The sequence below is a fragment of the Chiloscyllium plagiosum genome, unplaced genomic scaffold (assembly GCF_037043375.1).
Source record: "Chiloscyllium plagiosum isolate Xiang-an unplaced genomic scaffold, Cpla_swu_hap1 HiC_scaffold_30, whole genome shotgun sequence".
NCBI classification, from domain to species: domain Eukaryota; kingdom Metazoa; phylum Chordata; class Chondrichthyes; order Orectolobiformes; family Hemiscylliidae; genus Chiloscyllium; species Chiloscyllium plagiosum.
This window is the reverse complement of record NW_028270168.1, coordinates 29,871,528-29,932,475: the sequence shown is the minus strand read 5'-3', so window position 1 is coordinate 29,932,475 and position 60,948 is coordinate 29,871,528. Positions and strand designations below refer to the sequence as shown.

Sequence of the window (60,948 nt, the reverse complement as noted above, 5' to 3'; positions counted from 1 at the left end):
ATGGAGTTTGCACCTTCTCCCTGTCTCTGGGTGCTCTGGTTTCCTCCCACAGTCCAAAGATGTGCAGGTCAGGTGAATCAGCCATGCTAAATTGCCCATAGTGCTAGGTAGTCAGAGGGAAATGGTTCAGTGATGTCACCATCATGCCATAGAGTCATAGTCATAGCGATGTACAGCATGGAAACAGACCCTTCAGTCCAACCCATCCATGCCAACCAGAAATCCCAACCCAATCTAGTCCCACCTGCCAGCACCTGGCTCTATACCCTCCAAACCCTTCCTATTTATATACCCATCCAAATGCCTATTAAATGTTGCAATAGTACCAGTCTCCACCATTTCCTCTGGCAGCTCATTCCATACGCGTACCACCCTCTGTGTAAAAAAGTTGCCCCTTAGGTCTCTTTTATATCTTTCCCCTCTCACCCTAAACCTATGCCCTCTAGTTCTGGACTCCCTGACCCCAGGGAAAAGACTTTGCCTGTTTGCCCTATCCAAATCTCCACTTAAACATTCAGTTGGGATATCTGTGGTAGGTCAGAGGGCGGTAATGTGAATATGTGTTGGTCTGTTTTATTGAGCCATTTTGTTTGTGCACTATAGGCACTTTAGTTGCTCAGGCCTGATTTTAAGGCCATTCAGGTGTGAAATTCAATTTTGATTGAAGTGGGTACCAGTCAATAGAAAATTGGCAACCTGGTTTACATTTCACAAAATCTTCTGTTCTGATGAAATTGGCTACATTTCATGGGAAAAATGGTGGAGGAATTTGCTGCAAGAGATAAGGCACCTTTCATCAATTCCCTGTATATGGATAATGTTAGTAACATCTTTACGGAGAATGTATTGCCCAGATGTTGTTAGATAAAAATATTTTGAGCATTAACCAAGAAATGTTGTTAGAACAATGATATAAGGTTAATTCAAGAAGATGTGTAATTTGTTTGCTTTTGTCCTTCTGGTTGTGGGGGTTCTCAGGGAAGTAGTTATGTAAAAGAGACCTTAACGAGTTGCTGTAGTACTTTCTCCAGATTGTAAATACCACGAGCAGAAGGCGTTAGAGATGGATGTTGTTTACCATGCCAGAAGTCCCTGTTCAGTGAATTGTTCTATTGTGCATGCTGTAGTGTTTCTTGTATGTTGTTGTAGTTACATCCTTTTAACTCAATGGAGAGAATGCCCTCACTTGTACCTGTAAATGTGGGAGTAGGTCTAAGGAGTGAGGAAATGCATAGATTACACTGTCTTTGCTCTGTTATGGTAACCACACTTTTCATAGATTCTTCATGAAATGTTTTGGTCAGGAATCACAATTAAAATATTTATGATGGAGACTCAGAAATTATTGATCCAGTAAAGATGTTTGGATTTTATTTCATTTGAGATGGCCATTACCTGACAATTAAGGATAAACTGAAAAGTTTCAGGAAAGCAACTAGACATATTAGAAATTAGCTCCTAAACTGACTCTTTAAGAATTATTTAATTGTGGCTGTTATCTGCACTTCTACAATAATCTTGCTGCCAGATTTGCTATTGTAACCACAGTTGGGCACTAGGACCCAGATGGATCCAAAGACATAGCTAGTCCACATATTGAGCTGATAAATTTTAATTCATCATTATAATGCCAGAAAGATACATTCATTATAAGAAATCAACTTAGCACACAGCTGTCAATCATTTCCTAACAGTCCTGGAGGGGCAATGACCTGCTTTCCTTATGTGTGCCCCAGTAACCTACTCTGAACTTGATGTTATGTACAATGATTAAAGTATGTGACAAAGGGATAACAGAAAAATGTGTAATGCTTCCAGTTATGAAGACCTTTCAGTGACTCTGGAGGAAGGAAAACTAACTCTAAACATATTAATTCTTTGTGCAGTTAGAGTTGGCATCTTTGGGAATTGTGTAAAAGGAAGCCTTGTGTTTTAATTCCTTCTTTATGTTTCGACAGTGCAGACCATTTAACAGGTGTCAAAAGAGACAGGCAATTGGGAAACTAAGGATGGCACAATTTTATCATTCATTTCTGTAGTTAAAAGAGAAACCTTGTTCAAGGATAGAAACACAAATGAAATTCATCCCATGACATTTTCCAGAGAAGAATCACCTCTGTGCCTGGTAAGGCAGCTTCAATGCCCTTTCTATAGGGTAAGTCATTTTTGGCTTTTCCAACAGTGGCTATGCCCAAGTTTTGTATTAAACTTTTTCTGAAAACTCCAAGGGTTGTTACATGTGGCTTACCTATTATTATTGATGCAATAACATCAGGTTTCCTGGCAAGTTTAAGTAGCTCCTGTTTGATGCTGGTTATTTCCTTAAATAGAGATTAGATTAGGGATAGATGAATGCTTGGGTCTACCTGGCCTATGCAAGAGGCCCCAGAGAAATATGCAACCCGTGAAAACATTCCCATGCTGCAAACAAAATTGTATATGAGCAATGGATCCATTTATATAATATGTAATGGTTCACTTAGCTTCAATATTAAAAATATATCTGTTCATACGTTCTCTGTACTTAATGGGTCATCGTGGTTGGAGGTGGGGTGTGAAATAAGAACAGAAAGTGCTGGAGAAACTCTTCAGGTCTGGCAGCAACTGAGAAAGAGAGAAACAGAATTAACTTTGCTTTTAAGTGGAGGGGGACTGGTTATTCTGTGGGGATGGGAATATGTGTGATGAGAATTATATGAGGAGGGCTGTTGGGAAAAGAAAGGGGATTGTACACAAGAGCATTGCAAGGAAGCACTGTGCAAAAGGAGTGATTGTGCAGGCAGGATGGTTGAAAGAAATTTGAGGGATAGTTTACACAGAGGAAGGTGTGAAGTTGAGGTCCAGGATGTGTGGAATTACTCCAAATATTTTGTATCCACAACCGCCAAAAAAATCTTAATACAGTCCTGAACAGAGACTTCAACCCTCAGTCCCATGTGGTATTGTCTATTGAACTTTATTTCAATGTCTACCGTTTATTTTCCTAGGTGGAAACCATATACCAAACTGCCTAAAACCAGTGTGAAACATTTCATTTGAAATTAGAGCCTATTACATAGTAGCATCAACCTTTTTAAGGTACTATTGGCTGAATCATTTGTTTTAGGTAGCTTCTTTAACATTTTAAAATAGCCCAAAGCACTTCACAGGAACATCATCGCGGTGGCTCACTGATTAGCACTGCTGCCTCACTGTGCCGGGGACCTAGGTTTGATTCCACTGTCTGTGTGGAGTTTGCACACTCCACCTGTGACTGTGTGAGTTTTCTCCAGTTTCCTCCTACAATCCAAAGATGTGCAGTTTACGTGAATTGGCTATGCTAAATTGCCCATAGTGTTCAGGGACATGTAGGCTAGGTGTATTAGCCAGGGATAAATATAGGGGAATGGGTCTGGGTGGAATGCCCTTCGAAGGGTTACTGTGGACTTGTTGGGCCAAAGGGCCTATTTCCACACTATAGGGATTCTATGATTATTAAATAAATGTTGACCTGAGCCATATATAGAGCAATTAAGGACAAGTTTGGTCAAACAGACAGATTGAAGGGATTATTACGTTGGGGAAAGGGAGAAGGGAGACTGAGAGGTACAGGGAGGAGATTTAAGAGTTTTGGACTACTGTATGGCCATGCTAGCACATGATGAAGATTATAGCTTCCATCCACTACAATGCAGGGAGCTACGGGCCTGCTTGGTCTGGGGGGTAGAGGACAACTACTTCCTGGTCTATTCAATAGAATTCCTTATAGTTAACAAGATATAGTCTATTGCATGTTAACAACTAGTTACAAGTTATATTAATAAAATAGACATTGTTTCAGAGTCTTTGAGGGGGACCAGATGTTAGGCCTCACTGGTTTGAGATCCTAATTTGTCTGCCCACAAGTCCATATGACATCATCAAAATGAGTGGTGCTTATGGCAATTATCAGTATTAATCCTTCCAAAACCATTTGGACTCATTTGCAACAGGGATCTTTGGCAAATGAAGGCATAAGTGACTTGTGGTGGAAATTATAAAACTAGGAGTGCTCAAGAGGCAAGAATTTGAGGAGCATGAGTATATTTGATGGTTTTAAGAGATTACAGAGTTAAGGAAGGTTGAAGAAATGGACTGATTTGAAAGCAGGATGAGAATTTTCAAATCGAAGGGTTACTTAACTGGGAGCCAATTAGGAGCACAGGAGAGATGGGTGACCAGGACTTGATGCATGATGGTAGCAGTTTGGATGCCATTGTCTTTATGGACAGTAAAATGTGGTAGATCAGCCAGGACTAGATTGAAACAATGAAATCTACAGGTAACAAAGGCATGAATGAGGCTTTCAGAAGTAAATGAGCTGAGGCAAATGTAGAACCAAGTGACATTACAGAGGTGGGAAAGTGTCAATGAGTTGGAGACATGGTCTGAAGCTCATTCAGATCATGAACTGTCTTGTTCTGCTTCAGACAGTTGTCAGGGAGAGGGATGGTGTCAGTGCCAAAGGAACAGAGTTTTAGTAGGGAACATCACCTTGGAATGAAATAGTAAATCTTGATAGTTGAAATTTTGATGAAACCTTGGCCAGTGTAGATGTTGCACTAGATGTTGCATGTTAACTTTGACCTTCCCAGTATCAGGTCTATCAGGTCAGAGAAAATTTCCACTCATCCAGTACGGATGTCTGTCAAGTAGCATGTCAATTCAGAGATAGTGAAGGCAAGAGATGCAATGATAGTTGTAAACTTTAAAAAGCTCTTTAAATTAAGTGATTCCTTTCCTTCTACATTGGGAATTTGAAGGACTTGCTAGCAATCTTGAACACTCTGAAATGGACACACTGTAACTGAGTGAAACTCAGTGTTATTCTACACAGTCCACCCGGATTGAAACTTTTTAGTAAATGGGAAGAACTATTATTCTGATTGCATATTTTATAATAACTATCTATTTTAACAGATTTATTCCCAAACTATTGGCAGCAGAATTACAAAGACAGTGAATCTATTATCAATAATTCCAGTTCAATCTGCAGCATCTTTCTGATGATATTTTGCAACCAATTGAAAAGTTGGATAATTGGATCAATTTTACTAGTGAGAGATTAAGTTCTTCTTAAGATCAATTCTTAAGTTAGAAAACACTGAACCTGTGCGGAACTGACCTGCTATACATTTGTGTCAGATGGAAATTCACACTTTGTGAATAAAAACTTGCATACTTAAATGAAATTGACATTTTTATTACACTAGGAATAGTTCAAGCTTTCAGAGAAACAAATTGGGGGTGGGGGGCAGAGGGTAGGGTAAGTTTACATTTAATAAGCATGCAATCATAGCCAGATCCTGCAATTCTCCCATAAACCACTTCATGCCTATATCCTGAGGTGCAGATTATTATCAAGTTCCAGTTTCGTGTCTTGCTTGATAAATAATGCTATTGTTTGGTTTTACTCGAGATACACACCTAACACACATTTGTGGTCTAAATCACTCAATTTACTGAATGTACAGTAACTGTACCTTTTCTTTCAAAAGGTCCTTCAATGTTATGATACGCTTGGAGTCGTGAGTTCAGAACAGAGTCCCTACTTTGAAGCAGACTCAGCAATCCTTCACTTGACCAAAGCATGTCTTCAGTACTACAATGATAAACCCAACCAATCAACTCATCAATGGGACTAGTGAGATGGTCCAGCTTTCTTCACAACAGCTCCAAACAATCATGTACAGCAATATTCTAATGAGTTAAATGGTCTAATTGGACAAGTGTCAAAGAGTTTACTGGTAAGATGCATGGCTGCATCCTCGTGGTGTCTCTGAGCAGACTTGGGAATCTTAAGTCTTGGTTTTGCCGGTGTCTCCAATGTTCTCTGGCCATACTTACTGTAACAAATTAAGATGAAAACCACTAAAAGCTAAACACTGGCTTTCTGTAAAAGGCAATAGAAACTCAATACTTGGACTTTTCAGTGTTTTGGATCAGGAAGCTGTTAGGTAGAATGATGAGGTTCTATGTATAAAGAAAAAGTATGCTCATAGTGTGCTGTTGACAAAAAGTACAAATTATTGGATAGTCCCTGGGACCTATGATTTCATGAATCTAAAAATCACTGTTAGGAGGCTCATGTCTTTGAGATTTGAAGTGCATAAGTACAATGTAAAAAAAGAGGGTGATTTTCAGAGTTTGCAGATTCAATTTGGGTGCTGATGTTCTGGAGCATGGAACAAATAGTTCAAGTGTTGCAAACCCAGTGTGGTCGGAAACAAACATTTTCACATGTCTTGTGAATGCTGCTATATGTAAACTGTAGAGCTGAATTCCTTTGCATATAACAAAGAGAATTGCTGATCTCTGGAGTTTTAAGGATCACTCAACCTGAAACATTAACTCTTACTTCTCTCCATAGATGCTGCTAGACCTGCTGAGCTTTCTCTTTTTGTTGTTGGTCTCTGGGGCTGATTAGGAGGAAGGAAGGAAAAAGAGAGTGGCAGAGGCAGATACTACCTGGGATCACATAACTTAATGGAGGTGAGTATAAAGGTATTTTTTAAGACTGGAATGTAAAGTTGGAATGAGAATCAGACTTGGAATCACAGGGACCATCCGATAAGCTGGATACAGTCTGAAATTTGTCAATGTTACAGAAATGATCAATTGTCCAATGGACTCCTAATAGATAAAGATTTGTGGATCAAAATGCAAAATGCTATGCTTGCTTCTAATACTCTTTTCATTTTCCAATGGTTGTAAGTCCTAATAGGTAACATTAGAAAATTAATTTATGATGTTTGTGAATCTTTTCAACTGATGGTGTGACCTGGCTATTCTTGCCCAGATTTGTCAGTGCTTGGTGCTGTAAAGTATTCAAGCTATTAGAAATATTAGGCTGTGACCAAGATCATGTTAAGAGTCAGAATTTACACAATGGGTCAAATGGCCTTTTCCTAAACTGTCAAAATCTATGATTCTCAGGACTGACATGCAATTTCCCCTCCAGCAAGTTTCCTGTAAATATAAAATGATTAGCTGTTAAGCACAATAAAAGAAAATCACACAACTGGAGGTCTTGTAATCAAACATTCCCACAACTTAACAATGAAATCTTAATTTTGTTCAACAAATATTGTTTTATTGGACAATTGAAGTATTATTTGCACTAAATGAACTACATAGTGTTTCATGAACCCAGATCCCCACTTATTTCATGACATCAGATTATTGGCAATTAATCTCTGTGAAAGCAAGAGTTCTTGTAGGCTTTGATTTGGAAATAAATATTTGGGGTTTGGGGGTGGAGGGATGTTCCTTGGACAGGGCCGCCAAGAGTGTGCAGTGAATGGAGAACTGTGACAGGCCAGGATTACCCTATCATTCTGTGCTTCATTAAACTGGTAATAATAGAGGTATTGTCGATGACCGAGTACCTCTGACCTCCACAATGGGGAGAGGCAGCTGATGGCTGCAGCTGTTTCCAAACACACACACACACCCTATCGAGTTCTAATCTGTCATCAACGATGCTATTTAACTGAAAAACTTCAGCGTTTAGAAAAAGAGGCTAATGCTTCAAGACCCAATGAATTTAATGTGTATAATAGAATTAAGGGACAGAGTCGCACGAGCGTTTAGTTTGACTATTGAATCATTTAGCCTGATACTCCCTTAAACCAAGTGCCTTCTCCCAGTCTCCATTAACCTGACCTCGGATTTCCTCATCATTTGTGAATCAAACATATGGTGCTGATTACACGAGAAATCTAGGCAGCAAAGGCCAAGTATTAGCGGTAGAGACGAGCTAAATCTTTACATAAAGTAAATAACCCGAGCTGTTAACTATTTGAGAACTGAACCTTTTTAAAATTTCTCAAAAATGAGTTTACACCATTTTATTTTTTCCCTTTCTATTGTGACAAAGCAGTGAAGATCAAGCAGACGTTTTGGATTATGGAATAATATACAAATTCCTACACCAGTGGCCAGTGAATATTACCTCTTTCAATCTGTGTTGAGTAAACTGGCATCATCCAAGGTAGCAGTTGAGGTACTGCTGTCCTCAATGGCACTGGGCAAGGAAGCTGAAAAGTCAGCCAGGGTACTTACCTTTCATTGCAACCTGGTGATACTGACAGCTGTCATAGAACTGTACCACAGAGGAATAAGCATCTTCAGAATATGAACAGAAAACAGTAGAACAAAACCAAATAAATGCAGCTTTATTGTTCTGTAAAGGTTATAGCAGCTTTAAGTAAGCTGGTGAAATAAGGTAGTTTGATCTACACCAACATGAGAAGGAGACACTAATCATTTTTCTTTAAGCAAATTAATATACACAATCAATGCAGTGAAGTTACACTAACATTGAGCATTTATGCAGACTATTTTCTCTATATTTATGCATTGATATAGAAGCACTTTGTGGTGATTTTATTAATTATGCTGAATTAACAGACTTGTCAAAAATAGCTTGATTTTTCTTCCTTCACTAGGCAGAAACTTGTATATTAATTTTGATAAACATTTTAGGGAGTTGCAGCAAACTTTGACAAATAGAATGTTAACATTTATGGTAAGGGGCATAGAATATTAAAGTAGAGAAGTTTTGCTACAGTTGTACAGAGGATTGGCGAGATCACAACTAGAGTACTGTGTACAATTTTGGTCGTTTTATTCAGGAAAACAGATAATTTCATTGGTAGTAGTACAAAGAACATTGACTTGAATTGATAGGATCACATGGACAGGTTGAGCCTGTAATTATTGGAGTTTAGAAGAAAATGAATTTATTGAGATATATAAGATGCTAAGGAGACTTGCTAGGTGGACACTGTAACGATATTTGTAGGATTTACTAGAATTAAATTAAGGACTGGAAAATTGTCAATATGACACCCCAATTCAAAAAGGGTCTAACTATTGGTCGATTAGCCTAATGTTTATTGTTGGTAAAGTATTGCAAACAATCATTAACGAAGTAATAGCAGAACATTTGAAAAATCATAATCTAATCAGAATCAGCATGGCTTCATGAAAAATAAATCATATCTGGCTAATTTATTAGAGTTTTTCAAGGAAGTCTTAACCAATGTGAAAGGGGAAGGGGAGGGGAACCGGTGGTTGCATTATATTCGGACTTCCAGAAGGCATTCAACAAGGTACCTCACAAAAGGTTAGTCATAGATAACAGCCCATCGTGTTGGAGGTGATATATTGGCATGGATAGTGATTTGACTATAGACAGGAAACAGTGAGTGGGAAAAAGGTGTTCTTTTTCAGGTAGGTAACCCATGACCGGGGGGTTGCACATGGATCAGTGCTAGGACTGCAACTGTTTACAATATATGTTAATGGAGGAATCAAGTGAATGTAATGTAGCCAAATTTTCAGATGACACAAAAATAGGCAGAAAGGCAGATTGTGAAAGGGATACAAACAGTTCACAGACAGATATTGATAGATTAAGTAATTGGGGCTGAAAAATGTGTTGCTGGAAAAGTGCAGCAGGTCAGGCAGCATCCAAGGAGCAGGAGAATCGACGGGCTTATGCCTGAAACGTCGATTCTCCTGCTCCTTGGATGCTGCCTGACCTGCTGCGCTTTTCCAGCAACACATTTTTCAGCTTTGATCTCCAGCATCTTCAGTCCTCACTTTCTCCCAGGTTAAGTAATTGGACAAGAAGTTGGCAAGTGGAGTATAATGTGGAAAACTGTGAAGTTATTCATTTTGGAAAGGAGAACAAAAGAACTCTATTATTAAATGAAGACAAACTGCAGAAAGATCAACACAATGGGACTTGGATGTACTTGTGTAAAAAAAACAGATCTAGCTGGCACATCGTTGCAGCAGGTAATCTGGAAGGGTAATGGAATGTTGGCTTTTATTTCAAGGGAGTTGCAGTATATGAGAATAGGAAAGTCTCACTGCAACTGTACAAGTTGCTGGCAAGATAGTGGCTGGAGTGCTGTGGGCAGTTTTGGTCCTCTTATTTAAGGTGCTGGTGTTGGACTGGGGTGTACAAAGTTAAAGATCACACAACACCAGGTTATAATCTAACAGGTTTATTTGGAATCACTAGCTTTCGGAGAGCTGCTCCTTCATCAGGTGGTTGTCAATCACCTGATGAAGGACCAGCACTCCGAAAGTTAATGCTTCCAAATTAATCTGTTGTACTATAACCTGCTATTGTGTGATTTTTAGTTATTTAAGGCAGTTCATGGAAGGTTCAGTGGAATGATCCCCAGTATAGCGGGTTTGTCTTATGAGCAAAGGTTAAAAGGGTGAGGCCTTTATTCATTGGAATTTAGAAGAGTGAGGGGTATTACAGAGTAAATGTAAGAGGACATTTCCCCTCATGGGACAGTCTAGGAGCAGAGGGCAAAGTCTCAGAATAAGGGTTGCCAATTCAAGACTGAGATGAGGAGGAATTTCTTCTCTCGAAAGGTTGGGAGTCTTTGGAACTCCTTGCCACAGAGGGCTGTAGGGGCAGAGCCCTTGAATATACTTAAGGCTGAGATTGATAGATTCTTAAACACAGGAAAGTGGACATGAAGAATACAGGTAGTTCTCCTATGACAATGTAGCTGTGTTCCAGCAAATCCCCACTTAATAGAAACAATGGGCCTAAGGGAAAAGTGGAATTAGGGGCAGAGCTGCAAAAGATATCACTCACAATCACTCAAACATCACCCAAAAGCCTAACACAAAGTATAGCAGAGCCTGAATGAAGATTAGATTAGATTAGATTACCTACAGTGTGGAAACAGGCCCTTCGGCCCAACAAGTTCACACCGATCCTCCGAAGAGCAATCCACCCAGACCCATTCCCCTACATTTATCCCTGACTAATCCACCTAACACTACGGGCAATTTAGCACAGCCAATTCACCTAACCTGCACATCTTTGGACTGTGAGAGGAAACCCACGCAGACATGGGGAGAATGTGCAAACTCCACGCAGAAGGTTGAAATCATATTTATTCGTGAAACAAAAGTAAATTTGACACAGTACATTTGAGAAATGTAAGAAAGGTGCTCTCTGTGTAGTACCACTCACAGAAAGCTGCTCTGTTGGCAACTGACATCGGCACATGTGTGGAATGGCGTAGACACCAGCACGTGTGGAATGGAGTCAAGATTTTGGCGCTGAGATCTGCATATTTGTAGAACAAAGCATGAGAACTGATCCCCACTTGAATGGCGCTATTGCCAATGTAGGTAATCATTCTCCAAAATATCGTTCCCCAATTCTTCAGAGACATTATAGCCAAATTGTGCTGCCAAAACACACATATCCCAGAACTGCCTGTTTGGGATGAGCCATGATCCTATTGAATGGCAGAACAAGCTTGAGAGGCTGAACAGTCTCTCCCTGTTCCTATTTCTTATAGTTCAAAGGGATACTTTAAAAATAAGGGATCTTCCATTTAAGGCAGAGTTATGAGTTTATTTTCTTTCAAAGGATTTTGAGACTGTGGAGCATCCTTTCCCAGGTAGCAGGAGAGGAAAGAAAATTGGATATGTTTAAGTTACAGGTAAATAAATTCTTGACTAACAAGCAACTCAAAGGACATAGATGAGAGGGCTGGTAGTGGATATGAAATTGGAATCAAGGTCACAACCAGATCAGCTATGATTCCAGGGAAAAATGGAGCAGGCTTGAGGGGCCTCATTAATTATAACTACTTGTATGTACATGTGCATCCCTCTTCTTAATACTTAATGGATATATTCCTAGAGATGTCCAGGATAACCCTTTGGCTCATTTATACCCCTTGACATCTTGCAGTGGCAAAGGTTGAAACATTTTGCAAATATTCAATTTTTTTGAGGAAATTAAAGTTTGTGTGTACATTCACCAGGTGCAGAGTTTAATTAATTATCATCATCCTGTAATGAGCTTTCTCAAGTCAACAGAGATGAAAAAGTAGAAACATTTGATCTATGCACATAATTGTGAATTTGCTATTGACTGTTTAAATGATTCTCTTTCTTTATATGACACAATAAAAAGGTGCCTCTTTTTGTTAAAGACGTTTCTTAAAATTAAAACAGAGAATGTTTTAGCCATTAGCAATGGAAACATCAATCGGGTAAACATATTTGTTGAAATAGCAAAGAGAAATATCTGGGAATGCTTTAAGCACATATATCACATCACGAAGTTCTAGTCACATATCTATAAAGTATTAACTGATCAAAAAAAATGATTGGATTTGTAGGATGCTGACAAATCATGGTTTAATACCAGTTATCAGATTCAGTTAGTGTCAAGATGTCATGGCATTTTATTTTGAGTTTTCTTAGAAAATAATTTCAAATTCAAAAATAGCCAGCAACAACATGCAAATAGATTAAAATAATAACTTTCATATTTGCTACTTTAATTCAAAAATCAATAAAGAAACTCCCATCAATCATGGATCTGCTTCTAAATTCACGTGAATGGCAACAATAGTAATCAGAGATACAATTTGAACAGTCCATACAGGTACAATTTAACTAACTCTTGTGTACAACTTGAAGAGATTGATTGCTACTTAATAGCAGTTATAAATGTTGCACTAAGATGTTTAAAGATTATATCTTCCAAGAAAACTGTGCATTGTGGATATTTTTTCAGCACAAAATTGATGAATACGACAAATCATTGACGTTACTGCAAATACACTTGTTACATTGTTGGTTATGTATAAACGTTTTTGCAACCCTGAAAGGAAGGAAACCTCTGGTAAAAGAAAGATAATGCAGATGTTGGAAATCTGCTCTTGTATATCCAATCTCTTGAAATAAATGCTAGAATTGCATTTGCCTTCCTAACTTCTAACTGAACCTTACTGTTAAACTTAAGAGAATCCTGAACTAGTTTTTTGTGCTTCAGGGTTTCCAAAGTCCTTCCCTAATTTAAAAAAGTCTGTGTGTTTATTATTCTTTCTCACCATGTATTCCATCTGCCATTTCTTTGCACTCTCCTAGCCTATCCAAGTCCAAATCCTTCTGCAGCATCCCCAATTCCTCAACACAACCTGTCATGAGAGTACATTCTGCAACCAGAAAGCAGGTTACATTAGGCTTGGTATTGTGTAATTACTCAATGACCTCAAAGTAAGGACACTGCTAAGTAGCAGTGATCACAATACAGTTGAATTTTACATGCAGTTTGAGAAGTGTGAGTCTAAGTCTAATATTTTAAACATAAATAAAAGCAACTTTATGTCATGCAAGCCGAGCTAGCTGAAGTGAACGGGATATTAGGTTTGGAGATAGATCAGTTACAGGTAGTGCCAGACATTTAAGGTGATATTTCAGAATACTCAGAATGAATATACTGTTAATATGAAGAGAAATTCCAAAGGGATGACATACCATTGGTGGTTAACAAAAAAAAAGTTAAGGAAAATATTAAAGAAATGCATATTATTGCACAAACTTTGAATAGCAGGTGAAATGATTGGTGAAAATATAGGGAACAGCAGAGAATGATTACAAGATTAATCAGAAAAAAAGAAATTAGTGTATGAGAGGAAGTTAGCTAGAAATTCAAAAATTTAAGTATCTAACCAGGAAAAGTGTAGATAGTGAGTGAGTGAGTGCTGGCCCTCTAAAGAGTGAAAATGGGAAATTAATGGTAGATAAGGAAATGGTGGATGAAACAAAGGTTTTGCTTCTGTCTTCATTATTGAGGATACAAAAAAATCCAGTAATAGCTATACATCAGGAGGTGGAAGAAAGACAAATACTTGGTGAAAATGATATAGTTTTGAAGAAATTGATGGAACTATGTATTGATATGTTTCCAGGTCTTGATGGACTTCATCCCTGGACCTTTAGAGAGTTAGTTAATGAGGTGTTAAATGTGTAAGTGTTAGTTTTCCAACATTATCTAGACTCTGGAAAGGTTCCATCAAATTTGAAAGGAACAAATGTAACATCTCTATTCAAGGAAGGGAGGCAAGAGACAGAAAACTATAGGTCAGCCTGGATTTAGGTCTGTAGAGGGGAATAAGGGGCCAGATTTATCATCAAGGAGGTTATAATGGAGCATTTAGAAAAATTCAAGGCAATCATTAAGTCACGTTTTGTGAAAGGGAATCACATTGAACCAATTTATTGGATATCTTTGAAGGAGCCACATCACTATGGATAATGGAGAGCCAATTGATATACTGTACTTGGATTTCCTGAAGATATTTGACAAGATGCCACATAAAAGGTTTTGTGCAAGGTTGTAGCATGTAGTACTGGGGATAACATACTAGCATGGGTAGAAGACTGACTTGCTGGCGGAAATCAGCAAGCTTAAAGAGGTCTTTTTCCCCTAATTAGCAGGATGTGACAGTGGAGCTTTACAGGGATCTGTGCTGGATAGTGATCTTTTTATAAGTTACTTTAATGACTTAGATGAGAACTACAAAGACATGATAGCTAAATTTGCTGATGACACAAAAATAAGTGAGAAACTATGTTGAGAAGAGAACACAGGGAAGTTTCAGACTGATATCAGTAGATTTAGTGCGTGGGCAAAATCTGAGGTCAAGTATGTGGGAAAGTTGATATTGTTGTTCCTGTCAAAGTGAACAAAGATGCAAAGTGCTATTTAAATGGAGAATGACTGCATAATTCTGAGAGACAGAGGGGGTTGGATGTTCTAGTGCACGAGCCACAAAATGATATTGTGCAACTACAGCATCTAAGACAACCAATGGAATACTATCTTGTATTGGTAGGAATTGAACAGAAAAATAAAGATCTTATGTTTGTTATACAGGGCATTATTGAGAGTTCATCTCAAATATTGTTTGTTCTGGTCTTCTCATTTAATGATGCAAATACGTTGGAGGAGGCTCACAGATTGATGCGTGAAATAAATGAGTTTTCTTATGAGGAATGACTGAACACACTGGGCTTGCATTCACCAAAGTTTAGAAAAGTGAAGGCTGATGGTAAGGTCCGAGGGAGTGTTGCTGAACAAAGAGACCATGGAGTGCAGGTTCATAGCTCCTTGAAAGTGGAATCACAGGTAGATAGGATAGTGAAGGCGGCGTTTGGTATGCTTCCCTTAATTAGTCGGAGTATTGAGTACAGGGGTTGGGTGTCATGTTGCGGCTGTACAGTACATTGGTTAGGCCACTGTTGGAATATTGCGTGCAATTCTGGTCTCCTTCCTATCGGAAAGATGTTGCAAAACTTGAAAGGGTTCAGAACAGACTTACAAGGATGTTGTCAGGGTTGGAGGATTAGAGCTTTAGGGAGAGGCTGAACAGGCTAGGGCTGTTTTCCCTGGAGTGTTGGAGGCTGAGGGGTGACCTTATAGAGGTTTACAAAATTATGAGGGGCATGGATAGGGTAAATAGACAAAGTCTTTTCCCTGTGATCGGGGAGTCCAGAACTAGAGAGCATAAGTTTAGGGTGAGAGGGGAAAGATATAAAAGAGACCTACGGGGCAACTTTTCAGAGGGTGGTACATGTATGGAATGAGCTACCAGAGGAAGTGGTGGAGGCTGGTACAATTGCAACATTTAAGAGGCATTTGGATGGGTATATGAACAGCAAGGGTTTGGAGGAATATGGGCCAGGTACTGGCAGGTGGAACTAGATCAGGTTGGGACATCTGGTCAGCATGGACGGGTTGGACCGAAGGGTCTGCTTCCATGCTGTACATCTCTGACTAGATGAAGGGTATAAGATCCTGAACGATCTGGATGAGGTGGTCATGGGAATGATGTTTTGTCTTATGGGTGAGTCCAGACCGGGTTGGGGTGGGGGGGCAGTGCATGTTTAGGAGCAGGGTTTTTAGGGTTTGCTGTTTTAAAGCAGAAATGAGACATTTTTCCCCGACAAGATTGAGAATTTGAAACCCTGCCTCACAAGAATCTAAGGTTATCAGATGTAGATGAGAATGTGAAACACAAACAGACCAGCCATAACATTATTGAGTGGAACAGCAGATTTTAGAGGCTGAATTGCTGACCTCTGCATCTTTTTTCTATGTTTGTAATTTGTGTTCAGTTCCCAATCTGAGAGTAAAGGGTGACCCTCTTGTAGCTATTTTCTTGGGGCAGGGATATATCTGATGTACACCTATGTGGTTTTGCAACCCTCTGCTTTAAACGGTACTGAATATCAAGTTGGGCAAATAATTGGCAACTGCCTCTGAAATATAACATTATCTTTATCATTCATACTTTAATAGTCATTTGCTTTATTCAAGAAATATCCAAATCTTATTTCACACTGTTGTAAAATTAGTACACGACTTATTACATCTTGCCAACCTCAAAAAGACTTATTAACACCTAATTTCCTGTTAGTCAGCCAATCTTCTATCTATGCCAATATGATACTCCCTACACCAAGAACTTTTACATTACACAATAACCTTCTAGAAGTCTCAGTACATTTTCCACTTCTCCTTTATCAGCAGCATGTTATCTCCTCAAAGAATTTCACTACATTGTTCAAACAAAATGTCCCTTTACAAAACCATGTTGACAGTACATGATAACGTTGAACAATGCAAGTGTCTACTATAACTTCTTTAATAATAGCTTCTAAACATTTTCCATATGATAGAAGTTAAGCTAACTAGCCTGTGGTTTCTTGATTTGTCTCCATCTCTTCTTGAATAAAAGTGTTACATTCACTATCTTCCAATCTCATGGGATCGTGCCTGAATCAAGTGAGTTTTGGAAAATTAAAACCGATTCATCAAGATTTTAATAGCCACTTCTTTTCAGGTCCCAAAATAAGGTCAATCAGCACTCAGTCAGTTGATAGCCCATGGCTCCAATGTTACTTAGTACCACTTCTCTAGTAATTATGGTTTTCCTGAGACCCTGCCTCCTAATTCCTGATTTATTGCTGCATCTGGTATGCTACTTGCATCCCAGAGAGCGAAGGTGGATGTAAAAGAAATGCTCACTTTAAGCATTCTCTAGTTCGGCTTTGTACAGAATACTCACTTTGTGAACTCTTTAAATATTTAAAGAAACTCTCACTATCTATTTTTATACTTCTTGCCAGCTTTCCCTTGCACTCTACTCGTTTCTCTTTATTAATTTTTTTTGTTTTTCTTTATTTTTATATATTCTGTCCAATTTTCAGATATGCCACCTACTTTTGCAAAGTTGCGTGTTTTTCCATTAAATCTGATACTAATCTTTAATACTTCTAGTTAATCACAGAGTTTGGAGAACTGGAGGCAATGGGAAGGGGAAGGCAGTGAAATCATTGTTGTGAAGTGGACAGGTAAATGTTGAAATTAAATAAGGTCAGTCTCATTAAAGCAGAACTCTGAAGGAGGTTGGAGCTGTTGACTCTGTGAAAAGGAGAAATGTGGATAGACGGATTATTTTCCTGGCAGAATCCAAACAGGCATAGGTCTGAAGAAAATTGAACATAAATAATTAGCACTCAATACAAAATTAAACTACTGTCATTAGTCTGCATCTTGTATAAATAAGATGGAGACCACTTTACATTCCTTCCGGCTACAATTTACTATTACCATTTTTGCAACTATGCAAAGTGGCTAAGTATGTACCGGTCCAAATCCAGCAGCATAACAATTTTGTCAAATTCTGTCCCTGAATGCACTTAATACAAGTAATGTAAGATCCCTTCTAGGAGTTCATCTTGCACCATTTGTGATTTTTAGCAGAAGTTTTCATTCCACTTCAGTTACAAAGCCATTTTTAAGTTCCCAACAGTGCTTTAAATCTCAATTCAGTTATAAATATGGTATAATCTTTGGTAAAATGTTTTACTCTTAATTTTCTACTGACTCATGCACCTAACCTACACATTCCTGAACACTAAGGGCAATTTAGCATGGCCAATTCACTTAACTCGCACATCTTTAGACTGTGGGCGGAAACCCATGCAGACAGGGGGAGAATGTGCAAACTCCACACAGTCGCGCGATGCTGGAATTGAAGCTGGGTCCCTGGTGCTATCAGGCAGCAATGCTAACCACTGAACGACTGTACCACCCCAAAGTGCTGCTTTGGTAGGTAGGTACAATTAACAGAGGCACAACCTGCAATTTTTACTCCAGTACTAATTATTTTGCATTTCTGAACTGATCTTATACTTTGCAGAACTTCTGCTTATACTGTTTGTTACCCAAACATAAATTTCATGTAGCACAGACTAACACATTAATAAATTCTCAGTGTTGTTAAGCTTGAAGATCTTTATGGCAGAAGAATGAATTCAGCAGTTTTACCTAAAACCACAAAAGCAAATAGGCCATTGGCTTGAAATGTTAACTGATCATAGACGGTGCCTCACCTGCTCAGTATTTTCTATTATGCTGGGAAGGGTTTACCTTCAAGTTGCAGTGAGCCACACAAGTGCAGTGTGTCAAAAGTAGTGATGATTTTTCAAATCTTCTATGGTGTGAAAGCCGCTTTGGGTAGCAGCTTCAGATTAGAAATTTTGTACATATGCAGCCCTGTATGTGAACCAGGTGAATGGACTCTATATCCTTTAATACAACACAAATGAATTAGAAACATGACAGTTTTTACCTAGTGTATCTTTAAATGCTGTAAAACATACACAAGAAAATTCAGGTGCTAGGTGGAAATTACCTCTTCAATATAACTCCTCTAATTGAATTAACATCAACTTCTTCAGACACATTTATTACATTTCAATTTTTTTTAAAAATTAGATTTGAAAATCTGAGCAAAATCTTTGGTCAGTATGTACACATTATAAGTGAATATCGATGACATTGCTATGATTAGCTATTGAGGCATAATAGAAAGCTTTGGCTTTAAAAGTCTTAATGCAGATGTAACAGGAATAAGAGACCATTCAGCCCCTCAAGCCTATTCTAGCATTCAATTTGACAATGAACTGATCTGCATCTCAAATCCACAGACCTGCTTTTGATTACCATCATCTAACAAACATCCCCTGGTTTGAAAGTTCAGTTGACGCAGAATTTACAGTCTTCTGTTGAAGAGTTTTAGTTTTTCACAAACATTTTTGTGAAGAAGTGCCTTTTCATTTAACTCCCGATTGACCTGGTTAATTTTGATAATCTGACACCAGCTGAGGAAATAATTTATCTGTCCCATCAAATCCTCTTATTTCAGCCAAATTCCAAATGTTTATATAAACCTTTTTGTAAAAAAAAAGCCCTAAATCAACATATTTTCTCCATTTCAGATTTTGAATGCCATGAAATTCTCAATGAAAGCTGCCGGCTGGTTGTGTGTCTGCAAAGAGTGGAGTAATACCCTTGCTGCCTTGGAGCCTCTCTCAGCGGGGAAGCCGGAGGGTCTCCAGCCTCAGGCGAAACATATGTTACTTTCAAACTGATTAATACGAGTTTATTTTGGAGCAATAATTATCAAATGTCTATTAATCACCTCTGTGCACATGAGCACCACTGAATAAAGATCACCTCATTGAAACAGAGGCACGCACACTAAAAAACAACAAAGGAACAGGTGAACAGCCAGAGAAAAGAATTTTGTTACATCTCTCAGTATTAGTAATTGTGCTGAGATGCCATTCTGGCAAATTGTTTAATCAGAATTTAACTTAGAAAAATATTGTGTCACAATTTTAAATTACTAAAACCTTTGCACATGTCCATTCTAATTAGCCACGTTAATTAGATACAGTAGATCCACACAATGGCAGTGACCTTTCCTTTAATGACAGATTCAAGCGACAAGGCCAGCTTCTAAACACTCAATTTATCAGAGTAAAATGCAATAAGTTTCAACTGATGAAGCAGCTGAAAAAAATGGACCATTACAAAGAAAACAGAGGGGTCTGGTGAATATCCTAGTTCTTACTAAAATAAAGCAGCTTTGGTACAACTTATGGCAAAATTCACTCTCTCAGAAATGGGATCAGTTTTGAGGGGCTAACAAAAAAATGAGGAAATGCAGGAGAAAGCAGCAATAAAACTGACTGTGCCCTATTGACAGGGCCAGGCAAAATATTAGCTGTGCAATTTTTTTAAAAATAGTAAAAACATTGAAACTAACTTCAATGTAAATGAACCTGCAGTCCTATCAGTGAACTGTAACGAGGAACAACAATGGAGGGCACTGGGTGATGAAAATTAGTGGGTGCTCAAAAATTCCAGTTTCCACTTTCAAAATGATAGCTCACTTCGCATGGAGAGAGGTATAACTGGGGGAAAGGCAATTATGATGCAACTAGGCAAGATTTAGGATGCATAGGATGGTGAAGGAAACTGCAGGGGACGGACAGATTTGAATTGTGGAGCTTATTCAAGGAACAGCTACTGTGGGTCCTTGATAAGTATATACCTATCAGGCAGGTAGTTGTTGAGATGGGGAGCCATGATTTACAAAAGATGTTGAAGCTCTTGTTAAGAGAAAGAAGGCGGCTTATGTGAGGAGGAGGCATGAAGGCTCAGTTAGGGGGCTTGAGAATTATAAGTTAGCCAGAAAAGACCGAGAGGGCTAAGAAGAGCCAGGAAAGTACATGAGAAATTGTTGGGGGATAGGATCAAGGCAAACCCTAAGGTCTTCTATCGGTATATCGGGAACAAAAGAATGACTACAGTAGGATTAAGGCCAATCAAAGTGGGAAGCTGTGTGTGCAATCTGAGGACATAAGAAAAGCACTTAATGAATACTTTTTGACAGTATTCACATTGGTTAAGGGCAATGTTAGTGAGAATATAGAGAAACAGGCTACTAGATTAGATGGGATTGCAGTTGACAAAGAGGAGGTTTTAGCAATTTTGGAAGATCAGAAGATAAATAAGAACACTGGGCCAGATGGAATTTATCCTAGGATTCTCTGAGAAGCCAGGGAGGAGGTTGCAGAGCACTTGGCTTTGATCTTTACGTCATCATTGTCAACAGGAGCAGTGCCAGAAGACTGGAGAAAAGCAAATGTTGTTCCCTTGTTTAAGAAGGGGAGTCTGGACAACTGGTAATTATAGGCCAGTGAGCCTTACTTTGGTTGTGGGTAAGGTGTTAGAAAAGGTTATAAGAGATAGGATGTATAATCATCTAGAAAGGAATTATTTGATTAGAAATACTAAACAGAGTTTTGAGAAGGGTAGGTCATGCCTAACTAACCTTATTGAGTTCTTCGAAGTGGTGACAAAACATGTAGATGAAGGTAAAGCAGTTGATTTGGTGTATATGGATTTTAGTAAGGCGTTTGATAAGGTTCCACATGATAGGCTAATGCACAAAATACAGAGTTTCGGGATTGAAGGTGTTTTGGGGTTTGGATCAGAAATTGACGAGCTGAAAGACTGAGGATGGTGGTTGATGGGAAATGTTCATCCTGGAGCTCAGTTATCAGCGGTGTGCCACAAGAATCTGTTTTGGGACCACTGCTGATTGTCATTTTTATAAATGATCTAGATGTGGGCATAGAAAGATGGGCAGATGACACTAAGGTAGGCAGAGTTGTGGATAGTGCTGAAGGATGTTGTGCATTACAGAGGGACATAGATAAGATGCAGAGCTGGACTGAGAAGTAGCAAATGGAGTTTAATGTGGAAAAGTGAGAGGTAGTTCACTTCGGAAGAAGTGACAGGAATGCAGAGTACTGGGCTAATGGTAAAATTCTTGGCAGCGTAGATGGGCAACATGGATGAACAGAGAGATATCAGTGTCCAGGTGCATAAATCCCTGAAAGTTGCCACCCAGTTGTTAGGGTTGTTAAGGCATATGGTTTGTGGTATTTATTGGTAGGGGGATTGAGCTTTGGAGCCACGAGGTCATGCTTCAGCTGCACAAGATACTGCTAAGGCCATAGCTGGAGTGTTGCATACAGTTCTGGTCACTGCATTATAGGAAGGACGTGGAAGCTCTGGAAACGGTTCAGAGGAGATTCACTCGGATGTTGTCCGGTATGGAAGGAAGGTCTTATGAGGAAAGGCTGAGGGAACTGAGACTGTTTTTGTTGGAGAGAAGAAGGTTGAGAGGTGACTTAATCGAGACATACAAGATGATCAGAGGGTTAGATAGGGTGGACAGGGAGAGCCTTTTTCCTCAGATGGGGAAGGCTTTAAATTGAGGGGTGATAAATCTGGGACAGACATCAGAGGTAGTTTCTTTACTCAGAGATATAGGAGCGTGGAATGGCCTGCTTGCAACAGTAGTAGACTTGCCGATGTTAAGGGCATTTAAACAGACATTGGACATACATATGGATAATAACTGAAGAGTGTAGGTTAGATGGGCATCAGATTAATTTCACAGGTCAAAGCAACATCAAGGGCCAAAGGGCCTGTACTGTGCTGTAACATTCTACGTTCTACATCAGACAGCACTAAATCTCTGAGCTTCATGACAAATGTATTCCCGTCTACCCAACAGATGTTAGAATTAGTCTAGCACTGGATACAGTTACTTTAATGTTAACCCTCAGATCAGTAATAGTGAAAAATTAAAGTTTATATATCAACTTTTGACTGCCCATTCGAGGAATAGTTTCAACTTACTACTTATAGGTTTTATACAGCAGCTTGACCTCCAGTCCTTCTAAAATGAAATCAGTAATGATTTGCAATATTGCACAATTGAGACTGCAAAAACTTTCTAACGCCTGATTTTTAAATAGGTTTTAAATCTAGTGTGATCAGTGGATATGATGCAATTAAAAAGATTAAATCAATCTCTTGATTCTGATTAATATACTACAAAATGATAATTTACAGAATGGTTATAGCACAGGAAGAAGCCATTTGGCCCACTGTTTCCAAGAGGGTTATCTGGAATGGATCACTTCATTCAGGAAATAAGAATGAAATAAATTTTATTTCCATGAAAGCTGCACTTTTGCATTAATTAGCAGAAAAAAATAAATAAAGTAGCACTTCTTCCAATAATAGAAAACAACTGTTCAGAGCTTTGAAGGAAAAGTGAATTCAATCCAGGACAAAACCGGGAAGGCCGGGGCATGATGGCACTCTTCCAGTCAGACCCCGTGCTTTGCAAATATAAATCATTTTATGAATATATTTGCGATGAGATCTATGTTCAGCAGGATACAGCATGAAACATTTCTTTGTTTCTGTCTATATAAAGTCTCAAGTGTCATGAGTCTCAAGAATCTTGTCAATTAATGATTGCATCAGTTACAAACCTCACCTTTTAGGTGTTGCTGCAAAATGTTTTTTAGACAAGAAATATTGATTTGCTCATAATGAATTGAATAAGGCATCCTTCCATCTCAATTTTATGAGAGATGCAATTCAAATAATCTAGCACAAAACCAGAAAGAATAAACTGACACACTTAATTCTGAAATAATTCAATGCATAGTATTTCAGTTCGTATTTCATACTTTCTGTAATTGTTCAAGAATTTTCTTTCAAAATTCATATCCCCAATTAACATTGCGTCAATATAAATTTGAACAGAGAATTGAAAGACCACATTTTCAAATAAATTCCAGAACTCTGAACCTCCAGCTTTATTCTGAGCTCATATACATAAATCTCTGAAAGTAAAAACAAAAATTACTGCAAGTAAAATCATATTTTTGACACAAAAATTTGTTCCATATCATGAACACCATCATTATCAATGATTCGAACAGTAAACGAGGGAAGATTCAGAATAAATCGTTTTTGGATCTGAAAAAGAGAACAAATAAATGAATCTTACAAAACTAATATTTCATTTAGCAATGACAAACATCGGAAGCATTTAATCTTACATATATTTAACAGGAAAATATTTTTCTACCTTGTATATGAAATTGGCTTTTGACAGTAACAAATTCATATAATGGAATAACAGGACACCTCATGTCAACTGTTATTCAAAAGATTTAAGACACTGCAAATATGATTGTTTTGAAGCTGGAACTGTCCCTTATTTGCCGTCTACAAGTACGTTAGCATTTTGAGTCAGGTGGAAACCCATACGCAGTCACAAGTGTTGTCAGAGAACACTTTCATTAAATGAAGGATGAACCCACAGCAGGCAGTTCATAAATTCAACAATTGTGAAATAACACTCTTCAAAAGAAAAAATTTTACTCTGCTTAGAACATAAATACCGCTGCCTGCTTGGAACGCAGCAGCACAGGGGAAATAAAGGGAATAAACTGTTTTATTTTCATCTGCTGATGTCATGTGTGAAAATATAAACATATGCAGCAACTTTCAGAAGTCTCACAGTTGAAAACTGTTCTTTGTATCAAACAAATTTTCCAATACAACTGTATTCAGATTTGGACCTCACCTCTTGCAAGCATTTCTTCAACAGCTCTAATGCCTCTTCGCGTGTGAGATCTGCAAACACACATTGTTTCAATTTTTGAAGACTTCTCAAATAAAAGCAATCCTCCTCCCCCCCCCCCCGCACAAAATTAAATAAAGTCCAGACTTTAAAACAGGAGTTATCTGACTCACAGCTGAATATAGTCCATATGTAAAGCAGGGTTTTTAAACAGAGTCAGACCCACTCAAACTGCAAGCTGGAACGAATCAATTAGTTTTTAGAAATCGAAGCGCATCAGAATCCGCCCCCTTTTCCTGGTCCAAACTCGGGAAAAGGACAGGCACCTCTTAGATTCAATTTATTGCAAACAGTGTGAAAATGAGCTCCATCTGCAGATGCCGGCTGCAGTTAGTGCACTTCTTTCACTGGCCTCCTGCTGAGCATTAGATTCATCAATGCAAGTGACACGTGCTTTTTACTTCTAGGAGTATGGACCTGTGTTTCCTCTGCATTATTTGCAGTTCAGTCAATGCCACTTTAGACAGTGACAGCAAGTAGTTTCTTTTATAGTGTACAATGAATATATGTTTTTAACCCTTGAAGCACTAGTAATTGTTTTAAATAGTGCAAATACCTGGCCTTGGCTAGTTAAAAGTCTAGTACTAGTACAATTATTACGATCTTATAATTCTACTTTAGCTGGATACACTAATTTCTGTATATTTTATCATACTTGCAACTGTGTTGATGACATCGTATGCACATCATCAATTTTAGAAGATATTTTAAGTTGCTTAAGTAGGATTCTAGCTTGTGAACATCTTAAAGTGGTTACATGTGTTTTGGAATTTAAAAAACAAGATTAAAATCTAATTTTCATCAGATTGGTGAATGCATTCAATAGGGTATTGCAGAAGAATGAAACAATGACCACGGGACATTTTACATGTTTTACTTTTCTGTTCGCCTCCCTGAAGAGCAACCTTCTGCATTCTTTAATGTCAGATGTGTCAACACAATGTCAAAGTCAGTGAACTGCATTTTGGTAAAAAATTAAATTCAAACTGCTGACTCCAAAATAATTCACTAAAACATTAACCAAATTACCATTTTAATCTTAAATTTAGAAAACAGTTAATATTTTAAATCACTTGGTATTTAGAAAGTTCCTTTTCTATCAGCTCTTTACAGTTGGCGTCACAAAATATACATTGGCTGCTTCCAAGGAAAAAGTTTGCATGTTACCGAAGTATCTTTGGACTGGCTCAATGTTAACCTTGTGTCTGAGAGCAACTCGCATGTTGAAAATTAAACTTAAGAAAAAGCCTCGAAACAAATTAAGTCAAAACACATGTAGTCTAAATGTCCAACACAGAGTTGGAGGAACACAAGTGACTGAAAAGCTGCTGGCATAAACAGGACAACTGCACACTGTTGCGGGTGTAACACTTGGCTTTCACCTGCTCAGACAAACACATTCAATCCTGTGGTGCAAAGTAGCTGGAAAATAGGGCAAGTACCTAAAAATCTGCAGCACAATGCCAAAGTTCTTCTCACCACAAATGACACCCACCTGGTTTATAGTATCGATCCAAAATACTGAGGGTTAGAAATGCTCCATATCCATGAGCAGCAAAAGGGGCTTTAGCCAGAGCTGCCAGGTAGTCCATGTAGTAGAGTGCTGGACCCTCGTGTTCATCACAGCCAGCGAGAAGCATATTCACATGGTACGGCGTCTAAAAAATAAAATGGGATGGCATCATAATGAGGGTAATTATCACTGAAAACAAACTGATAATGCTTTTGATAAATGGCACTTTTCAATTCTATAAATAAATTCTGTATGTATTCCATGCACCCCGAGTAATAATTGGAACTTGACAAATTTCCTAATAACAACTTTAAACTAAAATGGAGGGATACTATGATTTGTTACCTGACAAATAAAATCAAAAGGTGGCCAAAAATCGAAAACTTTTGTATTGCAACTAACTACAGAGTTAATCAGGCAGATCAATTACTGTTATTCAACACACTTAGCTGGCATTAAATGCCAAAGAAATTTCTTACCCAAGGCATTTAACTATCCCAATTTTATAAAAAGCTCAAATCTTGAATACTGTGAAACTGCATTATTATATCAGCATACATGAATAAAATTAAAGAATTAATTTTCCTTTTGTGTGTGTCAATGCCTGGCAAATATTGTTTCCTAATTCATCAATAAGCATTACACTTTGTAATGTGGCAGTACTGCTAATATGACATGGGGTTTGAAGGCACAGAACATTGTGTTCCTCGTCACAGCATATCACTGTACTTTAGCAGACTCAAACTAGGTTTTAAAGGAAAAATACAATCAGTATGAAAATGAACAAACTAACATTTGAGCCAGTTTGTAGCTTTTGGGCTTCGCAATCACTTTTGTTTGAGCTTGACCTGTGCTTTATATCTAGTCTTCTGAAAGGAAGGAAGGAAGAAAGAATATGCATCTTTCCAGTCAAAAAGACGGAGATAACATGGTCCAGGATTTAATAAACTTGTACACTGATAAACAGCAGTTACTTTATACCTCCAAATCAGAAACCAATAATCCCATGCATGTGTAACACAGTTATTGTGCATTTATCCTCAGTACTTTCCTTGCTGTTTCAAAAGGTTCATGGTGAATAACAGGATGAATAACTGAAGTTTGCCAGCAATCAACAATGGGCTTGTAACATCAGTGTAATAGAACAATATATCTGATACAAACCATAATTAAACTGCATTTGATGGGAAATGAAAAGGGGGGTGCTTAATGTATCAAGTAGAACAATCAAAATGGACAAGTCATGTACCTTAGGCGATACATATCCAATTGGTTTAATAGGTCACATGATGCAGAATACTTGGTTGCTAATCTCAGACAAAAGCAAAGGTCTTTACCATGCATCCAAGACTACAGCAAACTATTCTCACTGAACAATTTTCAAATATGATTACCAGACAGGTTGATTCCAGATGATTTAAAAAAAACAAAGAATTAACTTTGTAAAATTTGAAATGTTAATTTTATTAAATTAAGCCAGTGAGATTTTAACAAGTGAACGTGATAGAGGAGAAAGCAAGCAAGAGACAGCATCCAAATCACAGTTAACAAAATAATCTTTTAAGGTTTAAGACATCATTTGAAACCCAAGCAAAGACCAAAACTATTGTTACATAAACAAATCTCATTGGATTATTAACATATCAATTTGGACACAAAATTATGTCTAATGGATTTATCGCTATCCAGAGATAGCTTTAAATGAAAAAAATTGAATTGTTGAGCCTATTAGGTTTTTGTTAAAACAATGACTTGCATTATCAAATCTTTAAGAAATGCAAGTTTGTGTTAGGCTTGATTAAAGAAAAACAAAGACTGCTAATAAAATTTAGAAAGTAAACTGTGTGAAATTACACAGGCCTGGTAATCAATTTAATGAAGAAATGTAAAAGCAAATGGTGGGGGGGGGGGGCACGTTACTGACGAGATTTTCTGCGACATCTGGTGAAACAAGCTCACAGTTCGGGCAGAGAGTGAGGAAGTATCCTACTGAGCAGGGGAGCGGGAGCGTTAATCTCATATTGGAACTCTTCCAACCCCCAGCAGCCATAATTAAATCTTTAGAAACTTGCACCACAGCCGGCACAACTTGAGAAAGAATAAAACACTGACGAGGGAAGTCTTACTGACTGACTTCCTGACCAATCACAGCAGAATGATACAACATTACAACAAACACCCAACCGTGCCAACCCATTTACCTTCTAATTTATCTAATTTGGTAATCAAACCTATGCTTAAAACAAATCAAATCCTTAGTCCCTGCCTTTTCAAACAGAAGGTGAACAAAAGGATTGAAGAATTGATTCTCTGAAGAATTAGAAAACAAATCTAGAATAAATAGCAACAACATTGGCATGTAACTCTAAAGCCCAGCATCATTTATCTACATTTTTCATTTGCTTGTAAAAGCAAGATAGCTCAGATATCCCTCGGAAACAGATGTCACCTTGAGCCAAACAGCTAGCAAAAGTATCCCAAAGCAGTCTCTGGAGGAAGTGGACAAATAAAAATTACCTCCATAGAGAGGGCTGAGTGACTTCCAGTGAAGATGAAGATTTGAAACCAAAGACTTAGCTTTGTAATTTTGCCTCAATCTTTGATGTGATGGGATCAAGAAAGACAAACCTAGTGTATTTTAGCATTTTTTAAAATATAAATCAAATATAAATTGTTTTTACATTGTTCAAGACCCACACTAATTCCTAAAAGCATGGGCCTCGCACAGTGAACTTGAAGCTCGATACAAAACTGTAGGGAATCGTTAAAAAGCACCTAAATGGAAGTCTTCCTGGCAGGCAGCTTTAACGAGTCATTGCAATGTAACATTTGCCTGGCGGCCAGCTGCACAAGACTCAAGCTTCTGGGAATCTGTGATACTAGCTAAGGATCTCACAGCAAAATAACTCCAATTTCAACAGTCTGCCAATTATATTGTACCATTATAGTACAATATTCCTTTCCGATGAGATCTACTTCTGTCACTATTTGAAATTAATGCATAGCAGTTCCAGTAGACTTCCACATCAGTGGCATCACAAAGAATATTGTTCATATTATATGAGGTGCACATGTAAACAAGCATGTAGTGACCATGAGGCTGCACAAAATTCGTTCCCTTTAAGAAACTGCATGTTTATGTTTGCACACAAAAGGTTTAAAGATACTATATTGTGCAAAGGAACACACTGTACCTACTAAGAGGACATTGAAACGGACTTGTAGAAATATAACCTTTCTTCAGAGTCAGCATACATGGTAACATAACTAAGCCAGTGATGTGGGAAGAAATCAACCTTTGTTAGTTGCAAAGTTGATGTTGTTTATTGTTGTGTAATCTATTCCATTGTCTAAGGGAGTGACTGAACAACAGTTTGTTACATAAAAAGCTAATCCTGTAGAGCTAAAAGAAAACAAACAAACATATTTTATACGATTAGGAAAGCAAAGCTACTGGGTATACTCGAGTAACAGCCGATCTCATGCAAAAGTCGACCCCTTATTTTTGGCCAAATAGTCTGGAATTTTCCACATATCTCATGTAAAAGCCAGCTCTAATTCTTCACAGGTAACAGATCAATGTTTGTGAGTCAGTGTGCCGGCCGTCACGTCCCACTCCAGCTCTCCAGTCCGCTGGCTGTTGTGTTCCACTTTGAATTTTCAGAATTACTCTAATTCATTGTTTATTTTTCTTTATTCATTTAGCGATCAATTGGCTTCTGCTAATGATATGGTATGAGTTTTTACGGGCATGAATTTCAGCCCCTCAAAAGTAGTATCCATGTAATAGTCAACTCCATAAAGTTAACCGTAAAAGGTAGTTAAAAAAAATTGACAATTACTTGAATATATATGGTATTTCTCTCCACACCATTTTTTTCAGTTTGTTTGTTGGAAATAATAATCAACAGAAAAAAAATTTGCTCACTGACACATACCTCAGAACATGAAAAGAAAATCATTAGTTTTAACATGTTTCCTCTCACCAGAAAGGGTCAAACTAAACAAAAAAGAGCAGAGGCCTGCAGAAATGAAGGGCTTGAGAAAAGGCCAGTTTATTCTAACTTTGCTCATTGGACAATTAATAATAACTCTTACAATAGTTGGGAAAAAACTTCTAAAATTTGAAGAACTCAAATAAACTATAATGAACCCTGATAGAAGTTATTATTCTTCCTGCACTGAGTTAGCAATTTCCCCGAGAAATGTGGGCAAATAACTAAATGTGGTTAACTTCCAAACAATTAAACACAAGGTAGAACTGGTTTAGATCATTCTAAAAGAATACCAGATGTGTTATAGAACATGCCCTCACTGCAGTAAGCATGACTGTTCAATCATTGAGCCACCTTTTAAAAATGGCAGAAATTAGCTGAATGCTAATTATTCAGGAGATGAATAAAAAAAAAATGAAGTTTTACATATTTTCTAAGAAGCTGCTGGAACAATTTGAATCTTGATTGATAAGTTAGATGTTCTTAAAACCTAAATGCTTTCTTTAAATTTTATAATGAAATCCCTACAGCCAAAAAGGTTCAGAAACAGACGAAATACCACGATGTATATTGCAGATCCAGGAACTTGAGTTCTTGCCATAATCTGCACCAGTCATAATTTTGAATACAATATTGGATTCTGATGCGGTATATGCAACACTCATTAATTCATTTACCTAAATTGTATTACATAGATGAGCTCGGGAAAGCTAGTCCTCAGGTGCGGCTTTAAGAATCTACTTTTGAACAGGAAATATGGCTGTACCTAATTTGAAAAATCATACACACTTAAAAAAAACAGGTCACTTTAGTTTTCAAAACTAACTTGCAACAGATTTAACAGGAATACATTGGTAAAAGCTCCAGATGATATTTGAAAAAGATCAAAGGTAATTAGAAAACAATAATATAAGTGGTTCCCTAAAAGGTTTTCTTTAGTGATAGAATTGTTCACCTCAACTAAGCGGACAATGGTAAATAGTGGATATATTAGTCCTCAATTTTGGTCCCTTATGTTACATAATTCCTAGGGCTTTGCTGTAAGACAAATGTATTACAAATTGATCAGAATATCATCATTTTTGAGGTCAAGTACTTGCAAATACATATTAATGCATTCAAATACTTTAATATCTTTGTATGAAATATAATACAAACATTGAATGAATACCCATACTGCATCAAATTACAACTAATAAAGTGACAGTGTCTCCAGTTAAATACTCATTCATCACCCCTTAATTAAATTTGTTATATTTAATGCTTCCCTTTCTGCCATGGATTACAGGTGCCTCGACACTGTACACTTATTTCATTGTAAATCACAACAGTTAATTTGAGAAGTGTTTTTTAAGAGCAAAAGTACGAAGTTAATAAATTAGAATTTTATCGCACGCATTCCAGAGTAAAGATGCCAGCGTACAGATTAACTGTTAAAAGATTTGTTTTTGACAATAAAAGAGTTTATAGTCAGGTTTTGAGCTAAATTCAGAACAGAGATCAATACAGCTGAAGCCTATTAATTGGGATACAATAGTGAAAATTAAATAGATCTGTTTCAGACAGCCATTTTTAAATAAAATCCATCAGTGCTAATTTTAAGTTACGAATGAAAAATAACCATTTTCACAACTTTGGAGCATAATATTTAAAATAAACTTTAATTTATCAGTTATTACCTGCGGAAAACTTTTTAAAAGTTTAAACATTGATATTACATTCAGATTTTCCTGACATTTAGTGTAAGATGTGATAGCTTGAAACTTTATTTTATAGTAACGTATTCAAGTACATCCTTTGAAGGGCCCAAGTAAAATATTTTACGACATTTTGTCGTCTTAAAAAAACATATCACAGCTCCTGCAGAAGTTGCAATGCTTTTTTCCACTTGAGTCAGATAATATAGGCTATTCAGAATATCTATGAAGCATGAATATGCACTGTATGAACTGTAAATAGCTCTCATTTTTCAAAACCAGTAATACACATTTGGCAGTGGTGTTTGTAACTACTTTCCTATTTAGTGCTTCAGATCGCATAACTATAACCCCCTCAGCTCTGCTACAGCTGTAATTAAGTAGTCAGCGAGCACAAGGAATTCAAAGCACTAGATTTCAATACAAGCACACTTAAACATCGTAAATTTGAACCCATCAGCTACTACAAGGAAAATAAAACCCACGATCACCACATTCCGTAGCCACCCATAAAAAAAAACAGTACAACAGCTACTTAGAGCCAAGAACTGACATCCTACACAATTTCACTTGCAGCCACATAGATTCTTAATACTTCTCCACAGTGGCTGATGGTAACCTTCAGAATGCATATTTTCTGTACAACCCATTAGCTTTGCGATTCATTGCTGAATGAAGTTCTATGTGACTGGCAGACTACCCATGCATTTAATATTCGATCTGTTTCCATCTTGAAAATCGTCTGGCTTGACAGTCAACTTTGAAGCTCCAAAATAAAAGTTCAGCGTATTAATGGCCCATTGCACTCTCATTAATTTACAAAATTAAAAAGATGAAAAGTTAAAATGATATTTTAAAATTCTGTAAGTCACAAAAACAATAACACTTTTAAAAAGAGCTGAGTAACGTACTGAATTTTTAATTTTCAACCATTTTCTATAAAACTAAATATCATATAAACAATGAACTAACTTGATGACCAATTGGAAAAAAAAGTTACGACTTTTTCAGATGGCAATTAAAGCAAGATGATTTCAATTTAAATCCTCATGTAGAAGAAAACATGTCAAAATTGATCTTAAAAATGACCTTCAAATGGATATTTAATGTCATAAAAAGAGTACAGTATACAAAATTAAGTAGTTACTACATTAAGGGTATAGACAGAGACACCTGAAACACGAGAATATGATGTTTGTGCACCCAAAAGCTAGATACTTTGCAACAAAGTCAAAGGGTAATCTTATGCTACCTCTACAATGCAAAAGCGACTCAAAGAAAATGGCATTAAGAATTACAACCCCAACTACAATAAAACTATCCTCGGGTTCATAATTTACCATGGGATGAGAAGAACAGATATGATAGGATTTGTTGAACATTTGGTTCTGTACATTTTTGATATCTGTGTGCTATATGGATTGTCCCTGACATGAGGTGGGCCCCAATCTCAATAATAAAACAAGGGATCCAACTGAAACAGGACAGGTATAATTGTTTTAGAATTGTATTCATGCTTTCGGAGTAATTATGCTGTCACCAACTCTGTCCCTAAAAGGTGTCTGTATGTGCATGTGTGTATGCAAGAGAGGCAAAGAGGGAGACAGAGAGTGCGTGTGTGCGCTCGCGTGCACGCGCATGTGGTATTTTTATGGGGGGGAGCGCTACTCAACTAAAGGAACTATCACAATTACAAAAGAGGTCCCATTAAAAATGCATTTACACTACATAACACTCTGTCAAATGAATGCCAAATAATAGTTTCTCACGTGCTATGGCATTTGACCAAGAGATTTACAATAACCAGCCCCTGAATCAGAATGGAGTGTGTGGTACTGGAAAAGCACAGGTCAGGCAGCATCTGTGGAGCAGGAGAATCGACGCTTCGGTTATATGATGATGGGATTATGCCCAAAACATTGATTCTCCTGCTCCTCAGATGCATGTGGTATTTTTATGGGGGGGAGCGCTACTCAACTAAAGGAACTATCACAATTACAAAAGAGGTCCCATTAAAAATGCATTTACACTACATAACACTCTGTCAAATGAATGCCAAATAATAGTTTCTCACGTGCTATGGCATTTGACCAAGAGATTTACAATAACCAGCCCCTGAATCAGAATGGAGTGTGTGGTACTGGAAAAGCACAGGTCAGGCAGCATCTGTGGAGCAGGAGAATCGACGCTTCGGTTATATGATGATGGGATTATGCCCAAAACATTGATTCTCCTGCTCCTCAGATGCTGCCAGACCTGCTGTGCTTTTCCAGCACCACACTCTCGACTCTGATCTCCAGCATCTGCAGTCCTCACTTTCTCCTAGCCCCTGAGTCAGTCTATCAAATTTTAAATGTCCTAGGAGTTAAATAGTACTAGCAGAAAAGTATTACAAAAAGGAAATTTTCCAACCACTAACCAATGTTGTCATTAAGAAGGGTTTACACTCAAAGAGGATTACCAGAAAAAAAGGCCTGAATATTAAATACTATTCATGAAATAATTGAGATTAAATTGGATTGTACAGTGCATGTGGTTGTATCAGGAAATAACAGCTTCACTAATTCAGACTTAGTTCAGAGATTTCACTTAAAGTATGAGTTAAGTTTTGGAGGTTTTATTTTAGCTGGAGGAGTTTAGGAGAGGAAAACTGGGGAACAGTAAATTCCCCTGCTCACGTTCTACCATCTATATTTACCTTCAGAAGGCTGATTATAATATGGATCATTGACTTATTCAGTGCCTACATCAAAACTGTATTTTTATTCAAAAGGAAGCATTGTTGTGGGTTAACTATTTTCTGGTCTCCTTAAATTAATTGGCCAGTTACTATAACATAATATACACAGTTCCAAACTTGCGAGTACAGACAAATGACTGAAAGTAGAACTTCACATGACATCTACATGAGGTTTTGTGCTCTCCCATACAACATAGACATTTGCCAGTTTGGTGATTTCGCAAAATAACTTTTTTTTCCATGTTTAAACATTGAACAGCAAATACACTATTATGCTTTTAGCCAAATAAACTAAGAATGATCAGATATGGTCACTAGCATAGAAATCACAAACAAAGTGCTTCTGACCAGCTGTGAAAACTATTGTTACTTCAACGTCCTGTTTAAATAAAGAAATGCACAGAGCAAGTTTGCCTTGAAACTTGCGGCACGGCTTGAAATTAAATTCATTGGAGTAGTTCCAAGAACTTGGCTTTACATATGGAAATTTATGAACAAGGTTGCAAACTTGCTCACTAAAATTCATACTCCACCTCTGATAAATTAAGATGAATTTGGATTTTCAGTTACCCTTCTTAGAGGCAATGGATGTGATTTTAAGGAGAATGCATAAAATTGCCGCAATAACATAAGATTCTTAACCATTCAGAGTTAAGAATGGTTGAGATAAACTAACTTGAGATAAATTAATTCCAAATTATGTTTGAAGAAGTGATTTTCACTTGCCACTGTATTTTTAGTGCTTCACCATTTTAAATAACACTTTGCACATGCTGTAACAGTTTGCTGCACAAGATACAGAATCATTTAAATTCACATAAAAATATGTACTGAAGATATACTGGTTGGTTACGGATTGGGCCTGTACTTGACCAACTGTTGACTTAAGGTAAAATTATAAAATGAACAAGGACATGTTTTTAACCACAGTGTATTAGGTGATTGATTGACAGATATGAACTGAGAAACATAATCTGAACGAGCTGGGACTTGTTCAACGTGATGACATCATGTTACTGCTCACAACTCTGAACGCATATTTAACAAGCAGAGTACTATTCTATCAATTGATTCATGAAATCGAAATATTTCACAGCTTGAATGAGGATGGATTATATAAATCACATCTGTTAATCACCTTCTCACCAAAACTGTGCGCCAAATAGCAACTGAAAAATAGGTTTCACAGAAAATCCACAAAATAACAGGATAATTGATATGCTACTTGGTATTACAAGAAAATACAAGGTAGAGCTCAAACTTTAACACATTTTACAAAATATTATGAAAATGTTAAAGCTTATGGTATTGTCTCTCATCATGCTTATTACTCCAAAAATAGAGATTTAAGACTTCAGAGGTTAGGACCCTGTCAAACGTTTTATACATCATGAATTTTATCACTCAAGGGGGCGGAGTCTAGGTAATAACTGCAGCTGGTTGTGCTGTCTAGAATCCAGGGCAGGCAGCGATCGCAGTTCTGGGAAATAAGTGTCGTTCCATCCTTTAGCTCACTTTAAACACATTCTTCCATTGAGATCACAGCTCCAAGCCACCAGGGAAAATTAAACAGCTGGCTAACTAAAAACGTTAGGTGTCAAGGGAGGGCAAGGTTCAGTGCCAATACAACATCATCAATTATGGATAATTTAATTGGGATGTTTTGCCCACCCTTCTGCGCAAAGTGCAAGAGGGGGGCTGATGAAGCTAGCTGATTAGGTGTCTGACACACATCACATGATTAGCAACATATGGCACAGGTAAATGCTGTGAATGGTTAAGCATGTACTCCCCTGTCAGAGCACTGTAATTGTGACTTGTTACAACTGATTAAAATAAATTCTGTAATAAGGTAATTAACAAGTTTTTGGTTAGTGGAGGTCGCAAGGTGTAGCTGAGATCCCCTGTGTTTGATCCCCGCAGTCTGCCATGCCTGGACTTGCCTGACAGCCTGCCTGCTCCAGATGGACTACACTGCAGGGAGAGCACTGGCATGGGCAGATGTGCTTTTCTGGAAATGGGTAGGGGTGGGGGGGATGGTGTAAGCATCGGTTACATGTGCTCTTTCAGATGGTGATACCTTGAAGCTGGTGCTGTAGCTTACAGTAATAAAAGTGGCAGTCACAACATCACAATGACTATTTTCAGAATAAGGGTTCTCCCACTTAAGACAGATTTAAGAAAAAATTATTCTCTAAGAGGTTTATTAACTTTTTCAAATGCATTACTTCAGTGCAGCAGAGGTTGAGTGATTGAGTACACAAGCGTTAGTCAGACATCTGATCTAAAAGGAATTAGGTTTAAGAAGGTAAGCAGGAAAGTGAAGTTAAGCCCTTAATAAAATCAGCCAAGACCTTATTGGATAGTGCAGCAAGCTTGAGGGGCCAAATGGCCTAATCCTGCTACCATTTCTTATCTGAAGACAAAATTTCACTACGTTTTGGAAAAGGAAACAATAGCTTTGTTCCATCTTTTCACTCGTCTTAACATGTACTTCTGAATTTTAAAATATTTAGTGTGATTTCAATTTTTGTAGGAATTCCAGGTATTATAATAAATTACTCACTTGAATATCATATTGGCATTTAAATCATGAGACAACACAAGAGCCTACATCCGTCAATGACAAGGAAATCATGTCTCACAAACTTGATTGAGTTTTTTGAAGTAACAAAGAGGATTGATGAGGACAGAGCAGTGGATGTGATCTATTTGGACTTCAGTAAGGTGTTCGACAAGGTTCCCCATGGGAGACTGGTGAGCAGGGTTAGACTTCATGGAATACAGGGAGAACTAGCCATTTGAATACAGAACTGGTTCAAAGATAGAAGACAGAGGGTGGTGATGGAGGGCTGTTTTTCAGACTAGAGGCCTGTGACCAGTGGAGTGCCACAAGGATTGGTGCTGGGTCCACTACTTTTCGTCATTTATATAAATGATTTGGATGCGAGTATAAGAGGTGTAGTTAGTAAGTTTGCTGATGACACCAAAATTGGAGGTGTAGAGGACAGCAAAAAAGGTTACCTCAGATTACAATGAGATCTTGATCAGGTGGGTCAATGGGCTGAAAAGTGGCAGATGAAGTTTCATTTAGATAAATGCGAGGTGCTACATTTTGGAAAAGCAAATTTTAGCAGGACTTATACACTTAATGGTAAGGTCATGAGGACTGTTGCTGAACAAAGAGACCTTGGAGAGTAGGTTCATAGGTCCTTGAAAGTAGAGTCGCAGATAGATAGGATAGTGAAGGCGGTGTTTAGTATGCTTTCCTTTCTTGGTCAGAGTATTGAGTACAGGGAGTTGGGAGGTCATGTTGCGGCTGTACAGGACATTGATTCGGCCACTTTTGGAATATTATGTGCAATTCTGATCTCCTTCCTATTGGAAGGAGGTTGTGAAACTTGAAAGAGCATGTTGTCACGGTTGGAGGATTTGAGCTATAGGGAGAGATTGAATAGGTTGGGTTGTTTTCCCTGGAGCGTCGGAGGTTGAAGTGTGACCTTATAGAGGTTTATAAACACATGTGGGGCATAGATAGGATAAATAGTCAAAGTCTCTTCCCTGGAGTGCGGGAGTCCAGAACTAGAGGGCATAGATTTGGAGTGCGGGAGTCCAGAACTAGAGGGCATAGATTTAGGATGAGAGGGGAAAGATATAAAAGAGACCTAAGGGGCAACCTTTTCACACAGAGGGTGGTACTTGTATGGAATGAGCTGCCAGAGGAAGTGGTGGAGGATAGTACAATTACAATAGCACTGCTGCCTCACAGCGCCAGAGACCCGGGTTCAATTCCCGCCTCAGGCAACTGACTGTGTGGAGTTTGCACGTTCTCCCCGTGTCTGCGTGGGTTTCCTCCGTGTGCTCCGGTTTCCTCCCACAGTCCAAAGATGTGCAGGTCAGGTGAATTGGCCATGCTAAATTGCCCGTAGTGTTAGGTAAGGGGTAAATGTAGGGTTATGGGTGGGTTGCGCTTCGACGAGGCGGTGTGGACCTTTTGGGCCGAAGGGCCTGTTTCCACACTGTAAGTAATCTAATCTAATCTAATCTAATCTAATTTAAAAGGCATCTGGAAGGGTTTGGAGGGATATGGGCCGGGTGCTGACACATGGGACAAGATTGGGTTGGGATATCTGGCCAGCATGGATGACTTGAATGGAAGAGTCTGTTTTTGTGCTGTACATTGTTACGACTCGATGACAAAAAGTGTTCATGAACTGTAATAAAACCTATTTCTTATTTCTTTTGAAATCACCTAATGAGCATAAAAAATAAGCTGAAAATATTATCATAGCTTTGCAATTAGGTGATGCAACATATGATCCCATCATTTGTCTGATTAAGCCTTAGGATGAATAAACCTTTGTGGCAGTTAATTCTGAACTGGAGCTGGACTAAATTTCACCTCTTAAATATAATCTCTCCTTCGCCATAAAGGTAAATGCCTGCAGTGGGAAGGAAATGTATGAAGAATAAAGACAACTGTAATTCATTTTTATTTTACAACATTGTTTTCTCTTATACAACATAACAGGGGAGGCAATGGCCTAGCACTGTTATTGCTAGCCTATTAATCCAGAAACTCAGCTAGTGGTCTGAGGACCTGGGTTTGAATCTTGTCATGGCAGATGGTGGAATGTGAATTCAATAATAATCGGGAATTCAGAACATATTGGTGACCATGATACCATTGTCAATTGTCGGTAAAACCCATCTGCTTCACTAATATCCTTTAGGGAAGGAAAATCTGCCATATTTACCTGGTCCAGCCTACATGTGACTCCAGACCCATGGCAATGTGGTTGACTCTCAACTATCCTCTGAAATGGCCTAGCAAGCCACTCAATACAAAGTCAACTAGAGATGGGCAATACATGTTGGCCAACCAGCAACACCCATGCCACACGAGTGAATAAAGGAATGTCACAATATAATTTACAGATTGTGAAAACCACAAAGTGTCATAAACATTCTATACACTAAAACATGAATGGCAGCTAAATGGTACGGTAAACTGATTAAATGAAAAGCTGCGGCAAGGTAACAGTTTGGAGTGGTATTAAGCAATTCCATGGTAAATGGATCAAAATGCTTTCGTAATATATTAAGTGACTCATGTGGATGTTTGAACTAAATCTGCATTGGGTATTGTAACATTTGAACATTCTCACTACCAGCCAGTCTATACTGGAGCAAGTGCTGGTAAATAAAGCTGCTTGAGTAATTTCGTGAATTCCCACAGGTTCATAATTTATGACAAAATAGAAATTACTCAAAGGGCCTAATTAGCCACTAGGCCAGAAACAGAGAATGCAATTCTCCAATTCATACTCAATATTGCATCTAAAACAGTTGATCATGAAAGAATTTTTAACCACTCACTATATGAAACAAAATCTCAGAGTAATATCATAGAACAGACACTCCTAAAGTTATACAATATACAAACACCATCTTACTAAATGTTATCATCTCTGTCTTGTACTGAATATTTTGCTTTGCTTGGCATAATGCAGAGCAGCAATATCATGTCTCCTAAATCTAGGCAGGTGATGGTGTCATGACTTCATTCATTCATTTGGAAGAGGGAGGTTTGGACAGCAATTGAATGTGGAAAACAGGTCAAAGTTAATTATTCTTATATGCTGAGATTTATGAGAAATGGAATTGAACATACATCACTTGCTTGAGTTTTAGATACAGATACACGTAGAAAAAAAAATAAAAACTCACTCATATGTTGAATAAATAACTATCTTGAATTTTTCACTCAAGTTCCTGAATGCAACAAATTGAAATAAACAGTAGCAGCTACTGTGGATCAAACTGATAATGCACGAATTGGTATGAACAACTCTGTCCATCAGTAGGTGGTTTTAGGGTAGGTAAAGAGCTGTCAATACAGTCGGTTCTGCGAGTGATTCTTCAACGCGAATTGGCTTTAACGCAATTGAAGTTTGTAGAATGCAAACTTTCCTTACCTGTATTGGCTATAACGCAATTCCGGGCCCAATAATTTAAAAGGCGCACCTATTGCGCAATTTCCAAATAACTCATATAAAGATTACACAAGAACCGAACTATCCCGTTATATCCCGAACCAACTGTATAGTCAGTGTTGATGAAGTCATGTGTTAAAAACATTCCTGCTCAGAGTCTTGTATGCTCATTACTCCTGCCCTTGCTGACCCAAAATTGCTTATCTCAAAGCCTCAAAATTTAAAATTCTCAAACTTGTATCTAAATAATGGCTTTATTCAACTTTATTTCTAATCTACCCAAGTCCTACAATGTGTTATTCTGGTCCATTTACTTTGGAAATCCACCATAAACCATTCCTACTCCTATTCTCTTTCCAGTTTGCTCAAAATCTAACCTTTTGATGATGCTTTCAGTCACCCACTGCTGTTATGCTCTGTTCTGGTACTACACCTACACCTCCTCCCACCCTGCACCCTGTAAAAACGCCATCCCATATTCCCAATTCCTTAGTCTCCGCCGCATCTGCTCCCAGGAGGACCAGTCCCAATACCATACAACCCAGATGGCCTCCTTCTTCAAAGACCGCAATTTCCCCCCAGACGTGATCGACAATGCCCTCCACCGCATCTCCTCCACTTCCCGCTCCTCCGCCCTTGAGCCCCGCCCCTCCAACCGCCACCAGGACAGAACCCCACTGGTCCTCACCTACCACCCCACCAACCTCCATATACAGTGTATCATTTGCCGTCATTTCCGCCACCTCCAAACGGACCCCACCACCAGGGATATATTTCCCTCCCCTCCCCTATCAGCGTTCCGAAAAGACACTCCCTCCGTGACTCCCTCGTCAGGTCCACATCCCCCACCAACCCAACCTCCACTCCCGGCACCTTCCCTGCAACTGCAAGAAATGCAAAACTTGCGCCCACACCTCCCCCCTTACTTCCCTCCAAGGCCCCAAGGGATCCTTCCATATTCGCCACAAATTCACCTGCACCTCCACACACATCATTTATTGCATCCGCTGCACCCGATGTGGCCTCCTCTATATTGGGGAGACAGGCCGCCTACTTGCGGAACGTTTCAGAGAACACCTCTGGGACACCCGGACCAACCAACCCAACCACCCCGTGGCTCAACACTTCAGCTCCCCCTCCCACTCCACCAAGGACATGCAGGTCCTTGGACTCCTCCATTGCCAGACCATAGCAACACGACGGTTGGAGGAAGAACGCCTCATCTTCCGCCTTGGAACCCTCCAACCACAAAGGATGAACTCAGATTTCTCCAGTTTCCTCATTTCCCTTTCCCCTCCCCCCACCTTGTCTCAGTCAAATCCCTCGAACTCAGCACCGCCTTCCTAACCTGCAATCTTCTTCCTGACCTCTCCGCCCCCACCCCCACTCCGGCCTATCACCCTCACCTTGACCTCCTTCCACCTATAGCATTTCCAATGCCCCTCCCCACCTTTTATCTTAGCCTGCTGGACACACTTTCCTCATTCCTGAAGATGGACTCATGCCCGAAACGTCGATTCTCCTGTTCCTTGGATGCTGCCTGACCTGCTGCGCTTTTCCAGCAAGATATTTTCAGCTCTGTTCTGGTATTGCCAAGTTTTGTCTGATAAAGCCCTCACATGGTCATAGACGTTACTTTTCATAATGTTCAGCTGACAAAAGTCACAATGCTTCTCTATTTTATGAGCAACTTTTGTTAAGAAACTGACTTCTATGGTTCCACAATACACAGGCTTTAAGATTTGATTCCTCACAGAAAGGGGACAATTGCATTTCAACTTTTAACCATTCTGTCTTCTGTTTAAGACCTGTTTAGAAACTGTGTGGATTTGGGAACTAGACACTTTCTCCAATTCACACTCTTCACTGTCAAGTAAAATACAATAGCTAGCTCATTGATCTTTAAAGCTTTTGGCAACAATGCTCTAAAAACACAGTCACCAGATGGTGCCAAGTGTGGTGGCAGATAAACTTCTTCCCCCCTCTTTCTGTTACCTTGATGCACTTGGGATACTATTTGGTGCCTTCCTATGATACATTCTCCTGCACTGGGAACTATCACAGGTCCATGGTTTTGCTCTGGTATGCTACAACACACTGTGATCAACACAAATGCTGGTGCATTAATTTAAAAATATACAATCATAAATATTGTCTAACGCTTGTAACCTGTAGATTTTGGAAAGTTTGTAAAATTATGCTGCATTTATAATAATTTCTATAATTGCATTGTATTCTACACAGGGATATGGGAAGTTGCGGCACTTCAGCAGATGAACTATAAGTTGGAATGAGTTCAAAAATAGAAAGAGAATGTCTATAATACGGTCAGATGTAGGTCTTCATAGAAAAATTACAGTAAATATATTTTGAAAGTTTGGAATAGAAACAAAAATCTAAGTTATAAGATTTCAAATTATATGGAGAACAAAACTATCTTATTACACTGATACTTGGGCCTATAAATGGTGGAAGCTCCAGAGATCAGGATAGATCATGAAGTTGGAATATTGAATTTAATACTCTTGCATCAATCTTTGAGTTATCAAGAAACTGGGTTGTAGGTATTGTTAACTGATCAGATGGAGAGAGGTTACAGTTTTAAAGAAAAGAGGGTTGTTTTTCAGACTGGAAGCCTGTGCCCAGCTGTGCGCTGAAAGGATCACTGCTGGGTCCACCACTTTCTGTCATTTATATAAATGATTTGGATAGAAGGTATGGTAAGTAAATTTGCTGATGACACCAAAAGTGATGGTGTAGTAGACAGCGAAGAAGGTTACCTCAGAGCACAACGGGATCTTGATCAGGTGGGCTGAGAAGTGGCAGATGGGGTTTAATTTAGATAAATGTGAAGTGCTGCATTTTGGAAAGGCAAATCAGGGCAGGACTTATACACTTAATGGTGAGATCTTGGGGAGTGTTGCTGAACATGTGCAGGCTCATGGTTCCATGGAAGGGGAGTCGCAGCTAGACAAGATAGTGAAGGAAATGTTTGGTACGCTTGCCATTGATGGTCAGTGCATTGAGTAGTGGATATACAGGACATTGGTTTGGCCACTTTGGAATACTATGTTCAACTCTGGTCTCCCTGCTATAGAAATTTGTTGTGAAACTGGAAAGGGTTCAGAAAAGATTTACAAGCACGTTGCCAGAGTTGGAGGATTTGAGCTACAGGGAGAGGCTGAATACACTGGGGCTATTTTCCCTAGAGCATCAGAGGCTGAGGGATGACCTTACAGAAGTTTATAAAATCATGAGGGGCATGGTTAGGGTGGATAGACAAAGTCTTTTTGCCAGGGTAGGGGAGTCCAAAATTAGAGGGCATAAGCTTAGGGTGTGAGGATAGATATTTAAAAAGGACTAAAGGGGCAACTTTTCATCCAGACAGTACATGTACATGGAATGAGAATTACAACATTTAAAAGGGATCTGTGTACATGAACAGGAGCGGTTTAGAGGGATACGGGCCAAATGCTGGCAAATGGGGCTAGATTCAGTTAGGATATCTGGTCGGCATGGACAAGTTGGACTGAAGGGTCTGTTTCCATGTTGTACAGCTCCATGATTCTATAACCGAGAAATCAGCATTTTTATTAGTGCTGGTAAAGTTCAGGGCAAATGTTAAAAAGTGTGTTCATGGGTTGAGGGCATTGCCAGCTTTATTTTTCCATCTTTAATTGACCTGGAGTAGGTGGTGATGAGCTATCTTCTTGAACCACTGTATGTGGGAGTGTGAATTGATGTATCCAAGTGCTGTTAGGAAAGTAGCCCTAAGATTTTAACCCAGTGACAGTAAAGGTATAGTAATATAGTTCAAACTCAGGATGGGATATGCCTTGCAAGTAATGTTGTCCCACTGCATCTACTTCCCTGTACTTCTAATGGCAGAGGTCACAACTTTGGAAGGTGCAATTGAAGGTGCATTGGTGTGCTGCTGTAGTATGTTTTGTAGAGATGGCATACACTGTTACCACTCTGTGGTGGTGGAGGGTGAGAATGTTCAAACTGGTGAATGGTGTGCCATTCAAGTGGTCTGCCTTGTCTTGGGTGATAATTGAGCTTCTTCAGTGTTGTTGGAGCTAAACTCATTCAGGCAAGTGTAAAGCATTCCATCTCACTCATGATCTGTGCCTTTTTGATCATGGCCAGGCTCTGGCGAGTCAGGAGCTGATTAACACACTGCAGAATTCCTAGCCTCTAACCTGCTCTTGAAGCCACAGCATTTACATGATTGGTCTGATTCAGTTTCTGGGCAATGGTAACCCCTGGGATGTTGATATTGGGGGAATTCAGTGATGCTGAACATCAAGGGGTAATGGTTAGATTCTCTTGTTACAGACTTTTTTTTTCCCTGCACCTATTCCTCAAATGTTGCATGTAAATTGATAGAAGTCTTCAAAATTACGAGTTAGTATGCTAGGTTGAACAATGAAAAGTGTGTTTTTTAAAATTCATTCATGGAATGTGTGCATTGCTGGTTGGGCCAGCATTTATTACCCATCCCGGGTTGCCTTTGAGAAGGTGGGTGCCTTCACAAACTGTTGCAGTCTGTTTGAGACAGGTAAATATACGAAGTCTGTAACAAATTGAAAGTTATTCATTCCTGTATAAGCTGTTCACTTACCCGACTTCGGAGGTACTCTGCCAGGTTTTTGCGAGTAAAGTTCGCAGCTGCTGAAGGGGACAGTTCGTAACCTGTAAAGATGAAATAAAGATGAAAGGTCTGTAACACATATGATTAAGTGGTGCTAAAATGTGCAATGTATAATTTGGAACAAACTACATATGAAACTGTACTTATGGTAATTTTTGGAATATATATGCACAATCTCCTGTGGCATTAGACGTGGTAAATCAAAGATGATACTTTTATAATGAAAGCAATGTTATGCTACTGAATGTTACGATATAATTAAAGGAGAAATGTATCTGTACATCTTTGGCGTCAAATCATTTTCTGAAAAGATGAAAACATACTGCTTGCATTCTATTACAGCAAAACATCCTTTTTATAAAACATAAACATTCATAATCTGAATCATAATTGCTCTGTCATCTATAGCAGTTAAGATATTAAACCAGTGCTTCCCACACCCTTGCTCACTGTGACTCCATTTTGAGGTTTCAAAATTGTCATGATCACTCAGTGAAAAATGAGAGGATGGGGCCACAGAGCTATGCGAGCAGGGGCCAGGAAACAGCTGATGCTTGTGAGGGAGGGGTGGAGCTACACATGGCAATTGCTACCTTCAAGCTCATTAACTGTTTTTCTCTCTCCACAGATGCTGCCATACCTGCTTAGTTTCTCGAGCATTCTCTGAGTTTGTTTCAGATTTCCAGCATCTGCAGTATTTTATTTTTGTGTTTTACCCTGTCTTCTTCAGGTGTCAAGCAAATTGATCAGCTGGTACTAAAACATCAGGTTTCCCCCAGTAAACAGGTAGAAACTCTAAAAGGGAATGTGCCGTGAAGAGCTGCTCAGACATTTTAAAACATTTGTTTGAAATCTGATAACTACAGATTCTGTTACAAATAATTTCTGACTAAGAATTTGAAAAATTTTAAGTCCACATTTGTGTGGTCAAAACGTGGACCCAAGGCAGCTCTAAACAGACCATGCTGTTTAGGTTAATTACAGAATCAATACCAACAAAAAAAATTGATGTAACATATACTCACTATCAAATACCCAATTCATACTCACTAAAATAAATGATTTGAAACCTTGACAAATTGTGAAAAAGGTGAATGAGGTATGCCAGTTACCCACCATTTCTCATTTTGTAAAGCTGTACATTTTTCTGAATGTATTCTGCAAACTGGACGGTGTCCCCAGCTTCGCCGACACATAGCAGTATGATCTTCTCACTCAGTTTAAACATTTTATCATAATCTAAATGAAACCAAGAAATTAGAAAATTAAAAATCCCAAGGCAATGACTGACAAAATATAGAGACCCATCTTTCGAGATTCAATTACTTTAATAAACACATATATTCAGTAAGGAGAGAAAGCAACTGACTCAAAACTGACTGTGAAACATTTTCAAAATGATCACTGTTGACTCTGTCTTTTGATACAGATATGATAGATTCTGACACTGAAATGAATTACTCTACCTCACATTATATGGCTTCCTAGACTGTTCAAGATCAGCAGGTGGGGAGGCAGCTGGCCATGAGATATATCAAGTTCAAAAAGCAAAAGAAAAATTCAAAACAATTCTGATTCGCTGGTTAGGCTCTGAATCTATCCCAGGTCCTGAGAGTAACTCAGATGAAGAAAGTAAGAAATACCAAAAAAAAAGGTGGGATTAACCAGTCTTTGTCTTGCTGTCCACCCTCTAAAAACACACTCGCTCAGCAAATTGAGGGCTAACATTAAATTGAGATGATATTTGCATAACTCCATTTTGTCATTTTGAAATCAGTATTCATTACTGCTCAGTTATACTTTCACTTTCAATTTTCTAAATGTTGCTGAATAATACTGTGAGCTAAGCTAAGGCCTGAAAGAGCAGACTGAAATAAGTGAACTGTAGCTCTTATTTGAATGATGATCCGGAATGAAAACATCCTTGGATAATACTAAAGAATGTCTCTCACTAAAAACTGTAAATTTTACTCTTTGAGGATATTTTGTTTCACAAAGAACTCACCTATGCATCAAATTGTAGTCATTATTTCCATTAGATCTACAAAGTCACAGCTTAAAATTACCACAACAAATTACAATTATCCAGTTTCTTAAGGGGAAGTAAGCAAAGGTTTCTATGCTCTTTATAGTTTACTGGAGACATGTTCCAATGTGTACAGTTTATGTTATTTTAAAAATGTGTCAAAACAAGATAGTTTTAAAAAATATTTTGCTGCACTTAAAAGGAGCATGATCCAATAAGTACTAAAACTGTTGTTTGATGAACTGACAACAACGATAAATATTTCTGTCAATGTTTGATGGTTTCTACAAGTTTCAGATTAATATTGAATTTTGAGATGGAAGAGGACCAAACAAGTTGCATTACTAAAATGTTTATGCAGGGAATTAGATTTAAGGTAAAAGTCACAATGGGATAGAGTCTGCAAGCTATCAATCCAATGTATTTATCACCTCAGTAAATGTCACAAGAGGATGCTACTTCATCACTGCACACATGGTGTGGAGATTATGTTGGATTGGGGTGGACAAGGTCAAGGTGAGAACATCCAGTTATGTAGGGACAGTTACATTGTGTTTCCTTCAACAACCCATTTTTTAAATCAAAGTCACATTTGCATGCAAGTCTCTGCTCATCTTTCCAATTACTAATATCGAAAATAAGGATAGCAGTAGGCAACACAGCCTATGTGCCTATTTTGCCATTCAAGATAATCACGGCTGATCCTCAATCTCAACACCTTACTCCTACATTCTCTCCATACTCCTGTACACCTTTAGAAATCTATTTTCAAAAATATATTCAGTGGCTTGGCCTCCACAGCTTTATTTGTTAGAGAATTCCACAGGTTCACCACCTTCTAAGCAAAGAAGTGTCAGTCCTAAATGGCATATCACATACCTTGAGACTGTGTGCATTGTTCTAGACCCAAACATCTCTCCAAGTAGCATAGCTGTGAAGGTCACAATTAACATCCAATGACATTCCCCCCCCTTGGATATATATCTGTAACATCTTCCTGTTCCTTAGCTGCTTGTTGCCCATAACCAACATTATTCACAAACACACCAGGTTCTACAATGTACATTGATCACATTTAACTCGATCTGAAGCATTTGTCTTTGCCCCTTACCACAATCTCTCCTCAGTAGTCACTGACTCCAGTGCTCTTCCGATACAACTGAGAGTTTGAAGCAGACTGTTCACAAGCTTGGTGTCACATAGGAATATTAGAATTTTATACTAAGGCCAATTATTTCTGCCTCAAAAATATCACCAGACCATAGTTCATCTGCTGCTGAAACTCATCTGAGCTTTTGACTGTTCTAATCTGTTCCTGGCCCACCTCTCGTGTTCCACACTCTATAAAGCTGCTGCCAATTTCATAATACCGTCTGAGCACTCAATGGATAATAACTTTCTTGATTTTAGATTTCCTTGTTTGCAAATCCTTTCCTGATCTTTCCTCTCCTTAGCCCTATAAACTTACGCCAATCCCAAAACTATTGAGGTGTCTCTGCTGCACCAAGCGTGGGCCCTTTATTGTCTGATTGGATAGCAGCTTTAACATTATCCTTTGTCTTTTGCATAGATCAGCTCCAAACTCTTCCCTCTCAAAATAACAGGAATCAGCTCCAACGCCCTTCCGCACAAACCTCAGGGTGATCACCTACAAACCACCCTACCAAATCCTGGCTCAGTAATTCCAACCCCACCAAATCTCCTACCCAAACTAACAGATGCTCAGCTCTGAAATACCTCGACATCTTGGGGGATCAACTAACAACCTGCTCAAACTCCAAGAGATCAGTTCCAACAATGCCCAACCACAAACTCCAAACCTCAATGGATCATTTCCAATCTCCACGCTCCTGAGGGTTTAGCTACTCTGGGAAGGATCCCTGATAGAAGCCACTTCAATACTAACACCTCCAAATATAGTCTGGGGGGGGGGGGGGGGGGGCTGAAGAAGAGAGACACCTTCTCCAAAACCCACTCGCCAAAGCCCTGGGGGAAACCAGCTCCAATACCCGCTCCCCAAAGCCCAGGGTGGGGGGACTGGGGGAAAAAAAAGAGAACCAGCTCCAATACCCACTCCCCAAAGCCCTGGGGGGAAAACCAGCTGCAACACCCAGTCCCCAAAGCCCAGGGTGGGGGGAGAGGGGGGAAAAAGAGAACCAGCTCCAATACCCACTCCCCAAAGCCCTGGGTGGGGGGGGACTGGCTCCAATACCCACTCCCCAAAGCCCTGGGTGGGGGGGGGGGGGGGGGGAATGGCTCCAATACCCACTCACCAAAGCCCTGGGTGGGGAGGGACTGGCTCCAATACCCACTCCCCATAGCCTGGCATGGGAGGGAAACCAGCTCCAACCCCCACTCCCCAAAGCCCTTGGGGGGGGGGGGGGGAGAAACCAGCTCCAACCCCCACTCCCCAAAGCCCTGGGGGGGGGGGGGAGAAACCAGCTCCAACCCCCACTCCCCAAAGCCCCGGGGGGGGAGAAACCAGCTCCAACCCCCACTCCCCAAAGCCCTGGGGGGGGGGGGGGGGGGGAGAAACCAGCTCCAACCCCCACTCCCCAAAGCCCTGGGGGGGGGGGAGAAACCAGCTCCAACCCCCACTCCCCAAAGCCCTGGGGGGGGGGAGAAACCAACTCCAACCCCCACTCCCCAAAGCCCTGGGGGGAGGGGGGGGGGAGAAACCAGCTCCAACCCCCACTCCCCAAAGCCCTGGGGGGAGGGGGGGGGGAGAAACCAGCTCCAACCCCCACTCCCCAAAGCCCTGTGATCACTCACTCACGCCCCCCGCCTCAGGCAGTGATGGTGTGGCCTGCGATCAGGGGCTCCCTCCGGCCTTCTTACCCTCCCCGCGTCCGTACCGTGCTTCATGGCGACGATGCTGCTGGCCGCTATCATGTCGGACGCCACGAGGACGAAGTCCCTGCCCTGTATCCCTATAAGGTACTCCATGACAGTCTCCGGGAAACAGCGAGAGATTCAACAACGCGGGCCTAGCCTGAGACAGCAAAACCCGCAGAGCGCCTGCGCGGGAGCTCAAGCATCGCGAGAACTGAGTGATGGCACGTGATCCACCTTGGTGGGTGGGGCCTCTGGGTAAATGATACAATGAAAGAGATACAGTGAGGAATACATGTAGAGAATGTGGTAAACGTAGAGATTGTGATACAACATGAGAGAGCTACAGATACAGTGAGAGAATAATCACAAAGAGATAGAGAGGGATACAGTGAGATAATAGAGGGGATGATATAGAGATAGAGACAGAGAATGGTACACAGGGAGAAAGGTTCAGAAAGAGTGATATATTGAGTGAGAGTGATGGGGGTGAGAAAGTGATACAGTGAGAGAGCAATACAGCAAGAAAGAATGTATTTCACAGAGAGTACTTTTCCTAGTTAAGTCGTGACATTCAAGATATTTTATTGCACAAAGTTGCTATTATCAGTAGAAGACATTGTTACTTGTTATGAGCAAAATAGGAAGTGGTTTAATAACAAAGGCAAAAAACTTTTGGCAGAGATATTATCACAATGTGGGGTGCGTTGTACATTATTTTAAGCATCAGTTGTGAACAAGTTGTGATACACAATATTTTTGAGAATATATTTGACAAAACAGATACATAGTTACCTGATCTATTCGGGACTAATGTGAAAATTGGCATGAAAAGTGCAATTTTCATGCAATGAAATGTTCAAGTGTTTTCATTCTTATGTACATTTGGCACTTCACTTTTGAACCTACAGGATAGTTATAAAGTCCCTGGAACTTTATACAGTAACAACTTTATATGCAGTGGTTAAAATATTTTATTTGAAAGCTTCTTGGGAGATTTTACTGAGCATCAGCTTTTGATTTTAGAGATTTGATGCAGAGGCTTCTTTTTAATTTTTACTAACACTTTTATGAGGTGGGCAGTGAGATAGAAATTTTACGTTCTGTATCTTTTTATTGGTTTCTTCTTGACAAAGTCCAGTCTGTATGGGCAAAACTCAAAATATACTATCAAAAATTAGATGTGATCCCAAAATTGCACAACAGTTGATACATAGTCCTGAATATGCTAAGAATTACACTAACAACCCTAATTTAAAGTTGTCACAACTCTGTATTCTGGGTGCGGGATTACAATGTCCATCATCAAGAGTATCTCTAATAATACTACTGACCAAACTGGCAGAGTCCCTTAGTACATAACTGCTAGACTGGATCTGTGCCAGATGGTGAGGGAACCAACAAGAGGGAATAATCTAATCTCCTTGACCTTATACGCACCAATCCACTTTTTGCAGAAGCCTTCACCGACAAATATATCAGTAGGAGTGTCCATCGTCAGTCCTTATGGAGGTGAAGTTCTGTCTTCACATTGAGGATAACATCTATCATATTGTGCGGCACTGCTAGTGTTCTAAATGGCTCAAATAGATCTATCAACTCAAACCTGGGCATCCATAAGAACAAGGAGCAGGAGTAGGCCATCTGGCCCTTCGAGCCTGCACCGCCATTCAATAAGATCATGGCTGATCTTTTCATGGTCTCAGCTCCATTTATTCACCCTCTCACCATAACCCTTAATTCCTTTACTGTTCAAGTTGTGTGTGTGCCATCAATAACAAAAGAATTGTATTCAATCACATGATCTGGCTTTTCCCCAGTTTACCATTAACAACAAGGTGGGAATTTATCTCTGGTTCAATGGACAGTGCTGGAGGGGATGGCAGGAGTATTATCAACTGCATTTTTAAAATTCACTCAATGGGTGTGGACATTGCTGGCCAGCCAGCATTTATTGCCTGTCCTGAGTTGCCCTTGAGAAGATGGTGCCTTCTTAAACTGCTGTAGTCCACATCTAAATATTATGTGCCAAGCTTGTAAAGCTACAGCGGAGGACTATTGCATGCAAAGCAGAGTAAGCAGCATGCAATACATAAGATTAAGCAATTCTGTAACCAGTGGATCAGATCTAAGCTCTGCAGTCCTGCCACATTCAGTTTTATGGTGGTGGAGAATTTTCAATTAACAGGAGCTGGAGACTCCACAAACATTCCCATCCTCAATGTTGGGGCTGAGTAGCGTAACTGAAAAAAAAATACAGGAATGAAGTATTTGCATCCATCTTCAGCCAAAAATGCCATATGGATGATCCATCCCTGCCTCCTTCCAGGACACTCAACTTCACAAGGAATTGTCATGGCAAACGACCCAGAAGCAGTTATTTCCCTGAGTCTTTGTTTAATTGAAAGAGGCATGATGCCTGGGCATGTATAGGTTAGAGCCCTGCATATGAATATATGTCAGTCCTTGCAAGCATAATGAGCCACTTTGTGAGCCTGGCAGATAATGTGATGGTAATGTGCCTTTAAAAGTAATTTGTTCTGTGCTGTTCACTTGCAGAGAGATGTTGCCAGTGGTGCTGGAATGCCTACTTCAGAAACATTTAGAGTAATAGAGATGTACAGCACAGAAACAGACCCTTTGGTCCAACTTGTCCATGCCAACCAGATTCCCAACTCAATCTAGTCCCACCTACCAGTACCTGGCCCATATCTCTCCAAACCCTTTCTATTCATATACTCATTCAGATGCCTTTTAAATGTTGCAATTGTGCTCGCCTCCAGTACTTCTTCTGGCAGCCCATTCCACACATGCACCGCCCTCTGCGTGAAAAAGTTGCCCCTTAGGTCTCGTTTCTTTCCCCTCTCACCCTAAACCTATGCTCTCTAGTTCTGGACTCCCCCACCTCAGGGAAGAGACTGTCTATTTACCCTGTTCAAGTCCCTCATGATTTTATATACCTTTATGAGGTCACCCCTCAGCCTCTGACACTTGTATTGATATTATGAATATCTTACCAGATGTGAAAGGTGTATACTAATGTATTTGCAACAGAATGAGATTGATTTGCAACGTTTATGTTTATGACTTTGGTTTTGATAAGTATGATGATCTAAATGGCATTGCAGATAACACAACTGAAGTGATGCTTTGCTGACAATACATTACTGTAAGGAAATAATGCTCACCACTGTCTGGAGGTGCCCTGGAGGACATAGCAAACCTAATAGAGACAATCCTCAGATAAATCTTTGGATCAAAAGGTGGGGTGGGGGGTGGGGTGGGGATGTTGGATAAGGCTGAAGATAACTCGAAGTGATAGTAATTGACAAGAGACTTAACAATGGACTGTTATGTGAATTAAGTTATACTGAGTCAGGTCTGCTGAGGGTTAAAACTGCAGGAAATCAGGAAATGTAGTCTCTTGCAGATAAGACATACATTTGGACAAAACATTTGGGATTGATCACTTGCACAGAAAAATCCAAATAAGACACATTATTGGCACCGAGACTTGTCTATAAAGAGCTTGAAGCAATCTCTTCATACAACAACACTTCAAAGATTCAAGTTGTGCAAGTACCCTACATTAGAAGGCGTGGTGAAGACATCGAGCAAAGTTTCAGCTTGGCTAGTTGCGAACTCTCCTAGGTAATAACATTTGGATTTTGTTACAGAGATCAGAGTAGTGAAGTACAGTGATTGAAATATCTCTAGTAGTTAAAAATGTGTGTTATACGTTCAAGAAATTCAATGAATTGTGGTTTTATAGATCTCTAAGTATCTCTGCTGCATCTTTGTCAATTATATGTATTGTTTTCTCTCAGAGACAGGCAACACTTGTCTATCAAGTTAAAGTGCCAAATCGGGGTGTTGGGGGTTGGGGGGAAAGTGGAATAGACCAGGTAGTTAATGATTTTAAGAGTTTGTGTGATTGTCACTCCTTAAATTTTGTAAATATATTTCATTAGTAATAAATAGTTCTCTGTTCTTCATTAAACAAACTGTCAGAAGTCTTTGTGATGGGAGTATAGCTCAAGGGCAGCAAAGTTTTGGAAGCCAATTGGACAAAGTTATTGTGATGACTTCACAAAACTTTCATCACATTATGAATCTTTGTTTTCCACTTTGTTCGTATGGGAGGCTAATTCAGTGTCCATGATGATACAAGTGAGATTAAACATTTGCATTGTTGACCAAGACAAGATTGTACTCTTAAGTGAGGAGTGTTATGGAATACTCCCCACTTAGCTCAATAGGCGCGGCTCCAACATTCAAGAAGCTTGACACAATCCAGGACAAAGCAGCCCACTTGACTGGCACCACATTCACAAGCACCCACTCCCTCCCGATGCTCAGCAGCAACAGTGTGTACTACAGACAAGATGCACTGCAGAAATTCAAAGATAGACAGTACCTTCCAATCTTGAAGGACAAAGGCAACAGATTCATGGGAATATTGCCACCTGCAAGTTCCCCACAAAGCCACTCACCATCCTGATTGGAAGGATATGGCCATTTTGTCACTGTTGCTGAGTCAAAATCCTGAAATTCCCTTCCTAAAGGCATTATGGGTCAACCTACAGCATGTGGTTTGCAGCAGTTCAAGAAGGCAGCTCACCACCATCTTCTCAAGGGTGACAGGGGACAGGCATTAAACGGTGGACAATCAGCGATACCCAAGCCTCAAGTAAATTTAAAAAAAAATAAAACTGTTAAAACTTTAAGTGGCTCACTGGTACAGATTTAACAAATCAATAAGCCTGGGTTATGCTTCAAAGTTTCTGTTGTTTGTAGTATCAAGAGAGATCCTTCAGAATCAAAGATCAGGTGGTGCAAGACAACCAACTAGTAAATTAGCAAAATTGTTTTTTATTTTTGAAACAGTATTGCACCAAGATATTCGTTAATAGATTCACCACGTTCATGGGGCACAAATTACAGCAGCCACAAGCAGAACACTGTATTAGATTAGATTCCCTACAGTGCAGAAACAGGACCTTCGGCCGAACAAGTCCACACTGACCTTCCAAAGAGTAACCCACCCAGATCCATTCACCTACTCATGCACCTATCACTATGGGCAATTCACCTGACCCGCACATCTTTGGGCTGTGGGAGGAAACCATGCAGACACAGGGAGAATGTGCAAACTCCACACAGACAGTCGCCTGAGGCTGGAATTTAACCCAGGTCCCTGGCGCTGTGAGGCAGCAGTGCTAACCACTGTGCTGCCCACTTGTAAAGGGATTTTCTATTGTTGCTATTGAATCAACAACTTTTAGCTCTGTGAGTGGTGTTTAAAAATTAGACAAAAGAAGCATGAGTGGGTGGAGTCAAGCACCCACACACCCAGGGTTTATGTTTTGCTTTCAGTCAAAGCTGGGAGTTTTTGGGAGTTGGCTGTTGGAGCTGTTAGATACAGCTCTCTCTGCTGCAGCTAAATGTTTGAGTTCTGCCTCTGCTACTAGATTTACTATTTTGGCATTCCTTTCTCCTGGAATGAGATAGCATGTGAGAAAAATCTGTGTTGCTGAATTTGCTTTGCCAAGGGTGTGTTTGTGGCTTGCTGCTATATTGGAATAGTTGACAATTAGTAGTTAAATAGCATATTCTTTTGTTAAGTATTTCAATAGAGTTAAAGTTATGCCAATTCTTTTTTGTTTTGTTTGTATTTTACCTGTGGTGTAGAATTAAGTGTGTTTTGCTTAAAGCCGTGTAGTGGACCAATCGATTCACATCTTGAACACAGTGCCTTACACTTTCCTTTAAACAAAATAAAAGTTATGATCTGTGTTACCTCCTTGATACATTTGAAGGGGTTTAGTCTGGTCCATAATAATAATCTTAAATGAGTTGTAAATATAATTTGTATCATGCTTGGGATTATTCAGTGTGCTCTCCAGCCATGGACTCACATACAATGTTGGAGACTATATTCGGAGATTGAGTACAGGTTGCCTGATACAAACAACTTAAGGGATTTGATATTGATATGATTCTCAGTTGTTGAGACACTGTGTTTACTTATCTGCCATCACACTGATGCTGAAATCCATATATTAACATTGCATATTTATGTGTTAGATTAAATTACGTTTTGGCTAATTACAGCTTTCTATTAGTGGAAATACTATTTGCATTACTACTGCATAGTATCGACGTGAAGTGGTTAGTATCATTTGTTGCACAAATCTTTCAGAAACTTTATCCTCCCAGCATAATTTGAGGTAGACTGGGTACTTTTCACTTTTTCTTCTCCTTGATGTGCTTGGTGAGAAATTTGCTCATGGATATTCTTCTATTGTCTCCTGCAGGCCTACATTCACTGATCAACATACGCTCTGGGATTCCTACAGCTCCATGCATTAATTGGCAATCTTGTGAACTGGGCTAGCGCCATTTGCTGACTGTGAGAATTTGATGCTGAAATAAGGAGTGTCATTGCTCACTATGAGTTGTTCAAACACATGGATGGATCTAAGGCCACCACTTATATCTTTGTCAACAGCAACATATCAAGATATATACTCACGATTATTATTACTTAATAATGGACACAAAATCAACCATTTTTGCTAATTCACCCAAAGCAATCTCCCTCAGTTGACTATTCCAAAGGATTTGACAGTAGCATTAAATGGTTCTAAGTGCTGGCCATTGTCTGAATTCGTGTGAGATCAATTTGTAGTTCTCATTCGAAGGGAAGCAGCAACTGTTCTGATAAGGTATCGCAATGAAAGAAAATGCATAATTTTGCTTATTGATGATGTTTCTTAATACACTACAATTAATGGCAGCTCCAGAATGATGACTTTCCTCAGTAAGAGAATGAAAGTCACTTATATTCCATTACAATTTAATGTATCTGGTTCTAAACCGTTTGTGAAGAGCCATGATACACACTAATAGCAATACTCTGTGTTCTCTTGAAAAGGACTATGCCTGCTTGGTTCAACAAGTATATAATTATTTTATACAGAACCAGATTAGCTATAAAACTAAAGTACGTAATATTTTCCATCCTTATTAATGAATATAGATCTGATTTTGTTAGGATGTGAAATTGCGCTGTACACAATGTATGACTTTTGAGTAGTTCCTGTTGTGAGATCTACAAGGGGAAATTGATTGTTATGCCATGTTGGCTGTCATGTTTTGTTTTATGCTCGGAAGATTCCTAATGCTGAAATTTTCTGTGGGACTTAACAATGATATCCACAGTTGGAGTTTATAGAAAATCAAATTTGTATGTTGCTTGCCTTGAAAGTTGTAAAAGATGTTCAGAATGATACCAAATACCGAGATATCACCAAGTCTATTTTGTACAGATTAACTGACTAACAATACAATGCAATTGGAGTTGGAAACTGGAAAATGGACAATAACAGCTTGGATAGACCCAATAACCTACAACAAGACATGATAGAGTGCATCCAAAAAAATTAATCTGAATGATGTTGTTCTTTAGAGTGTGTGTGACTTACTGATTACTCCTCACAGCCAGTCTGTATCTGTGAAAAGTGTTATTTTAGTGTAATATTGCAGAGGAAGTCATGAGAAATCGATTTGTATTTGAAGGTGAAAATGGATTCCAACTTGCTATCCACAGCACAGTTTGTGCGATTATCACTAACTTTCTTTCTAATCAATTGGTCTGCAGGTGTGATTGGAACAGAATGAGACTGGGAAATCTGGAAAGTCTTAAAATGCAACACTTAACCCCCAATCCTGTCCAACATATCACAAGCATTCATGAACTGACACCCATTCTTTGCACTTATGTCCATTGAGAGTTGTTTGTATCATACGTACAAATTATGTTTGAACACACAGTTTTGTCCTGAAGAATAAATGTATTAGCATATTATATATAAAAAAGTTTGTAAATGCCAAATTGACTTACTGTTGCCAGTTATCTGGCTGATTCAGATGCTAATTGAAGATCAAAATAATTTTAGTGGTGAGTTGTGGCAGTGCCACCTTGGTGAGTTTGGGATTTGCCTGCTGTGGGACCCTGCAAGTATGACATTAATCAATACAGAGTGGTGATTTGATGTCAGCGGCAACAATTTGGAGCACCATGGAAAGGATGTTCTTTGAATGATGAGCTATCCATATATAATGTCACTCTGGTATACAGATAATGCAGACGTGCATAGCGTACATGCAATAAAAGCCATATTGCCACACAAAATGTGATAGAGGAAATTATTACTGTGCTGAAACAATGCTTGAGCTGCCTAAAGTACTCTGCAGGAGCCTTACAGTAATCAGCAGAACACGTGTGAAAGGAAGATCCTGTCTCAGCAGTTACATGAGGCACTGAGAGAGGGAGTAGAGGGGACATGACCACCTATCTAGACAACTCCTTTCCGACAGGGCATACCTGAGTGCGATACTAACCCCTTTGTCAATGACAATCAGAGCATTCACGTGGGCACAATGCACAAGTAAAATTCAATAACATTGCTCCCTAAGCATTTTGCTGAGAGCCCTTCTGCTCTTTCCTCTTAAATCAGTTTATATTGCTCTGAGTTTTCTCATTTCCTGTGCAATGCTCAGTGGCAAAAAGGATGTAAGGTGTTGATACGGAAGTCTTGAAGTGTGCACAGGTCATAGCCATCTTTGATCTCAGGAGAGAAAAGTACCCTGCAATTGGTTAGGGGTCACAACACTAGACATCAGCAATGGTGAAATTAAGGTGGTCCAGAGCCCTGGTTACAGCATTAAATGATGCACTAACTGTGGGCACTTAACAGTTATTCATTTTAAGTGGATGCGATCACAGTTTCTGCTCCCACCCCTCTCAGTAACCAAGAATGAATCTTATCTAGACCAGGTGACAGTTCTCTTTGAGGAGAGTCACCTATTAATCACATCTTTTCTTTTTATCATAACCAATATCATTGCTGTCTGTTCTTTGATTGCTAAATTGATGAGTTCTCATAAATTCAGGTATAAAGTATTAATTTGGAATTACAGCTGTGTTGTGTTCTCCATGAGGATAACTTCGATCTTGGTCAATAGCCATTGTTCCTTTGTTTACATAATACTCTACAACATTAAAAACAAGTTTTAAGTAATCTGCCAATCTATTCTTATACACTCTCTTTTCTTCTCTGAGTATTATGTCTGAGTAATTCCTATGTTTGGCTTAGTTATCTACTGTTATTTGGATCTTATAATTGTCATTAGCATAGTTTGTTTTGCTCATTATAACCTCCTTGGCCTGAACCTTTTGTGTTTTTTCAGCTAATTGTGACTTGTTTCAAGATTTTGGAAGATATCTCGTCATGAAGCCCAGTGAGATTTCTTGTCCAATCTTATTAGCTCACCTCATTAACTGCCTACCATGCTCCTATGACATTCCTCATGTATGATTCTATCTGCCTTTTACCACATGCTGTTTCTGGAACAACTTGCCACTCAGTGGATATCTGCTGAAGGACCAGCATTCCAGGAACCTGTGCCATCTTTAAAAGCCTCTTGTATACTCAAGCCAGCTGCCCCACACAGTTCCTTGATGCAGACATGGCACATGGGGAGAATTGTCTCCTTACTTTGTGGGCTGGGACCTGGAGGTCCTGATTGACACGATGGTGCAGGGTGGGGTATCCTCTTCCTCTGCAGCAGAGGCCATGATTCCAGCCCATGTCAACCTTGTGTAAGGTTGCCATCCAGGTCAGTGCAGAGACAGCCACCTGAAGGAGTGTCCAGCAATGTAGGAAAACGGTCAGTGATATTCTCTAATTCACCATCTTCTCTCTGATACACCACACTCTTATCTCTGTGACTCTACTCACCTCCACCAAGACTCACACTGTACCACTGTCACTATTGCCTGCAGTGTCTTCCCTCACTCACTGTTACCCATACCAACCCCTTAATCGACTAAGTCTGCACTGCCTTCTCACTCACTCAGGACACCTCTCTGCACCAAATTAATACCTGTGCACCTGCTTTCATCTCCCGTAATATCTATCCCTCTCTCATTCCAGGAGGGTAGATGGATGGTTGGCTGCCCAACATTCAGCTCTGACTATATGTGGCTGACTGATCATATCCATGCACCTTGGCTAGTGTCAGAGCCTACCCCTGATCTACTGTGCTAGATAGAGAACAATATCTTCCTTGACATGACTAATGCATGCTGCCAGCCATGATAAAATTCCTGGCTTTGTGTTTGGGTTCAACAGTGAGACAAGTCAGAAGTAAGATGAACCTGGTACCTTTAGCTGAGGGGCAACATGGCAAAAAAGGCAATGCAAGGTAGAAATGCCTGTTCTTTTCCATTTGGGGCAAAGTATCTAGTCTTGATTATGATAAAATGGAATGAGTGGGTCTTTGATAGAAAAATAGTTCACAAAGAGTGAAAATATGTGTGCTGCTGCAATTAATGTTTTATGTACTAAGCCAGACCACTCAAAACACTCTTCAGCAGGCAGCTCAGACCATAACTTTGCAGTTTGTTTCAGTAAGTGTACAGTGAAAGTTACCCAGATTACGTTAGCTAGGTTGACTACTAGATTTTAAAACAGATAAAAATGTATCCACAAAATTACACAATGAATCACAAAGAACAGAATAAAGAACCCCTACAGAACTCAGCCTATCCAACTAGACTTAATTACACTATTCCGAATATACACAATAGTCCCAATAAACAAACCCCCTTTTAAAAAAAACCAGTATAAATAGAATATATGCTTATAGGGTGAAGTTGAAGGGCAGAAAAGAGAGAGAGAGTTTCCACACAGGTCCCTGTTGAACTTCCAACCAGTTCAAGACTGAACTAAAACAGCTCACATCACCTGCTGTAAAAGGCCAGTTGCAGACCTTTGGAATCATGTCACCACAGCTGGACTGAAGTGAAGAGACTGACACTGAAGACGCTGTGACTTTGAATTGCTTGCTGAGTTTGAGTTGGAATAAATTGAGAACGAATTAGGACTGGATCAGGGACAAATAGCAAACCAACAAACCATTGGAGCCACGAGGTCATGTTGCAGCTGTACAAAACTCTGGTGTGGCCGCACTTGGAGTATTGCATACAGTTCAAGTCATTGCATTGTAGGAAGGATTTGGAAACTTTGGAAAGGGCTCAGAAATGATTCATGATGAAGTTGCCTAGTGTGGAAGGAAGGTCTTATGAGGAAAGCCTGCGGGACCTATGGCTGCTTTCATTAGAGAGAATAAGGTTGAGAGGTGACTTAATTGACACATATAAGATAATCAGAGGGTTAGATA

The 60,948-nt window shown here is 39.2% G+C and overlaps 1 protein-coding gene and 1 long non-coding RNA gene across 2 annotated transcripts; one reads left to right on the top strand and one right to left on the bottom strand.

Moving 5' to 3' along the window:
- The first annotated feature begins 2,066 nt into the window (after positions 1-2,066).
- LOC148142173 (uncharacterized) lies at positions 2,067-6,510 on the top strand. Its single transcript, XR_015752216.1, has 3 exons — positions 2,067-2,155; positions 5,517-5,765; positions 6,389-6,510. It is a non-coding gene; the product is annotated as an uncharacterized LOC148142173 (long non-coding RNA).
- Positions 6,511-23,384: 16,874 nt separating this feature from the next.
- psmb2 (proteasome 20S subunit beta 2) lies at positions 23,385-49,879 on the bottom strand. The gene is made up of 6 exons (XM_043717716.2): positions 49,722-49,879; positions 45,957-46,079; positions 44,811-44,881; positions 25,741-25,903; positions 24,189-24,238; positions 23,385-23,575 (listed from the first exon to the last, which is right to left on the bottom strand). The coding sequence occupies exons 1-6, from the start codon at positions 49,810-49,812 to the stop codon at positions 23,474-23,476; spliced, it is 600 nt and encodes a 199-aa protein (XP_043573651.1). The 5' UTR covers positions 49,813-49,879; the 3' UTR covers positions 23,385-23,473.
- Between the last annotated feature and the right edge of the window lie 11,069 nt (positions 49,880-60,948).

What these genes read in the sequence shown, in the direction of transcription:
- psmb2 (XM_043717716.2), bottom strand. Translation starts at nt 49,812, where the DNA reads ATGGAGTACCTTATAGGGATACAGGGCAGGGACTTCGTCCTCGTGGCG. An exon ending in CAGAGTACCTCCGAAGTCGG is followed by an intron (nt 25,904 to 44,810) that starts GTAAGTGAACAG and finishes TTTATTTTTTAG; the next exon opens with ACGCCGTACCATGTGAATAT. An exon ending in TGAAGAAATGCTTGCAAGAG is followed by an intron (nt 23,576 to 24,188) that starts GTGAGGTCCAAA and finishes TCTCTTTTTCAG; the next exon opens with ATCCAAAAACGATTTATTCT.